We start from the raw sequence: 72,089 nt of genomic DNA, 5'->3' as shown, positions 1-72,089 counted from the left end.
TAATTCTAAACCCTCACTTTAGAACCAGTAATAAATAAGGTTTGGTTCGGTTCAAGTACAATTATCATGTCATCGATTAGGTTCACTGTCACCTTTGGCTGGGCTTGCTCAGTTGGGGATGCTGAAATTTCGATCTAAATTTTTAACTAAATATCCAAATAAAATGAATTTCTAAACTAAATTAACTATATCAACGATATCTCTGATCTGCACAAATTATCGCTATTGAAATGAGCTGATAACATCACCATTTTCACCAAAACAAAAGTACAGCCGAATCAAATTTTGTTGCAATGTTGTCCTGTTTAACACTGTGAAGCTGCTTTGAAACAATCGTCATTATGAAAACGCTTTATGAATAAAGTTGACTTGACTTGTATACCACAATGCATTGACTATGCTCTGCATCCTCATGTAGGGGAACGTAGAGCACAAACTAACGCGGGTTAGTCATATCATAACCCATGGTTTAAAACTTTCATACATGGCAGTCAAAAGTACCGACCGTGATACCAAATCGGTACTGAAATGTTAAAAATGTGACGCTTTGAGCGCTGTTGAGCGGAATCGTAAACACCTCTGACTGGTCATTGTGCTCACACACTCATCGAATGTGCCTGTGATTGGCTACAATGATCAACACACAGCAGTGGTTTGAAAGAACACAGAAGTGTTTGAAAGCGGGAGCGTTTGAAACCACAAGCAGGCGTCGACCAGCGGACCTGTAGGCTGATAGAGGCCTGCATTCAAATGCTCTGTGTGTCTGTGCAAGCGCTCTGAGAAAAGCGTCATTGATGTATTTTTACAACATGTCTGTGAAGCGCTGATCGTAGTAGCCAATCATAGACCTATTTGATGAGTGTGTGAGCACAATGGCCAGTCAGAGGTGTTTACGATTCCACTCAACAGCTCAAAGCGTCACTTTTTTAACATTTCAGTACCGATTTGGTATCGCGGTCGGTACTTTTGACAACACTACATGGCAGGATGACCAAACTTAGAGTATTTACTAGTTGCTATATCAACTTTTTTAGATTAAAAATGCGGCAAAATGAACACATCTTTGGAAGATATCACTGAACATTTGTTTAACCAAGTAAAATTCTTAAGTTTATTTTTCATCTCAGTTTTTTTGTGTTTATTTAAAAATAAGACAAATCTGATATAATATTAATCTTATATCTGCTATTTAACGGCTGAGATGGTTCTTTAATGTTGATCTAACGGCAGAAGACGCGAGCCGCGGTTTAAACCCCAGCCGTAAAACTGCATTACAATATTAGAACTGATATTATATTCTATACTTATGCATTCTGTTGAGAAACCTTGAGAAAGGTGAATAAAGACTGAGATTTCTGAGATCGTTCAGAAATGATTCATTATGATGTTTTGATCTGCTGTAAAGCTGTATTAGCGATGTGTTTGTTCTCAGACTCAAAAAGTAGTATATTTTTAATTATTAAAAAATGCCATTATTTAAAAAAGTTAATAAATTGTATTTCATTGACAAAATATTTTAGTTTGTTTTGGATATTTTTTGATTATATCAGATAACATGTTAATCTGTCATATGCTTCTGTTATAATAAACGCCACCTATGGGGCATGTTGTCACAGTTCACTTCCATTCTTTCAGGGTAAATCAAGAATAAAGTAAACACTGAAACAAAACCACATAACTACTAGACATGTGTGCAGTTAATGTGGGGGGAAATAAATGCTTTAAATCACAAGTGGATTTACACAAACTGAGACATTCAGAAAGCATCAGGTTCTGCCCTGCTCTGTGTGATGAAACAGAAATGAATCCCTCAAATCTCCACACAATCTTCTCGTGTTCAGTATCAGAGTCTCATTATTGCTCTCCAGCAGTTTCTGCACTTTCTCAAAGGAGGACAAATGAAAGATATAAAGCTCATTCTGACTGAATTATGACACATTTATTCTGTTAGAGGAAACACTAAAGATGAGAAGAGCAAGATCTTTACAGCCGTCAGGGCTTCAACAGGAAAAAACTAACGGTAGCGGTAACAAACTCCACTCAGCAGCCAATCATCATCAGTGTGGTGAAGAGATGAGAGGTGGTTTCAGAGAGACTCTGAGCGGATGTTATGATTGTGAGTGATAGGTCTGATGAAAAGAGTGAAAGTGAAACAAACTGCAAACATCAAAGCTGCAACATTGCCAGTAACACTCTGGACACCATAAAACCACAAAACCATATTCCACATTCACAGCAAAGACTAATGTTTGCGCGGTTTGAACTGAAAGCATGATCAGACCAGCTCTGAGATGTTGTTTGTGACAAATAATGGAAATGTGTAATTAATGAACAAATACTGGCAAAATATACATTTTTCCAAACATTACTGTGGCCAAATCAAACACAGAACAATGTTTAGTGTGCCTGTATTACACTGACCACTTCAACGCCAACACACACCAAGACTAAAGTGCATGTTTGAGCGTGTGTGTGCATTTGATATAACCGTCCTAAAGTCCTGGAGTGATGATCTGACCTCAGACTGCAGATCTACAGAGATCGCCACTGACTGAAGAGCACCGTTAGATTAATCTTTATATCTTGAGCAGTAAATCCTCATCTGAGAATGATTAGTGAAGGATCATGTGACACTGAAGACTGGAGTAATGATGATAAATTCAGCTTTGATCACAGGAATAAATCACACTTTACTATAGATTCACATAGAGAACAGTTATTTTTTATTTTAATAATATTTCACAATATTACAGCTTTTTTTTGTATTTCTAATTACATAAATGCAGCCTTGGTGAGCAGAAGAGACTTCTTTAAAAACATTTTAAAAATGTAAAAATATACAGTGTATACTCGTGAAGACGGTGATTTTGTACATTCAGTACTGTGCAAAAGTCTTAGGCACGTTAGTATTTTTACCCCCAAAAATGTTTTTTATCCAGTTATTTATATATTTTGCAATAGTGCGTCAGTAGGTAATATCAGTTTACATTTTCAAACATTTATTTAGCCATTAGTTGTAATAATCCATTCCAGTGAGATGTGTGTGTGCAGAAGGAGTCTGACAACAGATGCTTGATCCACACGGAGATCTGATCTAATCATCGAGTTTGTCTATGCATTTATTTCCACTTTCCCACAATCCCACTACTGTCTTAAATTTAAAAAAAAATCCTATTTTTGAAAGTTTCCCAAAAATTACAAAACACACTCTAAAATTCCTAATCACCAAACACAGATCCATTAAAATGCCAATAAGCATTCTTTAATTTAACATTAGCTATAAACACTTCACATAAAACCAAACAGTGACCTGATCAGCAACACAAATAGGCTGCTATATTAAATGCTAAGTTGGCTTACCACAGTCACATGATTTGCAGAAAAGATATGATATGCTTGGTTGTAAGAGAAAAACTGATCAGAGACTGTAGACGGTTGGGGTGGAGTCATCTATACAGCTATACTATAGCATCTATACTATAGACAATGAAAAAAGTTTAACTTAAAAAGTTACAGAATTTAATGTTTATTGTTATAAATAAAAAATGTTATATGAAACATACTGTCAAAAATGTTACGTTTATTTTACTCCAAAATTGCAAGAGAATGAAATCCATATATATATATATATCAACATGGGTATATGGACAAATATGCATGTTTTATGCAAATGTATGTTTATTATTAGTGAAACCATACTTATTCAACAATAATCAATAATACAGCATGAAGACACAGATGTTTATCAAAGAACTTGTTCATGTCTCTTAAGCCTAAGCCAAAAAATTCAGAATAAGCAGTGATTTCTCTCATTTTAAGAATATAAATAAAGGTAGGCTATTACTGGCAGTTTAGTTCAGAGCAGGGCACAGTTCGTATGAAACATTGGTAATGTGAAAGCTGTCATGCGGACCTGAGAGCGCATCGTGTGAAGGAGAGCAGCTGCGCTCGGCTGCAGAATCCGACCATAGACAGTAAAAGAAATGGACAGAGCGACCCCATTGACGTCAACGGCTAAATAATGAAGTCAACCTAGGAGCGCTCACTTCCTGATGGCTGAGCGAACTGCGCCGGCTCAGACTGAGCTTGAGGACGTAGATGTGACGTGAGCCTCCTGTCTGACAGCTGTAGGTCTTCTAGTAGTTGTGGAAAGTGAAATCTGAATCCCGTTGTTTAAATATTTTCTCCCGTTGCTTTTGGCTCACTATGGGCTTCTCCCCATTCTTCTCCCTTGACTTTATCAGACTTTATGTCTCCACGTCCCCCCGACTGCCTCATAGACAGTAAAGATTGCCTGCGAGCGTCTCCTCAGGTCTATACGGTAATTTCTCAACTGTGCGACAGAGTCGCGTTGGTTATGACGCAATCGTTAGCCTATTTTTACAAAAACAGCTTCTGCGGGGCGATAGTGTAAGATACAAGGTAATGGAGCCTTTTATTCATTGTCGTGTTTCTTTAGAAATAAACAATGGACAAATGGAGTCTTTAAACGCCTCAGATGTAAAGTTATTCACTGTCAAAGTGACTCAAAAATGAATGGGAGTCAATGGGATGCTAACAGCAGGTGATGGCTTGGTTAGCAATGGCCGCCCCTAGGGGTGGAACGCTTTCCGAGCGATAGATTAAACTCTTGAATCCGACACATCCGCCTGTCACTCGCGAGAGATTTTTGACATACGTCACCATGACGTCAGAGCAAGGAGGACCGAATGCATATCACGGTGATCGGTTCTGCGCAGATTTTGCTCATCTCAAACAAGCCTTTTCTCTCTGTGCAGTAGTGATGGGCAGACCGAGGCTTCGTGAAGCACTGAAACAAAGCAAATGTGCCGAAGCTTCGAAACAACACCCGACACCCGTCTCCATGACGCCATCTAGTGGACACTGGCGTATGTTGATCTGAAATAACCTTGACAGTGATCTACTACTGTGTGTAAAAAACACAACAAAACAAAAAACACGTTATCATCATCTGGCTCACAACTACTTGGTTTTCTAACCTGTAGCCTCCTCATTGTAAATAACTTTAGTTTTTAGTTTTTGTTTTTTTGTCATGAAAAATTTAATGTATTAAAAGAAAAAAAGCCACGATGTGTCATTTGTTACATAACATTTTTATTCAAAAAATAGAAATTGCTCTGCTGTTGAAGGACTAAGTCGACTTTTTTTTTAAATTATAATTTCTATTAAAAAAAATCTCTCACAAGGTGGGACATTTGTTGCTGACATGCAAAAATACTTTTTAGCAAGTACATACAAATGAGGGAAAATTACTGAAAATTAAGTTAATGGATCATTCATTCTGGGCCAACACAATACACACATCTCACTTTATGTGGTGTTTCCAAATGGAAACGCTCCCACACCAGATGTACGGCATCTCTTATGTGGAGTCTCCATATTTATATTCTAGGCCTATATATATCACTTATGAATATCTTCTATATCTATATAATTCTATATTCTATGTTATATATCTATAATTCTAACTTAGCCTATATGAATGTGTCACTAGCCTATATCTATCCTAACTCTCTGTCGCTGCTGTCTATACCTATCAGTTAATATATCTCATTTAAATCTAGCCTAAATATAACTAACAAAAGCGCACTATACATCTCACTTATATCACAGAATCTCTCTCCTCTCACAAAACCCACGAGGTGAAGATGGATTAACTTCACTTTTAAACTGTGGGGAATGAGGTTCATTGACTGTGTGGTTTGTTCCCGCCCCTTTTAATCAAAGCAGTCTCGACAGGCGCACCTGATGAAACACTTCGGTACTTCGTTTAGCGGTAGTCACGTGACATGGGTGTGTCGGATGACAGCTCGGAGCAGCGTTTCGACCATAGACAGTAAAAGAAATGGACAGAGCTATCCCATAGACTTCAACGGCGGAAAATGAGGCCAATCAAAGGCACTCACTTCCTGATGGCGGAGTGAACTGCGCCGGCTCAGACTGAGCTTGAGGACGTAGATGTGACGTGAGCCTCCTGTCTGACAGCTGTAGGTCTTCTAGTAGATGTGGAAAGTGAAAGCTGAATCACGTTGTTTAAATATTTTCTCCCGTTGTTTTTGGCTCACTATGGGCTTCTCCCCATTCTTCCCCCTTGACTTTATCAGACTTTATGTCTCCACGTCCCCCCGACTGTCTCATAGACAGTAAAGATTGCTTCTGAGCGTCTCCTCAGGTCTATACGGTAATTTCTCAACTGTGCGACAGGGTCGCGTTGGTTATGACGCAATCGTTAGCCTATTTTTACAAAAACAGCTTCTGCGGGGCGATAGTGTAAGATACAAGGTAACGGAGCCTTTTATACATTGTCGTGTTTCTTTAGAAATAAACAATGGACAAATGGAGTCTTTAAACGCCTCAGATGTAAAGTTATTCAAAAAAAACCTTTTTTGTAAGTCGCTTTGGATAAAAGCGTCTGCTAAATGATTAAATGTAAATGTAAATGTAAATTCACTGTCAAAGTGACTCAAAAATAAATGGGAGTCAATGGGATGCTAACAGCAGGTGATGGCTTGGTTAGCAATGGCCGCCCGTAGGGGTGGAACGCTTTCCGAGCGCTAGATTAAACCCTGGGTTTCGACACATCTGCGCTTCGGGATTTCGACACAGCATCGAAACGTCAGTTTCGCTTCAGCCATCCCTACTGTGCAGACCTCGCTAAACCACGCCCTCTCTGCCACAGTGGTGTACGCATGTTTGAGTTGACACAGAAAAACAATTCCTAACACCACAAAACACACTAACAAAGATATGCTATATTATGACCCACTGTAAAAAAAGCAAAAACAACATAGTAATTTTAAACTTCAGTGTTTATTTTTGTGCAACATGAACGTCAATGTTTACTTTGTGTGACTATACCAAAGCGTTTGATTTGTAGGCCTGTATTCCTCCAGTCGCGAGCCTGTGCGCTTTACCTGACGGTTCAGGGTTAGGCCCGACTGCTGAGCACGGACTGGGACTGAATAATTCAGACTGACAAAATAATAAAAACTACATTCTTCTTCTTTTAATTAATAAAATAAATAAAATAAATAATAACGACATTCTTCTTGTAAATAACAATAAGCGTCATTAATAATAAAAATCATAATAATAATAATAATAATAATAATATTTATTATTATTATTTTTCTTTCGGCTGTCCCCTTCAGGGGTCGCCACAGCAAATCATCTGCCTCCATCTATTCCTATCATCTGCATCCTCTTCTCTCAGACCGACTACCTTCATGTCCTCCTTCACTCCATCCATAAACCTCCTCTTTGGTCTTCCTCTTGACCTCCTGCCTGGCAGCTCTAACCTCAGCATCCTTTACCAATATATTCACTCTCCGTCCTCTAAACATGTCCAAACCATCTCAACCTGGCCTCTCTAACTTTGTCTCCAAAACATCTCACATGTGCTGTCCGTCTGATGTACTCATTCCTGATCCTGTCTATCCTCGTCACTCCCAAAGAGAACCTCAACATCTTCAGCTCTGCTGCCTCTAGCTCTTCCTCCTGTCTTTTCCTCAGTGCAACTGTCACCAAACCATACAACATTGCTGGTCTCACTGCTGTCCTGTACACCTTAATAATAATAATAATAATAATAAGAAGAAGAAGAAGAAGAAGAAGAAGAAGAATCTTACAAATTGTCATGCAATTATTAATGTGAATGAATGGTGTGAAATAATGTGACTGACACAGAGCTTCAGTAACGAGATATACTCAGAACTGCAATGCATATACAGTCATAGGATCGACTACGGAGGCCGGAGCGCCCCTTAAAGAAACATCGTCAAAATGACAATACATTATATCTCCCCTCCTAAGCATGAAACAAAAACCATACCAACAAATCACTTTGTATGCATATAAAGTTATTACAAGTATTAAATATTGATGCATTTGCTTTTTGATTCAGGAATTGACATTAAACTTGCATATCAAAATATTAAGAGATGTTGGCACTTAAAAAAAAAAAAATTATATGCAGCCTAGCCAATGATACCATTTATCACAACAATGAACTGTTGAACATAAATATGTGTAAAGGAGAGCTAGCACATCACTTCCACAAGGCGTCTTTACCACGCCTTTCCCTGACTACAAACAGAGCCTGTCGGGAGGCTTCACTACTCTGCCTCGGCTGGTCGTGTACTGCCCAGTTAAAAGCATCTGCTTAGCAGTCCCGAGTTCTGTAGGTGATGCTTGGGATAAACTAGGATGGTCCACAGACTTTGGCTCCTCGACATTCACTGACTCTGTCGTCTCTAACCACTGTCCATCATAAAGCCCGTGACGGGACTCGTTGGCAGCTGCTGTGCTCTTGCGAAGATGCTGAATGTTGCGACGGTGCTCTCTACTTCCACAGTCAACAACATAAGATCTTGGGGCACAGTGTGATCTCACGACACCTCCAGGAGACCATTTGTGACTGCCAGGATGTGGTTGCATCCTTAATTCATCTCCAGGCTTCAGCGCAGGATGAGGGCCGCTTGCCCTCTTGCGGTCATAGTAAAACTTCTGAATGCTTTTGCTTTTATCTAGTTGCCGTTTAACTTTGTGGGGGTCGTACGCTGCTGGTGTGAGCAACAGACGGGCAGCAGGCAGGTTGTTGCGGGGACGCCTGCCCATTAGCAGCTGAGCTTGCGAAAGGCCTACTGACTCTGCAGCGGCGTTGTTCTGTAGTCAAGCAATGCAAGGTGTTTATCTGGTGCCTTACACCAAAGTTTCTTAACAGTCTGGCCTGCGCACTCTGCCTCACCGTTGGAGTGTGGTGTATGTGGGGATGATGTTTTGTGATTGATTCCATAAATTTGACAGAAATCTTTAAACTCATCCGCTGAATATTGTGGACCCTTGTCTGTTTGAAGGATTGTGGGGATACCATGTCTACTAAATTGAGCCTTGAGCTTTTCTATAACAGCACGACAATGTAAGTGCTTCAGCTTATCCACTTCAATGTATTCTGAGTAATAAGCCATTAGCAGAAAATAGTGTTTTCACTCAAACTCAAACAGGTCGGATGTTCTGGATGTCTGCACACTTGCCGCAGTTCTTCACCATATGCTCAATTTCAGCACTCATGCCTGGCCAGTATAGGACCTCGCGAGCCTCTGCTTGCTCTTCACTATTCCTAAGTGAGACTGATGTATAAGCTTCAGCATATGTTCTCGCATGGAAGGGGGTACAACTATACGCAGACCTTTAACACCATCAGCGATGACAAGTTGGCTTTGTGAGTCCCAAAATGGCTGTACTGCATTAGGCACATCACGCCTCTGTTCTGCTAAAGACAGCTCAGCGCTTTCTTTGTGCAGTTCTGGAGCTCTGAATATTTCTGCTCACTTACTGAAACAAAGTTGAGCATGGAAACACACTCGAAGCCTTCCATCTCTGGCTTGTTTTCTGGTAACTGAGCTCTAGATAGTGTGTCAGGCAGTTCCATTTCCTTTCATCGTCTGTATTTAACAGTCAGATCATACCACAGTACGCATTTTCTGTATGCCCATGGGAGTCAAAAAAGCAGCGGCTTTCTGAAAATATCTTCCAGAGGTTTATGGTCATTGTACACTGTGACATGGTTTCCAAATATGTAATTGTGGAACTTGACACATGCATGAAGTATTGAGAGCATCTCTTTCTCAATTTGTTTCTGTATCCGTCAGTGACCTGGATTAAAAAGTAACTGGATGACTGTCCTGTAATAAGACAGCACCAAGGCCGTTACTGCTTGCATCACAGAAGATCTCAACAGGCTTGGACGGATCGAAAAATTGTAGCACAGGAGACTTTGTGCATAAGTGCTTGAGTTTGTCAAAGGCTTGTTGTTGTGCTGGTTGCCATGCGAATTCAACATCTGCTTTTAGGAGCTGTCTTAAAGGTGCGTCAACTTCACTAAGGTTTGGCAGGAATTTTGACAAATAAGTAGGGATGCACCGAATCCAGATTTTTGAGGTTCAACCGAATACCGAATCCACTGGTTAAGATTCTGCCGAATCCGAAACCGAATCCAACTCCCATCCTCAGTCCATTATCACAGTAAACACATTAATGACATAAACAACGTCCACAGCAGTGTATTTTTAATTTAATTAAAAAAAAATTAAAAGGCAACATTATGCCAGGATGACTGTGCCGTATTGCTTTCTGTAGATTCCTTCATGCACAAAAAAAACGGATCACCGCTCCTTTTACGTCCTTACGTAATGACATCATTTCTATCATCCCGGCGGATGAAAATACATTCAAACACATTAATGTGAAGTATTTGTTTTGTATTTGTAAAGTATTAGAACTTAGTATAGTAATAATTATTATTGTCATCATCATCTTGAATACGTTTTTTTATTCATGTCTTGCAAAAGCACTCAATACAGCCACTGTCGTGCAAACACTGATGTTTTACACAGATTAAATAAACTTACATTGACATAACATAAACTTACACAAATCCTCAGTTCACCCGTGCTCATATATTATCAGCATCCGTTTTCTGAGAGAAACAGCAGCCGTCCCACGTCGAGAGAAACAGTTCTGTTCAAGACGACGCTATCACGCATGCAGTATCTCAGCTCACCGGCTCTCACAGCAAAACATGTCTCAGTTCAGTCAACTGTTGGAGTTACAACATATACTTCAAGATATTAGTTTATTTCTAGTCTGAGGGACTGTCACTCATGTCAGAAAGTGAGTAACTATAGTAACTTGTGGGATCAGCGCTGATTTGAGACGCGAGCCGTTTAGAACGATTCAGTCCGATTTGGTGAACTGGTTCGACCGGATCACTAAAAAGATCCGGTTAAAAAGAACGATTCGTTCGTGAACCAGACATCCAGCGGCTATTGTTTAGGGTTCTTGCCACCACGAGACAAATCGGCATTGCAAATTGAACATATAGTATGACTTGAATTGCCTTCTTGTGACTGAAAGTACTGCCAAACAACACATTTTATGTCCACAAGTTCCATTTTCACTCTCTCACAGCCGACTGCATTCGAACGGTCCACCTGGTAAACACGTTGCCATAATCAACCGCGGCATCATTGACCAGTATCGCGTAGTGCAAACGGGTTCGGTGAAAAAAAATTCTAAGGTTCGGCAGAAACCGAACCCAGTCAAAAAGCCCAATATTCGGCCGAATCCAAACCCGAATCCTGGATTCGGTGCATCCCAACAAATAAGTGATGAAACCTAGGAAACGACGGACACCATCCTTGTCTGTTGGGGTCGGCATGCACTTGACAGCCTCTATTTTTGCTGGGTCTGCCTTCAGACCATCGGACGTTATCAGGTGTCCTACGTAGGGCACAGACGATTGCTTGATGTGGCATTTGTCGAAATTGAGGCTCAGATTGTAGCTTGTTGCTCTCTGAATTAATTTGCGGAGGGTCTCATCATGTTCTTTTAATGAGGGTGCTGTGATGAGAGTGTCATCCATGACACTCATTGCTCCGCTGATGCCCTCAAGCATCTCATCCATTATACGCTGAAAGAGTTCAGGTGCGCATTTCTGGCCAAAAGGAAGCCTAAGCCACCTAAATCTACCAATGGACGTGTTGAAGGTTGTCAAGAATGATGATGCTTCGTCTAGTTCTATTTGCAGGAAGCCAGATTTTGCATCCAAGACCGAGAAGACTTTAGCACCAGGCATTGTGGAGACAACCTCTTCGATGGTGCGCATTGGGTAGTGTTCCTTTTTTATTATCTTATTCAGGTCGCTCGGGTCAATGCAGATCCTTATCTTGCCATTACGGACAGCTGCTACCATTGAACTCACCCACTCTGTTGGCTGGCTGACTTTGGTAATATGTCCATCTTTAACCATCTCCTCTAGTTTCTTTATTATTCTCTTTTTGCTCCACTGAGCACATTTTCTTGAGCAATGTCCACAATCTCAAATTCTGTTAATATCTCAGCATCCTTGTATTTAGTCAGAAGGTCAACTGCAGCTACAGGCTTTAGCTTGTGGTTAGAATAGTACGAGAGAGAGTAATTAGAGCATTTAAGCTCACCATCATGTTGCAGTGCTTGATACCTATTTAAAGTCAGTGTGGCATTTTGTAGTCTCAATTCATAATGGCACCTTCTGAAACAGAACTTCAATGTCTGCTATCCATTTATCATCACTTTGATCACTTGTTTGTGTGGTATTTATGCTCAGCATCTCCTCATCCTCTGATTCTGCACACTGACTGTGTTAACTGTTTTTTTGCGGCATACTGCCACCCAGTGGTTTGGTTTGTGACAGTATGAGCATACAGAGCCTTTTGCTGGACACTTTCCTTGATTCCACTTATGCTGTGGGTCTTTGCCACAACTTGGACAATTTTTTGATAGATTTCTTTCTGCAAAAACTTCCTCTGATTTATCTGATAGATTTTTTTGTTTGCAGTTTGGTATTTTGCTTACACTTTTACCGCTTGCACTTGAGATTCTTCTTCTCTGACTATTTTAATTTGCTTCTGTGTCAGCTCAAACTGCTGGGCAATTTCAATTGCTTTTGGTAGTGTTAAATCTTCCCCTTTGTCTAACAGTCTCTCTTGGACGCGCTTCTCTCTTGGGCTTCTCTCTGACACCCGCTGTTATTGCATCGATCAACATATCATCTGGATCGCCATACTCGCAATCCATCAGTAGGCATCTCAAATCCTTCACCAAGTGATCAAAACCTTCCGTGACTCCTTGTTTTCTTAGTTTAAAGCGGTGCCTGGCTATTCTTTTATTTTTCCTAGGCCTTATATAGTTGGCAAACTTGTCCAGGATTTTAGACTGGTCATCTTTCTCACCTTCGCCCCAGTTCAGCGTCTTGTAAATCTCTCTGCCCTGCTCACTGATCCACGTGCCCAACCAGCCTGGATGCTGTTTCGCTGTTTGCTCCGACAGTGGGCCGTCATAGACGAATGTGACGTGGCTCCGAAATCTTTCGAACCCTTGATACAGATCTGGAGCATCCCAGTAGATCTTAGGGTGATCAAACTGTGATGATGCCATACTTTGCTTAATATTTGTTCCTGACAGACTTCTGACACCATGTGAAATAATGTGACTGACACAGAGCTTCAGTAACGAGATATACTCAGTTTACTCAGAACTGCAATGCATATACAGTCATAGGATCGACTACGGAGGCGGGAGCGCCCCTTAAAGAAAAATTGTCAAAATGACAATACATTACAAATGGTCCTCCACATCACATCATCATCACTATCGTACACCCCAATACATGTGCCGTGATACGAAATTAAATACTAATTGTTTCAAAACGTGCTTTAAAATAATGCATTGTGATGGTAATTTCTCATCCAAACAGCTTTAAACTGCTGGAGTGCGCTTCTCAACCTCCACACTATTAACAGTACTCGTGATTTGTGTCCATATTTTGTTTTTGTGGGCGCCTTTAATCCCACTCTTTAAACTCCCTAATAAAACTATTTCGTTTTTTTCCACTTCCCTGGTGATGGTCTCAATGGGCGTCTCAATCATCTCACTAGTCCACTAGTCAGTGATCAGGGAGTCAGCCCGTTGACTTATGTCCTAATCAGTGCCCTGACTAGTGGACTAGAGAGATGATTGAGACGCGCCCGATCTCCACGTCGGAGAAGTTTCGCTTCTTTGCCATCTTCCGTGTGTCCATGGCGTAAAATGAGGGCGTGGGGGAGGCGGAGACTTGAATATATAGGGGCGTGTTATTCTAATGACGATCGTTTTCAGCCGCCGCATTTATCAAGGGCAGGTATTGCGTACACCTGGATTGCAGAGGTGCGCACAGCTTCATAAATCAGGCGGAGAGAGGAGTGTAAGCATAATCTTACGCCAACATATACACCCGTTTCTACGCAGGATTGATAAATGAGGGCCACTGTGATTTCCAAGGGAGTAATCTGGCATTCGGAAAGCGTTCCAACCACATAAAGACGTTGTTAGGGGTTACAGTTTGGACCCATAGACCAGATATGCGAAATGAAGACCAGGAGTCAGGATGTTCAATCATCGGAGAGAATTTTACTGAAGAATAGTTTGCAGTTTCATCAATAGAGTCAGCTTCAGAGTCTCTCAGGGCGGTGTCAGGCCAGACTCTACTCTACACAAAATTACCACACCAGTTATACCAATTTCAAGGGCATGATTTACATCATTACATACACGTGGAATATTACTGATTGGCATAAAGTCTAAAGAATGTGTCACACGAGAATAGATAGGAGATGTTGTTGTTGTTAATCAGGATGTATACATCAGACAATCCCAAGATTGGGGTAGTGTTGACTTCAGGGGAGTCCTAGAAAGACGCCAAGAGGTCTAGGGTGTGAGAAAAGTGGTCCAATCCATTCCATAGACCTGCACAGAACATGTAACACACACACACACACACACAAGACTCTAGGGCACATCTCTCCTCCAAGGTTAGTGCAGCAGTGAGCTTATCAACAGAAAAAGATATTAACACCACATGACAAACAATCTCCAGAAAGAAAAGTAAAAGACTAATGTCATCTACCTCTTTCTATAAAGAAATATAAAGACAAAAATTTACAATGTGTCTGTACCGAAGATAAGGTGTAGAAGCTCAGTCTAGGTGCTAATTCTGGGTTTATCACCAGGTTCACTCAGGTGTGTCGGCCAGAACACCACTTAAGGCCAAATTTTTCAGAGAATGAAATGAAGAGAGGGGAGATAATTCTTTTATGCTGTTTATTCCTTCATCTTTCTTGAGTGTAAATGTGAGTGTAATTTCAAGTGTGGTTTCTATAAAAAGAAAATAAAATACAAATGAATAAAGGAAACATACATATATATACACTCCTTCCTCCTTCAGCACTAATACACATTACAACATAAATAAACAGTAGTCAGAAGATGACTATATCTCTTAAACCGCAAAATGTAGGCAGAGAGAAAGTATTCAAACACTTCTCAGATTTTCTACCATGCATTAAGTGACTAATGACGTAGATAGAACTTACTGTTGTCTATAATATACTTTAAAGCATCAATAGCGGTCCAGATAATTATATTTATGATCACCTCATTTGCTACTCAGCCACAGAGTACTTAACATTCATAACAACACATATTGAATAAAGTTTAAACATGTCTAAGCACGATGTGACCCAAAGCTAGAAAGGAATGCACAAACGGGAATATAATTAACACAACGGTCGTGCGATGACCATTAAGCTCTTAACTATTATCCATGTCGAATATTAGAAATAACAGCTGACAAAGAAATACAATATCACGAGTAATGCAACAGATTTACTTACTTTTCTCATTCACGCACACTCTGAGGAAAGTTTCACTCACAGTTAAAATCTAACTGAACGATCTCTATCGTATTGAACACTAACTGCGTGACAACTGACTGACGGTCACTATCATACTGCATACTACTGCGTGACGTCAGATATAGTATACAAAACCAGCGCGCGCTCTGCTATCCTATTACACGCACTGAATAAACGGGAGTGAAAGTGAAAGTGAAACAAAGCACATTATAATCAACTGCACTAAATAATAGCAACACTAACATAACTTTGGGGCCTTTTCTACAGCCGCCCCCAAATGTATGTAATACATTTGCTCATCACTAAAGGCAACAAAGTTCTATGGCTGGGGTGTAGTGGCAGGAGCGGAACCATCTCCATCTTCTCCAGAAGGAAGTGCTGGGAGGACAACCAGCCTGGCAACTGGCCGGGTGTAGATTCTCTCTTTCACCTTTACATCAGCGGACCTGATGTGCCCGTCAGGGCTGGGATGAGTCTTGACTACTTTACCAATGGGCCAGAACGACCTCGGAAGATGCGGATCAGCAATCATTACTATACAGTCCCCTGCAATATCAGCTGGTGTAGCCTGCCACTTCTGGCGAGCTTGTAGACTCGGCACATAGAGCCGGATAAAACGGGCCCAGAAATGATCAGCCAAGATTTGGGAGTGTCTCCAACGGCGGCGACAGATGAGCTCACTTTTGGGGTAGACGACCTGAGGTAGCGAACCATCAGGCCGCCCCATTAGAAGAACACTGGGAGTCACTGGATCTGGATCACTCGCATCTGAAGATACATAACCCAAGGGTTTACTGTTGAGGATACCTTCCACCTCAGTAAGTACTGTCCGAAGCACTTCTTCTGGAACAGGCTGAGCACCAACTGTGGCATAGAGTGCACTCTTAACTGAGCGTATCTCCCTCTCCCACACCCCTCCGAAATGGGGAGCTGCTGGGGGGTTGAAGCGGAAGGAGATCTTCTGTGGCGCAAGGAGATGTTGTAGTTCTTTAGACATTCCAACGAAAGTTTCACGGAGTTCTCGCTCACCTCCCTTGAAATTTGTCCCTTGATCTGAGAACAGCTCTGTCGGGGTTCCTCTACGGGCAATGAACCGACGAAGGGACATCAGAAAAGCATCCGTATCAATAGAGGTAAGGAGGTCCAAGTGCACCGCCCTTGTTGTGAGGCACTTGAAAATGATCCCCCATCTCTTCTCCCGGCGGCGGCCCACTTTGATTTCAAATGGCCCAAAGCAGTCCATCCCTGTAGAGTAGAAGGCAGGCTTGAAAAGGCGCAGGCGGGCTGATGGCAGGTCTGCCATCTTTGGCACGACAGGGTTTGCCCTCCATCGTCGACAGTCAGCGCAGCTGAACTGGTAGCGCCGGATAGCCTCACGCCCTCGCAGGATCCAGAAGGAGCGTCGAAGCTCAGCGAACACCCGCTCTGGTCCTGGGTGACGAAGGCGGTTATCAAAGTCTTGAATCAAGAGTGTCGTTACTCGATGACCTGGGTCCAAGATGACTGGATGAAGAGTGGTCAGTTCTAGGCCTTCTGCTCGCCGGAGTCGTCCACCAACACGAATAAGCTCTCCCTTTTCATCAAGCTCTGGAGACAGCGTGCAAAGTCGACTGCAGCGGGGAACAGGTTTGCCTGCTTTCAGGAGGCTGTATTCTTGCTGGAAACTATCCCGCTGAGCCCTCTGAAGTATTAGCTGTTCAGCCTGCCGGTAGTCTTCAGCTGTGGGCTTATCATTAGAGTTGGCCGCCCCATGCAGCTCCTGCACTGTTCCTTCCAACAACTCCTTCCACGAACCGTATTGACCCAGGTTTGAAGTTGACTGGCTTGATGCAACAGCAGTGATCCCACAGAAAATAGACTTGCGCAGCTCTGAGGTATCTTCTGCTTGATCAACAGTGGGGTCTTCTGGCCATGAGTCTGGGCTGGTCAGGAGGAAGGCTGGTCCCAAGCTCCATCTATTTGGCTGAATAAGCTCTCGCAGCTTCTTACCCCGTGTCACGTCATCCGCTGGGTTTCTTGTGGTATCAACATATCTCCAGGCATGCCCGTCAGTCAGCTCCTGTATCTCGGCCACGCGGGTGCCTACAAAGACCTTAAACCGGCAGGATTCAGACCTAAGCCATGTCAGCACCGTTGTGGAATCTGACCAAAGGGTTGTCCGATCAATGTGGATGGTAAGCTCCCTCTTCAGCACCTGTGAGAGCTGTGCACCAGTAAGGGCTGCACAGAGTTCTAACCGAGGCATAGAGTGAAATCTCTTAGGAGCGATTCTGGAACGGGCCATCAGGAATGACAGATACACTTCACCGTGTTGGTCAGTGGTCCGGAGGTACGCCACTGAACCATACGCTTCTTCTGAGGCGTCGCAAAACACATGCACCTCTCTCTGGAGACAGGAGATGTCCACAGACTTGGACAAGTACGGTCGGGGCAGGGTGACTTGAGGTAAGACTTGTAGTTCTTCTTCCCAGTCTTTCCATTGCTGTAGAAGCTCCTGCGGTAATAGTGGATCATCCCATCCCCTGTGTTTGTCCCAAAGGTGTCGGACGATTATCTTAGCCCTGGTGGTGTAGGGTAGGATGAAGCCCAATGGATCGTACTGACTCGCCAGCACCTTGTAGATATTACGCATCGTGGGGACACCGTACTCCACATGACGATGCTTGTAACCAAGAACATCAGTGTGGAAGAGCCAGCTTAGCCCTAGAGTAGATTCTGGGGTATCGACCTTGTTCCGAGCCAGCCACAGCTCAACACTGGCAGAGCAGCTCTCTTCTGGTAGGTGATTTATTACACCTGGTTCATTGCTGGCCCACTGACGTAGGTCGAAGCCTGCAGATGCAAGAAGGGCTCGTAGTTTGTCGACTAGATGCCTCGCCTCAGCAATTGTGGGAACACTCTGGAGGCAGTTGTCCACATAAAAACATTTCTGAACTGATATCCTCACATCTTCATCTGGCTGGCTGTTATCAGAAACATGGCGCTGTAAGGCGAATGTGGCACAGCAGGGCCTACATGTTGTTCCAAACGGTAGCACCTGCCACTCGTACACTGCCGGAGGTCCTTCTTCATTGATGTCACGCCAAAGAAATCTGAGCAGAGCACGATCCTCTGGGAGGAGGCGAACTTGGTGGAACATGCCTCTAATGTCTCCGCTAACTGCAACGGCATGCTCTCGGAATCTTAGCAGGACTCCCAGTAGTGATGCTCCTAAGGTCGGCCCAGGCAGAAGATGGTCGTTGAGGTTCTGCCCTCGATACTGATAGGAGCAGTTGAATACCAGCCTATTCTTGCCATTATGGCTCACCATATGGTGCGGGATATACCATTCCTCACAACCTTCCTTGTCTGAAACTTTTGGTCCACACTTGATGACAGAGCCCGCCTTTATTAATTTCTCCATCTCCACTCTGTAGGCTTCTGCTCGGGCAGGATCTCTGGCGAGTCGCCTCTCTACACTTCGTAAACAGGGCATGACAGCTTCTTTGGTAGCCTGAAAGAGCGGCATGTCTTTCCGGCGGAGCAGTGGGGTTGCGTAACGAAGAATGCCATCAACCTCTACCCTGATGGTTTTGGTCTCCAGGAGGCTGATGGCCTCTTGGTCCTGCCTTGAACGAGTAACCAGTTTCTCACTTCTGAATGGAACAGTGTCGACCTGCCATAATTTCTCAACATGTTTCATAAGCTCGCTCGCCTGGGGTGTTACTGTTGTAAATAGACACTGCTGTGATTGGGCATGGTGACGGACTACACTCGCTGGGCCCTGCAGAGTCCAGCCCAGCCTTGTGTGGATAGCAGCAGGCCCACCTGGAGGTCCCAATCTGACTGGTTCAATGGGAGTGACGAGATGAGGATGGTCACTCCCAATGAGAAGCAGGGGTTTGACTTTCATGAGCGTCTTTATGGGAAGGCCAGTGAGGTGCTTGTAGGTGTTCCGGAGTTGCGCCATGGGGTAAGTATGGGCAGCCAGTCCGATGCGATCACTAGTAAATGCACCTGTAATCTTAAACTTGGTCTTTGGCTTTAATGGCGAAGAAATAAAGAACGACACCGAAGCACCACGGAGGGTCTGCACTTCCTCTCTAATTGTGCGTAGTGGTAGGTCCTCTTGAATCCCCTGCACACCTAGCTTCTCTGCAGCATCTGACAACAGCATAGTTCTCTCTGAACCCTCGTCAAGTATAGCATAGGTGTTGATTGATTGGTCACCATGGTGAATGCGGACTTTGACAACTTTCAGAAGGACCCGACTGCCTTCAGTGGGTCTGTCTAGATACAGAACCTCTGTTGTGCCCCTTGTGCCTTGGCTTTCCACTGCCGGTGTTGACGCTGCTTCCTTGGATGACCTCATATTCACCTCATGCAGAACCTGGAGATGTTTCCTTTGGCAGAGGCTGCATGTCTTTTTCAAGTTGCACTGGGCCGCCTGGTGTGGCCGTGCACATCGCCAACACCTGTTGTTACTTCTTATCCATTCGGTCAGCTGATCCTTTGTTAGCCTGGATACTTCTGAACACTGGCTAAGGTAGTGTTCCTCATTATTGCAGAATGGACAATATGGCTTGCTCTTGTTCCCTTTGAAGGAGCTGCTTGGAACTGGAGCCTCAGATTTCTTAGCAGGGTCCTTCACCCCATGGAGGACAGTAGTAGGTTGCTTACCCTTCCTACCCTCATATCTGGACACCGGCTTCTCCCAAGCTCTTCTCACAGCTAATTGTCCGTCAAAGTCCTGACACCAAGACTCGTATTTCAACCAATCTGAAAGATTGGTTAAGGTGTGGGTTTGTGTGCCCTGATGGTACATGCAGCGGCGAAACTCTGCTCTCTGCTCAGGCGGCAGTTTGCTCAACAGACGAGCAACATGTGAGCCGCATTGTAGTTCCACTTCACCCTCGTGGCCTAGTGTCTTCAGCATCCCCACCAGTGATTGTATCTGGAGTGCAAACTTCTCAAATGCCACAAAGTCTCCCCGCTTTATGTCTGGTGAGTCCATCACCGCAGCAATACGCCTCAGCGCTATCTGATGTGGCCGGCCAAACTTGTCATTGAGGGCAACCATTGTATCTGAGAAAGGTGTTGGGGAGTGGAGGTAAGCATCTGCTATTAACCTGGCTTCTTCTAGTTGCAGGTGATCGACCAACACTTGGTACTTAAATAGCTCAGATGCATCCTGTGGTAGGAGATTCTCCAATGAAATCTTGAGCCGCGCAAACTCACTTGGGTCCCGACTTGAGAAGTTGCGGATTGTTGGGCGTGGCCCACGGTAACTTGGCTCTGCGATGCTGTAGTTATGACCCTGAAGTGAGCTGGAAGGTAGGGCCGGTGTCCATGCCGTGCTGGGATGTCGCTGTTGAGGTGTTAGGTTGCAGTCAAGCTCACTTCGTTCACCACCATGAGCAGTAGGGTATTTGGGCTCAGCTGTAGGTAATCTGTGTGGCTGCGGCAGAAACTGAACGGGCTTAAACCAGGGAGGTGGGTGATGGGCAGTGTCATTCCATGGCCTGACAGTGGGAAGGGACCCACGTGCTGATTGGTTAACTTGTGGCTGGCCCACAAACATGTCAGGAGCTGGGGCTGGCAGTGCTTCTTCCTTAATCCTTGGAACTGCATCTATTCTACTAATAAGCGAATGTGCTATAGGTGGGTCACTAGGGAGAGGCTCATCCATTTCTGGGTCTGGCCATGGGGGTGGTGCAGGCCATTCATCCTCTTCCTCAGCTTTAAGTTCGCGTTCCATTGGTGGCCGTGGCGACATCACTGTTAACTCTGGCTTTCTGGTATGAATAGAGGTTGGATTCTGCATGTTACAAACAGCATCTACTAACTGTTTCATGTCGGCTCGCAATGCTCTAAGCTCGACTAAGTCTGATGCCATGTTCCGCTGGGTCTGCTGCAGAAGGTGTCTTTCATGACGAATGTCATCTAACTCAACTTGGCACTCCTCCTTTGGATGTATGGGGTGCAACGCTGAAGGCAGGGGAGTAGAGTAGTCTCGTAGCTGTTCCCTAAACTCTCTCTCTGAAAACCGCTGGGGGGCTAGCTGATTCCTCTGGCTGTGCTGTTGGTTCTCCGCCCTATAGCCCAGGTCCATCTCCTGAAGAATAGCATCCCGCCTCTGCAGGCGAAGGGAAGAGTCATGATGGGAGGTGAGGGGTGTCATCCTGGCATTTCCCTCCTGGTGAGTATTCTCTAATTCCTCTCTGTAGCCCCTATAATCAACCTCATAATCTGCATAGCGCACAGGTGGGCGAATGTGCCGTTTGGGACGTGCACCACAAACGTCATACTCTGGATGTAATTCCATCTCTGACGTAAACCCAGTGAAATCCGGCTCGAAGGACCATCAATGTACCGAAGATAAGGTGTAGAAGCTCAGTCTAGGTGCTAATTCTGGGTTTATCACCAGGTTCACTCAGGTGTGTCGGCCAGAACACCACTTAAGGCCAAATTTTCCAGAGAATGAAATGAAGAGAGGGGAGATAATTCTTTTATGCTGTTTATTCCTTCATCTTTCTTGAGTGTAAATGTGAGTGTAATTTCAAGTGTGGTTTCTATAAAAAGAAAATAAAATACAAATGAATAAAGGAAACATACATATATATACACTCCTTCCTCCTTCAGCACTAATACACATTACAACATAAATAAACAGTAGTCAGAAGATGACTATATCTCTTAAACCGCAAAATGTAGGCAGAGAGAAAGTATTCAAACACTTCTCAGATTTTCTACCATGCATTAAGTGACTAATGACGTAGATAGAACTTACTGTTGTCTATAATATACTTTAAAGCATCAATAGCGGTCCAGATAATTATATTTATGATCACCTCATTTGCTACTCAGCCACAGAGTACTTAACATTCATAACAACACATATTGAATAAAGTTTAAACATGTCTAAGCACGATGTGACCCAAAGCTAGAAAGGAATGCACAAACGGGAATATAATTAACACAACGGTCGTGCGATGACCATTAAGCTCTTAACTATTATCCATGTCGAATATTAGAAATAACAGCTGACAAAGAAATACAATATCACGAGTAATGCAACAGATTTACTTACTTTTCTCATTCACGCACACTCTGAGGAAAGTTTCACTCACAGTTAAAATCTAACTGAACGATCTCTATCGTATTGAACACTAACTGCGTGACAACTGACTGACGGTCTCTATCATACTGCATACTACTGCGTGACGTCAGATATAGTATACAAAACCAGCGCGCGCTCTGCTATCCTATTACACGCACTGAATAAACGGGAGTGAAAGTGAAAGTGAAACAAAGCACATTATAATCAACTGCACTAAATAATAGCAACACTAACATAACTTTGGGGCCTTTTCTACAGTGTCAATGGGAAAAATCAAACTATATAAATGGGAAGAAATCACAATTGGGAGACTCAAATCCTCCCACCCCTTCCTGTCCTGGGGTTACTAACAACAGGCAGGATTCACCTCTTGGAAGTTCTAACTTTCTCTCCAAGGCCCTGTTGGTCAGGACCCAGAGATAGGGGTCAGGCTATCTATGTCAGGGCACATAGATAGGGTTCAGACTGTCTTTGTCAGACCGTCTCTGGAAAGCAAATTAGACACCATACAGCAGACATAGAGTCAAAATCATATTAAATAATAGTTAAATGTATTAATGATCACATAAAATTGATTGTCAATAATTCATTATTTTGAAAGGATAATAACTGATTATTAAATTCACGAGGTTATTAAAAATCATTCAAAAGGATAAGATGCATATGATGAAGAGGCAAGGGTGTCGGCCCACTACCCCCTTCAACCTGGAGACATAAAGTCTGATAAAGTCAAGGGGGAGGAATGGGGAGAAGCCCATAGTGAGCCAAAAGCAACGAGAGAAAACATTTAAACAACGGGATTCAGATTTCACTTTCCACATCTACTAGAAGACCTACAGCTGTCAGACAGGAGGCTCACGTCACATCTACGTCCTCAAGCTCAGCCATCAGGAAGTGAGTGCTCCCTACTGACCTCACTTTCCGCCGTTGAAGTCAATGGGATAGCTCTGTCCATTTCTTTTACTGTCTATGATGATTTCCCTCTACCAAACGAACTGACTTCCTCTATGGTAGCTGAGCTTATATATCCTGTTACTCCAGGCAATAGTGCCCCCTAGCCTGCTCCTATTGGAACTACATGTGTCCCAAATATAATTCACTCTGAGGCATCAACTAAGCCAATTATTAGAATAAAAAAACAAGTAACCGTTTGTCTGTTACAACATATATGCAGCCTTGGTGAGCAGAAGAGACTTCTTTAAAAACATTAAAACCACACGCACACACACACACACACACACACACACACACACACACACACACACACACACACACACACACACACACACACACACAGATCAGGCATAACATAATGACCCCTAACTGGTGAAGTGAGTATCACTGAGGATCTCTTCATCACGGCTCCTGTTAGTGGGTGGGATATATTAGGCAGCAAGTGAACATTTTTTCCTCAGAGTCGATGTGTGTGAAGCAGGAGAAATGGGCAAGCGTAAGGATTTGAGCGAGTTTGGCCAGATTGTGACGGCTAGGTGACTGGGTCAGAGCATCTCCAAAACTGCAGCTCTTGTGGGCTGTTCCCGGTCTGCAGTGGTCAGTATCTATCAAAAGTGCTCCAAGAGGACCAGTGGAGAACCGGCCACAGGGTCATGGGCGGCCAAGGCTCATTGATGCACGTGGGGAGCGAAGGCTGGCCCGTGTGGTCCGATCAAACAGGCAAATCAAGTTTTCCGGGCACCTCTGTGGACACAACGAGGTCGGCGCAGAAGTCCAAGCCACTCCACGCCCGCGATGCAAGACGGAACAGCGGCACAGCCGAGACTCGGCAGTCAAGAAGCAGAACATCTCAACATCACGCCGGACGCTGATGATATTAGCGTTAGCCCGGTGCAAACTTCAGCCACCGCAGCTCAAGCCTGAGAGACCACCAGTGAGCAGCCAACACCCAGAAGAGAGAGCAGCTGCAGCGAGCAACATTAAATGTCCTTCAAACCAGAACCAACCACAACAATTCAAACAAAAACAGCAGAGGTGAAGAACGGCGAACAACGTCCTCTCAGTGGCTGCCAGCAATCAGCAACAGTCCCAACTGTAGCTCTGACTGTTAGACTAGTCACAAACATAATAAAATAAAATAAAATCTAATAGTACAGTTAACATGATTTGTGTGTGGAGAAGCAGCGAACAGACAACGCCAGCTTCCTTTCCCCTAAGTTACCTAGCAACTATCCCAAAGTATAATGTGTAGGACTTGATTTGATGTTTTAATATTTTACAGATTCAAATGGAGTGTGTAGAGAAAACCACACACACAGAAAACTGCCTCCGAAATCATAGAGCAGCAAAAAACAAGAAGACAGAGAGAAGAATGGACACACACACCAGAGGATCAGAAGAGAGAAGAGGACAGACATTTCAGAGATGTGACAGTATGGAGAAACTACGGTCAAACTGTAAGTGTTTGATCATTACTGAACTTTAATCCTTCATTTTTATTTTTACTCTTTTGTCTCCATTATAAAGTAGAACTTTCATCAGACTGACTTTTATTCAGCGGGGATGTGTTAAATTGATCAAGTGACAGTATAGACATTTATAATGTTACAAAAGCTTTATATTTCAGATAATTGATGTTCTTTTTAACTTTCTATTCATCAAAAAATCCTAAAAATAAATTACACAACTGTTTCAACATTGATAATAATCATAAATATTTCTTGAGCAGTAAATCATCATATTAGAATGATTTCTGAAGGATCATGTAATAAAGCGGAATAATCATCAGACTGACTTTCTGCAGTTAGGAAACATGTACAGATCGTTTCATTGATCAAGAACATACATTTAAAAAATTGTATATGATGATTAACTGATATTTATTTGTGATTTCTAGTCTCCTAGTGTGATCCAGACGAGCCTGTTAAGTTTGATTCTAATAACAAAACTGAGGTGAGATTCTCTCATCAAACCCTGCATCATGTTTATATTTTTTATATATATAAAATCAAAAAATCTCTAACTCTTCTTTCTCTAATTTTCTCTTTTTACCGCTCCAGCGGTACAGTGGATGTGGCAGAGGGACGTTACGTTAAGCTACGAATGGGGGTCCCAATATAATCACGCCACTCGGCCGTCTTCCAGTGCCCTGTTGTAAGACTAGTACGGACGAAGGACTCCCACCAATCAGAGGAATTACCAAGGTACACTGGGAAGCAGTGGAATTCCAGGTGGAGATATGCTAAGACGCCTATCCATAAAGGGGGAATTAGAGAGTCCACTTATGACCCACTTAGGCAGCGGTTCCCAAACTGGGGTGCACAGACTGACCACACTCAAAAAAAGGCACATTGGTTGAACATGTGGACAGTTATTTTACGTGATCACACCACATTATCTTAACAACGGTGGATGATGTTCAGCCAGCTTGAAATATTTGTGTTCATTTAACATGAACAGATAAGTTAAGTTAAACTTAATTTTGTCCAAAACTATGAAATGCTTATTTTTCCAAGATTGTATTGGCTAGATGGTTTTGTTACATCCTTGGCAAGCCCAAAATAGTTGTTTATTATTATTAAAACAACTTTAATCGTTATTAGCAGATCCTCACCCTGAGCACACGCTTTACACCACACTGGTAACGTCCAAAAACACGAACATAACACACACTTTTAAATACCAACATAAAACATTAAACATTAAAAATCCATTTTCTCATCTTGTTAGAAATGCATAAAATAGCACTTTATTTAAACATTTACTCAGCTAAACACATTACAATCGGCTAAAACTAATACGCAGGTTACTTTTCTGAACAACAGCGCTCTCGAGTCCGTGTTTCTCTCACTGTTTATGTGAAACGCGGCACAGTTCGGCACAATACCGGCAGTTCAATGGGGAACGCGCATAACTTAAAGGGGCCGCACTTCATTCCTACTTGTGGATTCGGACCTCCTCTAGGTATGGTGTGGTTACTGTGGTAGCTAAACTAAGCATTTAATATCTGGCAGCTGTTTTTGGATTAAAATGTTAAACTACTGATAAAAATAATCAGGCAAACTAATAAACCTTAATTTATAATGTGATTTAATGTGATAATTAACTATACTTTCAATGTGAGAGAGTACAAGAAACATTAATGAATATGTTTTCTTCAGATAAAAAAAATATTCTAACTATAAATTTATCCTATGTTTTGTTGAATGCATTAGGACGAGAAAAGGCAAAATAAGGAGTGATGGAGAAAGGAGAGAGCAGGAATTGACAAATAATTTACTGCCCACTGACTTAGTTTTAAAGCTATTTCTCATCATTGTTTTGGCTTTCAAATGTCTTAAAATGCTCATATGTAGATCAGAAAATGTAAAAAAAAATATCAGGGGAGCATATCCCCCAACCCCCCTAACTCTATGCTGTATATATATCACAACTGAAATGTTGATTTTTTTTTCCTTATATACAGAGAATATTTGTATTTAGTTATTGCTATTAAAATGTGATGTTTAACCGAAATAAGGTGGTGGGGGTGCTTGACAGGTATCAAACATTAGAAAGGGATGCGTGCTACAAAATGTTTGGGAACCACTGCCCTAAGGGAAGAACTCTAGGGAACCAGCCGAATGTGGATTTTTAACCCCAGGGGTGGCAAGCTTGCCAAGGGAAGACACCTGCTCAAGGAGGATTACAGTGGAAATACACATGTGGGGGTTGCCCGGAACGGGAACCATGCACATGAAGGCACCTGGCCAGACACGAGGGTCTGGGCTAGATAGGGCAGACAGACTAGGTGAAGTGTGCCCTAACCCCAAGGGGGCATGGACGCCCCAGCGTCTGGTAAACCAAAACAATGGAGTCCACTATCCAGTGCAACAAGACATCATGACTTTGCGTTGTAAGACTGAAAAAACTAGTATATGCCGAAATGTCTGAATGAAGAACAAAGACTCTCTGAGAAAATAAGGAAATTAACATCTGAACTGTCCCTCACACACCACTGGAGACGCAAGTCTCACCTCACTATCAGCTAATCTACATCTTTCCCTATTGACTCCCTCTCCCCCAATTCATTCCCTCTCTCATGCTGAGATCACTGAAAATGCATCCAGAATCTCTATATTACAATGTCAATCCACACGATACAGTATCATCTGTGTTTGATATCGTTTGAAATGTCTCAGTGCGACTGGTACAAATATCTCAACTCCACAGAAGTAAACTAGAACATCATGAATGTTTTAAGGGTTTAAAGATATCTTTCCTTGGTGTATGGTGGGTGTGGCTTTCAGCCATTTGGCCTCTCTTCTAATCAGGTCTATAGGACCTGATCAATGCAAATTCCTATTGTTAACTAGTGTTTCCATTTGAAAGAGTTTCTGTATCTGTATTCATGTATCTGGTTCTGGGTATTTAAGGAAATGTTGCAAAGAGCTCAGGGCTCGATACTGTACTCAGGTCAGCCCGTAATGCTGGACGTTTTAACCCATGCAGCATTATGTAACCTTGATAAGTCAGGTATACATCTCATTCTTTACTTTAAAGTATTTGATGTGAAGTATACCTTTGAATTGATTATGTAATTGGCGTTATACATTTACCTGACTGTTAATAAATTGTTATACTTTGATTGATTCTGACTTGCTCTGGAATTATTCAGGTTATGAACGGACATAATTACAACAAAGGGTTAAACGGAATAATTAAATGTGTAGTTAAACTATTAAAGAATGACCAAATAACCAATTGGCATTCTAACCCAAATTCTAAATTATCATTAAATGGAGTCAGATAACGAGGAATTGGAATAAAATCCCCTTTTCCCCGCTGAAAAGACCGAACGCGCAGCCACCTTCACCCGCCGATCGTTGGCCTCCATTGGGACGATTTGGGCGGCCTTACAGCGTAAACATACACAGCACTTTCTAAAGCCAAGAGGCCTTTTTCACAGAACGTTGACACACACTTCCGGTTCAGCGCTGTTGTGTAAAGCGACTTCCGGCGAAATGGATTCAGCAGTTCATTTACAACAACGCTGAAGAATCTATCGGCATTTACATCAGCGGATGTTTTTCGACTCGTGGAGCTTCATTCAATCTCTCAACACTCAAGACTGAACAAAGGATACAAGTTCTTTCACGAAAATTATATATTTAATTACGAAGGTAAGTCACGAACTATAAATTAGCATGCTTTCGCTAACGTGATTTTTACCTGTATCACATTGTAGAATGAAGAGTAGTTCAAACAGACAAGAATAACCGGAAAATGTGTCACTAAGATGATCTTTGAAATAATTGTTAATATTTTTTCATGCAATATTTAGTGTCGTGTTTCAGAAACAGAGAAGTTATCATGAGCAGGGAGGTAGTGGAGGCTAAACGCACGTAAACGCCGTTTACGCACCTCCCAAAATTCAGAAATAGCGTTCACCCACCTCCAAAGTGCGTTTATCCACCTCTAAATAGAGTTTATCCACTTCTAAATAGAGTTTATCCACTTCTAAATAGAGTTTATCCACTTCTAAATAGCCTACAGTTCCTTTGGATCATTTTACTGACTCGGATCTTTGAGTCTCATTCAACAAAATGAACCAATCTTTTCTCTTCCCATCTCTATGGGACTGACTCCAAAATAAACGAATCACTCTCTGAGACAACTCGGTATTAAAGATTTGTTCAAAATGAACGAATCATTCATGAACGACACGCAACCAAGATTCTAAAATGGATATCCAGAAATTTTCAAAATGACAATTATCCATTTGTAGTATATTTAATCAGCTTGTGACACTTTTCAATCACTTTTCAAGTGGACAAAGAGGCACTCTGGACATTGTTAATTAATCACAGGCAGCTGGTTTAATGTAGAGAGCATGTCGAAACCCTGTAATAAAGCTGTAATGATGCAGTGTATTTTGTGTTCAAATAGAACATTTTTGGTTTTATTGTTTTTATAGTTTAGCAAAATCGTCTGTTAATGTCGGCAGCTATTAGGCTACACTTGTGGAAACTACAGTCCAACTTATATTGTCTTTCTTCTGTTGATTACAGAAACTGAGTTTTCTTTAAATTAAAATATGTGGCACCAAATTCATCCTTCTGTCGTTAATCTGCACCTGCCTCATTAGCAATTGGCAAAAACTGAAATCGACAGCTATTTCGATAATCGATTAGTCGGCTTAAGTCATTTTTTAAGACAAAAGTCAAATTCTTTGATTCCAGCTTGTTTAATGTGACTATGTTCTGGTGTGTTCTCTCATACGTGCTCATATTAGCCACCTCGTATTAGTACGAATTGCCGTGAGATCGGGCTGCATACACCGGTAGGCAGTGACCCACCTTACCGTGACCACGATGCAGTCACCCAGAATTTATAGTTTACCCACCTCTTTTTTTACCACTACACCTCTGGTCGTGAGGTGTAGGTGTTATAGGTCGATGAGGAAGCGTTAGGTGCCACATTCTCTGCAGGTTACTTAGATAAGAAATGAAAAATCTGTTATAAAACTAACCCCTTACACTAGAGGTGCAGAATTCCTACACTTAGCGTGACATGACCTCTACTTACACTTTTCAAAACGCTGATGCAGTACCATATTGACATTAAAGCTTATAGTGTAAGCGGAGTTTTTATGTTTATTTTTTTCACTGCGCTTGCAGGTTTCTATATTGAGAGGTTCATCTCATAAAATCTGTTTGTTTGTTTTTATGATGTTCTCGTGAATGTTCCATCTCTAATATTAAACGTTGCTATGTAAAAATATACTAAAATTGGCTTTTGTCTTTTACTTAAGATCACTTGGAAAGCTGACACAGTGCCTGTTGAGTTCGCTAGCTCATCATGCACATGTACTGCAGGCAAAGCTTTGTGCAATCATCTTGCTGCCATGCTTTTTCAAACTGCCCATTTCAGCCTGATGCAGATGCAGACCGTACCACAATCTATGGCATGCGCAAGCACACTCCAAACATGGCATAGACCAAGAACGCAGGTAACATTAAAACTAGCTATACAGCAGTACTGCAAATTAAAGACAGTTGGTTGAAAATATACTTGGATACATTTTTTTGTTTTGTATTTTCAGAGGATTTCTGCAGAGACCACAGTTCAGTTGGTGGTTAAAAAGCCAAGGATGTCTTCCAGAAGTGTGTGCAAATCTACACTCTACAGAGCATACACAGGTGACATTAAATAACTCTTCATTCACTAAGATCTTAAAGGGTTAGTTCACCCAAAAATGAAATGTCTGTCATTAACTCCTCTCCCTAATGTCGTTCCACACCCGTAAGACCTCCGTTCATCTTCACACACAGTTTAAGATATTTTATATTTAGTCTGAGAGCGTATGCAAGTGTATACACACTATACTGTCCATGTCCAGAAAGGGAATAAAAACATCATCACAGTAGTCCATATGAGACATCAGTGGGTTAATTAGAGTCTCTTGAAGCATCCAAAATACATTTGGGTCCAAAAATAACAAAAACTACAACTTTATTCAGCATTGGCTTCTCTTCCATGTGCCTCCAAAAAGAATCAAACGGTTAATGAATCAGTGAATCGATCAATGATCTGGGCCGCCAATGTCACATGATTTCAGCAGTTTGGCAGTTTGACGCAAGCCAAACTGCTGAATTATAAGCTAAGTATACAGTCCCTGACAAAAGTCTTGTCGCTTGTGTACAAATTGACCTAAAGTGCCGCTGAAATATATTTCTAATCAAGATTTGTTTACAAGAAATGGCTCATTTTAGTCCCACCAGCTTTTGTGATAATGTTTCAGTGAAAAACTAAACTTTAAAAAAGTATTCTAATATTCACAGCTTGGTAAAGCCCATTGAGTCAATTTTTGCAAAGACATAAGTGTTGTCACCTTGTCATATGAGCTTCACCTGTGACTAATAATGGATCAATTAGGTCTCAAGTGTGTATAAAAAGAACCCCAGTACGCTAGACCTTCACATCAACTGCAACTAGACCTCTGCAAACATGCCTAAGATTCACCCAGAGACTAAAGTTTTGATTATCAAGAGGCTGAAGACCAGATCCACTGCTGATGTGGCAGACACCTTCAATGTGTCTCAGCGTCAAGTACAGAGGATTAAAAAAAGATTTGAAGAGACTGGAGACGTTTTTGACAAGCCCAGGTCAGGCAGACCCCGCAAGACAACTGCTCGAGAGGACCGTTTGTTGGCTCGAAAATCCAAGGCCAGCCCATTTTCCACTGCAGCAGAGCTCCACGAGACCTGGTCACCTGAAGTCCCTGTGTCAACCAGAACAGTTTGTCGGATTCTGTCTCGAAATGGCCCCAGAAGCCAGCACTAAACAAAAGACAATTGAAAAACCGTGTGGCATTTGCCAAGGCCCACAGCCTGCTAAAAGGATGGACGCTGGAAAAGTGGCAGCAAGTGGATTTTTCAGATGAATCTTCTGTTGAATTACACCACAGTCGCCGCAAATATTGCAGGAGACCTACTGGTGCCCAAATGGATCCGAGATTCACCCAGAAAACAGTGAAGTTTGGTGGCAGAAAAATCATGTTCTGGGGTTACATCCAGAATGGGGGTGTGCGAGAGATCTGCAGGGTGGAAGGCAACATCAATAGTCTAAAATACCAAGAAATCTTAGCTACCTCTTATTCCCAACCATAAAAGAGGCCAAATTCTGCAGCAGGACGGTGCTCCATCGCATACTTCCATCTCCACATCAAAGTTCCTCAAGGCGAAGAAGATCAAGATGCTCCAGGATTGGCCAGCCCAGTCACCAGACATGAACATCATTGAGCATATGTGGGGTAGGATGAAAGAGGACGCATGGAAGACGAAACCAAAGAATATTGATGAACTCTGGGAGGCATGCAAGACTGCTTTCTTAGCTATTCCTGACGACTTCATCAATAAATTGTATGAATCCTTGCCAAACCGCATGGATGCAGTCCTTCAAGCTCATGGAAGTCATACAAGATATTACATTTGGATCTCACAGCACCACAACTTAATTTGCTGACATATTTTTGTATTTGCAGTAAATTTGTTCAATTTCTGTATAGGCGACAAAACTTTTGTCTTGCCAAAATTTGACCTTTCTGTCTTGTTTAAATGATAAATATTTTTTTCTGTGAAAATTATTTATTTCAGTGCATTAGACATCATTTGGGAGGGTTTTAGCTTTTCAGATGAGCTATTTCTAACACCAATGAATTAATTAAAAGTCAGGTTAATATCAGGTATTTCTAGAAAATAGATAAGCGACAAGACTTTTGTCAGGGACTGTAAATATAAATATACCTTAAAAATATAAAATACCTTAAACTGTGTAACGGTGATGAACAAAGGTCTTACGGGTGTGGAATGACATTCGGGTGAGTCATTAATGATATCAATTTCATTTTTGGATGAACTAACCCTTTAAGGCCTGGTTTCACAGATAGGGTTTAAGTCCAATTTAAACTTCTGTGTCAAGTGGCATATATATAAAAGATCCCACTAATGATTTGCCAAGTTAAAAGACAAAATAAAGCTGTTATTGTTATTGATGTTTGCATTTAGTCAACTAGACGAGTGCAAAAAATGCTGGGTTAAAAACAACCCAAGTTGGGTTGAAACTGCACCGACCCAACAATTGGGTTGTTTTAAGCAACATTTAACCCAACCACTGGGTTAAAAAAACTCTACCATTGGGTTAAAACAACCCAATTGTTGGGTCGGTGCAGTTTCAACCCAACTTGGGTTGTTTTTAACCCAGCATTTTTTTAGAGTGTGGTTAGTTTTGTCAGTTGCATTTTGTTTTATTTTAATTAATTAGTGAGAGACTTTATTAATTAAAGGACACCTCCGGTGAGAAATGACCCTAGGGGTAATTAACAGATGGTTACCGAGCAGATCGTTCTCTGGGATGCGTTTTCATGAAAATCGAATGTAAAGAGTTTTATCTCTAAAAACAGATTAGCTTATAACGCTAGTCTATGGGGTACAGAGTAGACACAGGGTGGTAAAATTAAATCGCTAGTTAATACCACTAACAAGGCTCAAAATAGCCTCACACTAACACGGCAGCATAATGAGGGTCCCTACATGCAAACCGAAGCATTGAGAACTTTGTAAGTGTACAAACAGTTTAATAAGAAGATAATTTATCCGCCTTATTTTCGAACGCGGAAGTAAACATGGGTCCAACTTCCGGTTTTTGTGCGGAACTTCCGTTCCCTCGCTTCCCTGCGCTAACTAACGTTATCCGAACTAAATTAGGTGACTATGTCGTGGGAACATTTCCAAAAATCGCTGCATAATCGAAATGGCAGGTCAGTGCCTCACCCTCAAACTATTCACGAGTGGGAGGATGACATGAAGAAGTGGCCTCATATAACGTACGAGGACATATTTAATTATTTTGTGTTGTCACTTGGTGCGGATGGGTCTACAATGCGCAATTACAAAAGTACTGAGGCGTATCAGTACCTCCACAGTGGAAAAGTTGGCAAGGTGTTAATCAATAACAACATCGATGACCTGATTTTCATGAAGGCTGATGTCCAACCAAGCCAAAGCAAGTCTGACGTTCACTCTGCGTGGATTCTGACTACATCAGCCGGCACTATTGAGACAGCCGGGTGCTCCTGTGTCGCGGGTCAGGGGAAATCCTGCAGTCACGCAGCGGCGATCTTATGGAAGGTAGGCTAATTAATTGTCTGTTCAGTTGTCTGTTTTATATACAGTATATGGTTCAATGCCATAACATACTAGCTGTTGCCTCGTTGTGATTAGATTGCTAGTCAGTTTATTTTATATAGATAGCCATGCTAAATGTTTGGGATTGAACTAACGTTACAATTTGATATCAAAACTGTAACTGAACTGTTGTCTACCTCATAATATTTAGGTTTGAAGTTTGACACATTGTACCAATCTGATGTGTACCCACAGAGCTCTTGATGCAAGTTTGTCACATTAAAATTTAAGCTAGATTTACATTGAAGCTTCAAGTTTATTTCTATTGTATTTGTACTGTTTGGGTATCAGCGCTGATGAAAACATTGGCTGCTAAGGCATTTGTAAAATAATATTTAGTGTATGACTATTGTTTTTATTTTTTAATCAACAGATGGCGCACCTTTTCCAGATAAGTAAAAGTATAATATCTTGTTCATTGATGCTGCTTGGGTTAAGGTAAGGTCATTCAAGTTTGACTAAATGTAAAATTCTGTCAGCACACCACATTTTGGTGAACCACCACTTCCTTTCTGTGTAGGTAAGTAAGTTTTTATTTTCACTAATTCTAATTCATACCAGTCTAATCTCGAATGGCAATTTTGGTAAGTACATCATCAAGGTGAATTTAAAAAATATGGACAGTTGTCACCATAAACTGTCCATATTTTCTATATAAGTGTTGTGACACCAAGGACTGTAATACATTCATAATATGTAACTGTTCTATTTAAAATTTGTTAAAGGTGCAGTTTGCAGTGTCCAAAGATCTGACTGGATTGTCCTGCACAGATGAACAGCGCCACTGGAACTCAGGGACACAGCGCAATTTAGTCCCAAAAAGGTTGGCAAATATATGTTTCAGGCACCACAAAGAAAGTTCTGATGTCTCTGAGAACATCCTGCCCATCTCTCCACCTCTACCGCCAACCCCTGCCTACAGTTCACATGAAGCACTGAAGATGAGCTTAGAAGTCGCCAATGTTCCAGTGGGCAGCCTTCTGCACAAATGCATCTCTGCTGAACCAGATCAAATTCCAGCAGCTTCCACACAGCTCCAGCAGCCTCATAGTGAACATGGCACGGACATACAGTGCCAGAAATGCATGTCATTTTATGATACGTACATTAAATTAGATGGGGATAAATGTGCCAGTTTGGAGGCGTTCACTAAAATGCAGAGTGCCTCCCACTTGTGGTTTGATGCACGTAAATTAAGAGTAACTGCTAGCTCTGCAAAAAAGGTCCCCATGCGTGCATCTACTAAGCCAGATAATTTTCTTAGGGATCACCTATTTCCTAGGTTCCATGGGAACACTGCCACCAGGTATGGCAAGGAGAATGAGGAGGTGGCCTATGCATGGATGGAGAGCTGTGGGTTTAGTGTTGAGAAGAGAGGCACTGTAGTTAGTGTCACAGAACCATGGCTTTCTGCCAGCCCAGATGGTGTGGTTAACTCCACAGAGCTGCTGGAGATTAAATGTCCTGTTCTTACCAAGAACTGTGCATCTCTGGCTGAAGTGTTTTCCAGCAAGCTCACAGATGTGAAGATGGTGGATGGGGCTCCACAGCTGCAACCAAATGGATCCCGTGGTTACTACCTTCAAGTCCAACTAGGTATGTTTTGTACAAGACTAGAGAGATGCAAGCTGCTAGTCTGGGCTCCATCTGAAAAAGTTGTCATTGATGTGCCATTTGATTTGGAGTATTGTTCACAAGTTCTACCTAAACTCAAGTCCTTCTATTTTAGTCACATGCTACCAAGGATTGTAGATGAGTTTCTGTCAGGCAGACTCGTACTGTCCCATAAATATGTCCATATGTGTAAATAGACTCATGTTGTAGTCTTTAACCTGCTGTATGGGCATGCCAGACACCAGCTTCCCTGTGTCTGTGATGTGTGCAGATACCTAATTTTTAATAGTTGTTCCGCTGACCCTTTGTTAGGCTAGTTCCTTGGTGTTTTTCTTTTTATAGTTTGTGCTCAGTTTTACACATTAAGGTGATGTTTTGCCATTTTAATAGTAATTGTGATTATAATTAATATGTATAATAAATTAAATGGCCTAGAAATAATGCCATACATGTGTGAAATGTTTAAATTGAGTGATGTTTTTCTATTTTAAAAGTGAATTATTGTAATTACATTCAATGTAAACAAATGACATGAGATAATAAATTCCATTAGTGAAATACTGTATTTTCTTGCCATTTTATATACATGAGTCATGACACTTTGTTATTTACATGTGGTTAGGACAACATCCACTCAATCAAAATACGACTAAATAACAAATTACATTAGCAATTAAATAGCAATTAAAATTAAAACCGATTGAAAAATGTAATAATACACATTTTAGTTGGACACAAGTTAAATAGCATGTTTTTGTATCTATAAACATTTAAATAGTCTTAAAAATAAGTTGCTATTATACAACACTTGAAAAATTATTTTAAAAAATTAAAAAACATCAAGGTGCCAAACACAGACTATTTAGTATAAAACCTGAGATCAAAAACACCTGCTTGTGCATTATAATTACATTGGTTTACAGTAAATAATCAGCAGTGCAGAATAGAGATAGAGAATAGAGATACCTGAAAAATAATTATTTACAAATATTAAGCTACAGTGGAAATCCGGATCTTTTTGACATGTAAATGTCCAGGCTCATTCAGCATCCTCATGGATGATTTCCCCCTGCATGTTTACCAGGGCTGCACAGATTCTGAGGATTTTGTCCATTTTGTGTGCCAAGTTGATAGGTACAGTCTGGGAGATTATTTTAAACACTTTGAGCCTCCTGATAACTCTTTCCACATGTATGCGCACATTCGCAATCCTTCTTGTGGCAGTTACATCCTCATCAGACAACTGCTCTCCTTTATGAGTGAACGCTGGTAGAACAAGGTTAACCCTTCTCTCAAACAGCAGATCTCTGATGGTAAAGCCTCTGTCTGCCATCACTTCATCACCAGGACGAAGATACTCCAGGAAGCCAGACTCCTGAGTGATGAACTTGTCACTACACCTGCCTCCATAAGCAGGAGAAATGAACATAACAAGCCCACATGGGGCAATAGCAACTAAATACTTTATAGTATTGCTAGAATAATAATGGCTGTATGACTCGCCTCTGGAGTCAAGGTTGTGTGGTTTCTGCAGGATGGTCTCAGTGCAGTCAATGATGCAGGTGGTGCTGGGGAACTTCTCCCTGAAGCACTGAGGCATTGTGCTCCGGATTGTCTCCCGTGGCAGCCATGGAATGTAGATTCTCATGTGCTCCTCCATTGTGTCTATCCAGTAGGAGAGGATCCTGCTCACTAACCCCTAGGACACAGCAAAGCGTTCTGCAAGATCACCCTGGAGCAGATTCAACTTTAGTTTCATCATGGTCATCAATATTTGATCCATTACGTACATCTTAAAGTTTGCTTTATAGAACTGTTCCAGAAATTTAACATGATCAAAGAAGGCAATGAGAGACAGGCCTGTGTACAACACACAGCTAGTTTCATTTTTCAGGATGGCATGGGCAAGGGGTTCTTCTCCACCACATTGTGTTTCTCTGTCGCATACGTCTTTCAACTTTTCTCCTAATGTGTAGGTGTGATCCATCAGTGCCTGAACCTCCCACTGGGTGTCAGCATCTTTATGCATAGGTGACTCGGACTCTGGAACGGTCGGGTCAGCCTCCTCATCACAGTGGCAGTCATCTGCCAAACACAAGACCACATAAGCCCACAACCAGTTTAGCAAACAACATAAAACATACCTAGACTACTTTAAACTACGTTAGCACCAAGCTAATATAGCAACACCTGTATTAGTGCTAATTCAAATAATTATATTGCATTTATTGCTTCCAATTTTTACTAGCAGGGATGAAAAAAATAAAAATATATTAAATTACAATATACTGTTGTCAGTGATATACATAGTTCCTTTAACATTGCCCTGTGTAGCAATTAAAAATCCGTTATCTTACCTGTCTCTGCTAACCTCTTAACACGTCTCCTTGGATTTTTTATCGGGACTTCGTAGCCCAGCCACTTTTCTGGTATCGGATGGTCTTCTGTAGGTCTCGAGTGCACGAAATGAAAAGAACAAACATACGGTCGCTTCGGTGGTTTCTTCAAATTTAAAGCTTTTAACCACAGGCGAAGGGATTCCTCATTCTTCGGCGGGGGGTAAAGGTCGTAGGGCGCTTCGCATCCACATTCAGCTCTCGTACGCGTTTGATGAACAAAACACTCCTGCTCCAAGTAAATCTTTCTTTTGTACCAGTTATTATGACACCCTCTAACTGCACAAACAATCCCGGTCTTCCTCGAAGCCATAACGACGAGTTAGTTGTTACGAACGAACACTTGAAAAGTTGTTTCGCTAGGAAATGCCAGACCGGAAGTGCCAGACCGGAAGTCTCGCACAAAAAAACTGTCAAATGGCCTTGTACGTATTTCCGTTAAAAATAAGGTGGATAAGCATAGTGCCTTACGCGTCCACGGACAGGAAAACCATCTTGGAAAACCGTCTCGACTCATCAAGCCACGAGCGCTGTTCTAAGTGAGCTGGTCGATAGGAATTAAGTTTGTGAAATGTAATAACATGGACATTTTTAGTTTTATTTATTTATTTTCTCTGTTGTGTTTCAGTGTTTTCTTCCGGAAACAACGGACCATATGAGATTCCAAGTCACAGTTCATCACTTAGCAGAGCCCTCGTCGCTCGATGAGTCGAGACTGTTTGCTGACCAAAAGCAACATGAAACACCCTGTTGCTCCTGAGTTCCCAAAACTCCCTATTGATGGTGCTACATTTCCAAGGAGCTTGCACTTTGTCCCAAACTGCCACCAGTTCTTCCATTTGGAGAGCCTAAGTGTCACACAGGACTTGGCAGCTATAATAGAGGAGCGTACTCAGGACCAATCGGAGTGTCCACTGTGGAAGGAAATGCGCAAGCCTAGAGTAACTGCTAGTAGATTTTATGAGGTTTCTCATGTGCGAGGGGAGACATCTGGCCAGGCACTGGCAAGGCGGATACTTAAAGGAGTAAAGCAAACCAGGGCAATGAAAGCAGGCCTTGACAGAGAACCGGAGGTACTGGAACGTTACTCTGAACTTTTCAATGTGAATGTTTTAGCTTGTGGTTTTGTTGTACACCCAGATGCATCCTACCTTGGTGCCAGTCCTGATGCCGAAGTTTATGACCCTAATGCAGATCCCTGTTTTGGGCTTGCTGAGGTGAAATGCCCAGATGTTTCAACTGTTTCTGAGGCTGTTCATATTAAAATTGTAGATGGACAGGCAACCCTGAAAAAATCTCACAAATATTATTGGCAAGTTCAAGGCCAATTGGCCGTAACTGGACTCAGTTGGTGTGACTTCATCACTAACACTGAAGAGGACATGACAGTCGAAAGAGTGTGGAGGGACAGTGTCATGATAACGCAGATGAGAGAAAATCTTGATCTTTATTATTTTTGTACTTTCATGGATGAATATCTTAGGGGTGGTATCTGTTAGGTATCTATTAGGATACAGATGTATAAATGTATAAATTGTTAATACTGTTAAAAAAGTCTAGAATTGTGTATATATGTATTTTTTGTAATGTAATTGTACTAATGTTTATACATCTTATACAAAAATAAAATCTTAGTTTAAGTAACAATCGTCACTTTATTTCAACAATGCAAAAATATAATACAAGGTGTAACAGATATAATACATTATATTTCTAATTCACACATAAATGTATGACACATTTCTAAATCACATATAAAAGGTATGATACATTATATTTAAAATATTATTTAGCCACTTTAACTAGTATCACTAGTTAATACCACTAACAAGGCTCAAAATAGCCTCACACTAACACGGCAGCATAATGAGGGTCCCTCATCTATGATGAGTTTATCCAGTATATATTGATTATTGAGTGAGTATTGATCAGGGGCCTACACCATGAAGCCGGTTTAGCTGGCTAGCCAGATATTTAAGCTTATTTTTTGCCAATCCTGGGTTAGGTACATTCACGTGGTTTGGCTTTTAGCTGAGTTCATCTCCACAGTGGGCTTATGTGGCTAACCTGCTCCAGGTCAGGTTATGTTCTGAATAAACAAACTGAAATTGGACCAATCAGTGGTGAGTAAAGTGACACACTTCTGATACCGTAAAAGCCACGCCCCCTGTTTCTCCAAATTAAAGGCTACTATTTATAATAATAGAATGATTTAGATATAAAGTATGTAATTATTATACTCTCAATCAATTACACATTTATCATTTTAGTTAAATTTAAGGAACAAAAATTTAATAAAACTTTTCCCATCAGCGTGTCCCTTTAGGGGCACCAAAGTAGAGCACTAGTAATCCATATTTGGCCTATAAAAGTGTGTATTTGGATCGGAGTGATCCAATCCAATTGTACTTTGAAAAACCTACACCTAATATAAAGTGGATCCTATTGATCTATGCTGTATTAGCGATGTGTTTGTTGTCAGACTCAAAAAGTAGTATATTTGTAATTATTAAAAAATGCCATTATTTAAAAAAGTTAATAATCATATTTCATTGACAAAATATTTTAGTTTGTTTTGGACATTTTTTGATTATATCAGATAACATGTTAATCTGTCATATGCTTGTGTTATAATAAACGCCACCTATGGGGCATGTTGTCACAGTTCACTTCCAATCTTTCAGGGTAAATCAAGAATAAAGTAAACACTGTATTAAAGAAACAAATCCTCATAATTGTAATAGACGTGTTTTAAATTAATGTGGGAAAATAAACTTGAGTGAATTACTCAAACTTAGAAAATTCAGGTTCTGCCCCGCTGTCCTATATGTAGAAACAGAAATGAATCATGTTTAGAGTCCCTAAAATCTCCACACAGATCTCGTGTTCAGTATCAGATTCTCATTATTGCTCTCCAGCAGTTTCTGCACTTTCTCAAAGGAGGACAAATGAAAGATATAAAGCTCATTCTGACGGAATTATGACATTTATTCTGTTAGAGAGGAAACACTAAAGATGAAAAGAGCAAGATACACACACACACACACACACACCATTCAGTGCACCTGTGCCATCTGTGTAGTCTGAACTGGCCTATATTTCATAGAGTTAATTTCATATCATTATTTTGGGTCGCTGTGTGTAAACGATGACAGCTGTGTTTTACTTGTGTTTAACTATTGCCTCTTGTGTTTACTGTTTTGTGACATCACAGAGCAAAATGTATTTTAGCGAGTGAGAATGTGTTTGGAGTTTTGCAAAACCTGTTTAAGGTTTTGCAGAAAGAGTGATTTAATAGACAAATTGGTTCAAAGAAAGGGGGTTAGTCTGAGCAATTCAGAAAAACTGTAAATGTAGTTGTGATCTGGTCAGAACTAGATTCTGAGTAAACTTCAAAGGCCTTTAGATTCAGAATCAGAGACAAAGAAGATAAATCAAAGAGTCTGCTCTGAAGCTGGAAAGTCACAAAAAACAAATGTCTGTGTGTGTGTGTGGGGGGGGGGGGGCTGTCTCTTCAATGTCTTGAGGAAGATTTAGCAGCATTCAGTTTATAATTAGAATCTGGACATCAGTGATTATGATGATGAAGATGATGATGGTGATGATGTAGAAGATGGTGATGATGAGGGTGGTGATGATGTAGAAGATGGTGATGATGAGGGTGGTGATGATGATGATGATGATGAGGGTGGTGATGATGATGATGATGATGATGATGTTGGATCACAGGAGACTAGAAATCAGAAATATAGTGAATTAATGGGATTATGTTCTTGATCACACATCTGTGAAGAGCTTCAATAGTCTATAGAGCAGAAAGTCTGAAGTAGGGATGCACCGAATCCAGATTTTTGAGGTTCGGCCGAATACCGAATCCACTGGTTAAGATTCTGCCGAATCCGAAACCGAATCCAACTCCCATCCTCAGTCCATTATCACAGTAAACACATTAATGACATACACTGCAGTGGACGTTGTTTATTTTTTAATTTAATTAAAAACAATTTTTAAAGGCAACATTATGCCAGGATGACTGTGCCAAATGTCTGTAGATTCCTTAATGCACAAAAAAACTAAACAACGGATCATCGCTTCTTTTACGTCCTTACGTAATGACGTAATTTCTATCATACCGGTAGATGAAAATACATTCAAACACATTCATGTGAAGTATTTATAATTAAAACTTACTATAGTAATAATTATTATTGTAGAAGTGACTGAAAGTACTGCCAAACAACACATTTTCTGTCCACAAGTTCCATTTTCACTCTCTCACAGCCGACTGCATTCGAACGGTCCACCTGGTAAACACGTTGCCATAATCAACCGCGGCATCATGAGTGACCAGTATCACGTAGTGCAAACGGGTTCGGTGGAAAAAAATTGTAAGGTTCGGCAGAAACCGAACCCTGTCAAAAAGCCCAATATTCAGCCGAATCCAAACCCGAATCCTGGATTCGGTGCATCCCTAGTCTGAAGTCAATCTGATGAATCAAATGATGAAGGATTGAACTAATGATCAAACACTCACAGTCTGGCCTTAGTTTCTCCATACTGTCACATCTCTGAAGTGTCGGCCGTCTTTCCTCTTCTGATCCTCTGGTGTGTGTGTCCATTCTTCTCTCTCCTCTTTCCTTTTCTGATCCTCTGGTGTGTGTGTCCATTCTTCTCTCTCCTCTTTCCTTTTCTGATCCTCTGGTGTGTGTGTCCATTCTTCTCTCTCCTCTTCTCTCTTCTGATCCTCTGGTGTGTGTGTCCATTCTTCTCTCTCCTCTTTCCTTTTCTGATCCTCTGGTGTGTGTGTCCATTCTTCTCTCTCCTCTTTCCTCTTCTGATCCTCTGGTGTGTGTGTCCATTCTTCTCTCTCCTCTTTCCTCTTCTGATCCTCTGGTGTGTGTGTCCATTCTTCTCTCTCCTCTTTCCTCTTCTGATCCTCTGGTGTGTGTGTCCATTCTTCTCTCTCCTCTTTCCTCTTCTGATCCTCTGGTGTGTGTGTCCATTCTTCTCTCTCCTCTTTCCTCTTCTGATCCTCTGGTGTGTGTGTCCATTCTTCTCTCTGTCTTCTTGTTTTCTGCTGCTCTGTGATTTCTGAGGCAGTTTTCTGTGTGTGTGGTTTTCTCTACACACTCCATTTGAATCTGTACACACACACACACACACACACACACACACACACACACACACACACACACACACACACACACACACACACACACACACACACACACACACACACCGTACAGTAACTCACTGAATCTAACTCTGACAGTAATCACTGATTTAATCAGATCAGATGCGTTCAGAAAGACAGACTGTGTTCATCAAATCCAAATGTGTACTGAGAATGAAGAACACACGTCAGATTATAATTCATATTCATTATCATTTCACTTTAAATTAAATCTGCCAAATTCATATTGAGAATCTGCTGAGTAAAGGAATCAGAATATCGTGTTGCTTTTATTCAGTCCACAATTTCACATGACATGTTTACACACACATCCTCAAGGCTACATCATTATATAAATGTGATCATATGACAACTATTAATATAAATGATGCTTTGCCTATACATAGAGTAGGCTAAGGAGTAATGTTTGATTTTAAAATTTCATTTCACTTTTACTAAAATAGGAAGATACATTTCTTCAATAGCCTAGTCCTCAAATGTCTCAATAAATAAATAGAAATCTCTTTACAGAATAATTAAAGAGAGTGTTTTATTACCTTGTGTTGAGAGGAAATATCCAGGGCTGCTCTGAGAGATCAGTCCCGCTTTTATGCGAGAACTCCTCCTCCTCTCATGTGTGAACTCCTCCTCTTTTATCTCCTCCTCTTCTCATGTGTAAACTCCTCTTCTTTTATCTCCTCCTCTTCTCATGTGTAAACTCCTCTTCTTTTATCTCCTCCTCTTCTCATGTGTGAACTCCTCCTCTTTTATCTCCTCCTCCTCTCATGTGTGAACTCCTCCTCTTTTATCTCCTCCTCCTCTCATGTGTGAACTCCTCCTCTTTTATCTCCTCTTCCTCTCATGTGTGAACTCCTCCTCTTTTATCTCCTCTTCCTCTCATGTGTGAACTCCTCCTCTTTTATCTCCTCCTCCTCTCATGTGTGAACTCCTCCTCTTTTATCTCCTCCTCCTCTCATGTGTGAACTCCTCCTCTTTTATCTCCTCCTCCTCTCATGTGTGAACTCCTCCTCTTTTATCTCCTCCTCCTCTCATGTGTAAACTCCTCCTCTTTTATGTCCTCCTCCTCTCATGTGTGAACTCCTCCTCTTTTATCTCCTCCTCCTCTCATGTGTGAACTCCTCCTCTTTTATCTCCTCCTCCTCTCATGTGTGAACTCCTCCTCTTTTATCTCCTCTTCCTCTCATGTGTGAACTCCTCCTCTTTTATCTTCTCCTCCACTCATGTGTAAACTCCTCCTCTTTTATCTCCTCCTCCTCTCATGTGTGAACTCCTCCTCTTTTATCTCCTCCTCCTCTCATGTGTAAACTCCTCCTCTTTTATGTCCTCCTCCTCTCATGTGTGAACTCCTCCTCTTTTATCTCCTCCTCCTCTCATGTGTGAACTCCTCCTCTTTTATCTCCTCCTCCTCTCATGTGTGAACTCCTCCTCTTTTATCTCCTCTTCCTCTCATGTGTGAACTCCTCCTCTTTTATCTTCTCCTCCACTCATGTGTAAACTCCTCCTCTTTTATCTCCTCCTCCTCTCATGTGTGAACTCCTCCTCTTTTATCTCCTCCTCCTCTCATGTGTAAACTCCTCCTCTTTTATCTCCTCCTCCTCTCATGTGTGAACTCCTCCTCTTTTATCTCCTCCTCCTCTCATGTGTAAACTCCTCCTCTTTTATCTCCTCCTCCTCTCATGTGTGAACTCCTCCTCTTTTATCTCCTCTTCCTCTCATGTGTAAACTCCTCCTCTTTTATCTCCTCCTCCTCTCATGTGTGAACTCCTCCTCTTTTATCTCCTCCTCCTCTCATGTGTAAACTCCTCCTCTTTTATCTCCTCCTCCTCTCATGTGTGAACTCCTCTTCTTTTATCTCCTCCTCCTCTCATGTGTGAACTCCTCCTCTTTTATCTCCTCTTCCTCTCATGTGTGAACTCCTCCTCTTTTATCTCCTCTTCCTCTCATGTGTGAACTCCTCCTCTTTTATCTCCTCTTCCTCTCATGTGTGAACTCCTCCTCTTTTATCTCCTCCTCCTCTCATGTTTGAACTCTTCCTCTTTTATCTTCTCCTCCTCTCATGTGTAAACTCCTCTTCTTTTATCTTCTCCTCCTCTCATGTGTAAACTCCTCCTCTTTTATCTCCTCCTCCTCTCATGTGTAAACTCCTCTTCTGATCTCCAGGCGTGCGCTCTCAGATGCTGCTCTTGTAAGAATTTTCTTTGGGCTCACTCAGAGAATATACCTGCACTTAAAATGTGTCCAGTGCAATCGCGAATCTCTCCTCTTCGCTTAAACTAAGCGTGTGTGCACAGATTATTTACAATTTCTTTCTCTTTGCTCTTGGCATAAACTGTCAAAACAGCAACAACCAATCAGAAAATATCTTCAACCACTGACCAATGAAAATGTGACATCCTACATGGAATCTTATTTTTTTGATATTGAAGTGCTTTTTAGCAATAAATAGTACTACCTAAGTAACACTGATTATATGTTTAATTGATTTAGGCCCCGTCCACACGGAGACGTGTTTAGCTGTATACGTATACATTTTGTACCGTATCAGCGTTTCGTCCACACGGATCCGGTGTTTTGGAAGCATGCATCCGATATTTTCAGAAACCGGGTCCCAAAGCGGATAAATCTGAAAACGACCATCTTCTGTTTTCGTAAGTACAGCGAATCCGTATATTTTCTGAAATGGTGATGTCCTCACACTACGTCCAGCACGGTGAAAAGTTAAGGGATACGGCTACGGCAGGGCTGGACTGGGGCTAAAATTCGGCTCTGGCATACCCAGAACATCCGGCCCATGAGTTCCCCATGAATGTTTTTGCTGGGGTTGGGGCCTTACATTGGCGTATATCAATAAAACTAGGACGAGGACAAATGATGATAGATATTATCGAATTTGCTGCAAATGCAGATAAACTTAATATTGCTTTTTTGTCTCACAGAAATGCCCTTGACAGTAAAGCACTGATGATTTTGAGCTAGGATGCAGTAAATTTACTTCTTTTAAATGCTCATCATTTACTCACTCTCGTGTCAAACCTGTCTGACTTCTGTGAAAACACAAAAGAAGATGTTTTGAAGAATGTTGGCAACCCAGCCATTTTGGTTAGGCTACCATTTGAATATTGTATGAACAAAAAAACAGACTCAAATTATTTTATTTTATGCTACACAGAAATAAATTCATTTAGGTTTGGAATGACATTAGGGTGAGTAAATGATCACATTTTTGGGTTGAACAATCATATTTTTCAAGAGTTAACTCATCATTTAAGTAAGACACTGATATCTATCTTTCATGAGGCTATTACATTTCATTAAATCTATTAAAAAAAGTTAATACAACTTTTAAAGAGGAAAAAAAAAGCTTTGTCCTTAATTCATGGGATCTAGACTTTAAATCTGTTTTATAGACTGTAGTTTAACTGTAGACCAGTTTCATTAAATGTAAGATCATGGTAGTAACCGGGTAAAAAACAGACTCTACAAACCTTGCTCCTCAGTATATGGCTATATGGTTTCCAAAACTATATAAAAAATATATTATAAACTATTATATTTGTAAGTAAAAAAAATTTAAACACCTGTAGAAAATACGAAAACAACTTCTATAAAAATTATTTATATTCTGCAATATTAATTTAAGTTATAAAGCAACATTTTTAATAAATGTTTCTTCCAAAACACCATATTTCTTCGCTCTTAGCTGCAATGTAAATTGTGGTTGTGCTAAAGTGAAGCGTGTGTGTGTATTGCCGTTTTCCACTTCACCTCGTCATGAACACATGCTCGCGGCTGTGTAAAACAATTCCGTGATCACGGAAATATAGCCCTAATATTAGCAACAGAGCTGGACAGTGTTCAGTTTTATTGCTGTCTTAATTAAATTTAATTTGGCAGACGCATTTTTACATTAATGCATCCTGATTTCAATAAATTACATTTATCTGTAAGTTTTGGCCACTGCCTGAAATCATCTACCCAATGTTCCCTTTCACCAGACATTTAATTTAAAGCAGCACTGGGTAACTTTTGCTCTCGGGGTCCCCCTACAGTTTTGAAAAAATAATGTCCTCAACTACTGTCGTAAGCTGTCATCCTACAACAGGGGATGCCATCGCGCGTGCATTTGCTGACATGACAGCCCTGATAGCCCTGAACTAGTGATGCGCGGGTCGTCTCATAACCCGCGGACCCCGTATGTCTATTTAATGGTCGCGGGTGCGCGGCGGATTGTAATTATATCCAGTGGTGCGGTGCGGGCCAAATAACTTCATAAAAGCGTCCCGCGGGTCGGTGCAGCACTAACAGTTCCCCTGAACACTGCAGGAGGAGTTCACATGCAGGTGTTCTTCTGGCGGCGCGTGGGAAATGTCTTCATCCCAGGTAACGTTACAGTCAGTGGCAGATGCTTCAGCATGTCATATGAATATCATTTCATGGGTTTTATTTTTTCAAAAGCCAAATAATCGCGATGCTCACGTTTACAAGCCAGCGTCATTATAGTAGTCTATTGGTTAGCGTTTTCCAGAATCTATATGATACTTCAGTTCAATGTTTGAGTGGTCGGTAATCACCGTAACAAGCAGGACAGCATCGGTCGGGCACGCCTCCTTCAGCTCACGCCGACGAGCAAACGCTGGTCACATGTTGATCCTCGTCCTGCCTTTAATCCGATCACTTTCTCGTGTCCTCTTATTGCTTTCCTCCAACAAAACCTTTTCTTTCTTATTTGTCTGTGCTGCTTCGGACATGACTATATTCTCCGACAAACCAAGTTGGGCTCGCTCGTCCGAATGTAAGGAAGTGTGTGTGTTGGTGGAAGTGACGTATATGCCGTAAAGCAGTCGAATTTTGTAGTTCTTTTTGTTCTCGGGTTACTACCCGAAACCCGAAGTTTAAAAGTACGATTAAAAACGATACAGACCCCATCAGGCTATGGCAGACGTGTCATTCAACCTATTGTAAGTCGATTTATCATCACAAGAGTCTTAAAAAATATATTATGAAGGTTGAAAAGTTACCTAGTGCTGCTTTAATGTGCAGGATCCGCTTTCATTGAAATGTCATTAGAGGACACCAGCAAGTGTCACACAGTCACACATTTCGCAGGCACGCAGTAATGGCGGCAGGCAAGATGGCAGCACCCATAAAGTTCGCGGCGGATTTGTGTATACCCCTGCTAGCCACATCTCTTCTCCGTTTTTAGTGTATTTCTGTGGCAGAATTACAGCGCCACACACTGGCCTGGCATGCAAACTGCATCGTTTTTAGTCCGTTTTCGTAATCTCGTGTGGTCGATCACTTTTAATTTCTTTCAGACCATTTACATTTGTGTATGTATAACTTGCCAAGTAACATTATAAGAGTTAACATAAAAGCACGACTCTTTTCTATATCTTTTTTGTCATAATAAAAAAAGAAAAAACATCTCTTTGCATTATGTTAATTTTGGTTCAATCTAACATATTAAATAAATATTCTACATCAACCCAAAAGAATTGAACATGCAAAAGATGCAAATAGTTTCAGGGTGTATTTTACAAAGTACACAAGTTTCAGATATTGTTTTTACATCTTTTTAAAAACTGGTTTGTTGGATAAACTATGATTTTAAAATATATTTTATTAACTTTATTATCAAATATTTGTTATTATAAGTCCAGATCTATCTCCAATTAATATTCTCAAAATGGTCATTCCAAAAGTATTTATTTTGAAATGTTACAGGGCAATGAATCAGACTTCTAAAAAATTATACACCATTCGACAAATATCTGCTTTTTAAACTCTGAATTTTTTTGAGGTTCACTAATGCCTTGCAAAAAAAAAAAAAAAAAACTGATGCTATTGCATCAAATAAAATACTATATTCTCGTGGAGATATTGAAATACCAAATGTCTTTAAAAAATAAGTGTAAATAAATAGCCCTCTTCGTTTATTAATTCTGAGACCATAAGAATATCATATTTTACCTATTTTTTTCCTTATATTTAATAATTTTATTATTCCATATTCATGTTTATGGGGTGAAATGATGTCTGTAGGCTATATACGAAGCCAACATAAGAGCCTGACTGGATGGGGAGAATCACATTTTAAAAGGAACTATACCACCAACTTTTTCAAAAATAAGATTTGGAATTATATACCATAGCTTATCTTTATGTTTAATATAATGTTTAATCAGTTCAACTTGAAAATTGTATTAGAAGTAACAAAATCAAGTACATTCAAGCCTCCTTGGTTATAAGAATTACATACAATATTTCTATTTAAATAGTGTTGCTTGTTTTTCAATTAAATTGAATCAAATTTTTAAATAAAAGTTTTGATCAGTCATACCTGTGTTGTGTAAATTCTGTTACAAGTCATTTACAAGTGATTAGTAAATAATTAACTAATGATTTATGAAACATGACTACGCCTTCATCAATGATTCATTAGTGATTTGTTAATTATTTTACATTATTTAGTAGATTGAGTTATAAGTAATTTACAATTGATTAGTTAATGATGAACTAATGATTTACAAAACATGACAATGTATTTCATTAATGCTAATATATTGTTACTTTTTTGTATATTTTGTAGATTCAGTTATAAATTATTTACAAGTTATTAGATAATGATAAACTAATCATTTACAAATCATGACTATACATTCATAAATGATTAAGTATAATATGCTAACAATTTGCAAATCTGTGGTAAGTTATCTTTAAAAAAATAGCATATAAAATAATCAAACAGATCCTTAGTAAATGGTTATTAAGTTACTAGTTAATATATTATTAATCACTGAAATGTCATTGTACCATTATCTCAATAAACAATTGTTAAGCATGAACAAATGAAAACCATTAGTAGATAATAAATATATCATTTATTGATGCATCATTACATTTTTAAGCTGGTCTGTTAAAACCCACAAAATGCATTTATGCTAAAGCTAATTTTTAAAAGAATGATAAATTACTAGTTGTCAAATTAATAAACATTTTACAACGACTTACAGTCAGGGGATTGAGTTTTAGTATGTGTCTGTTTGTCTTTTGTAGTTAAGTCTTCGCTGAACTTTAACTTCTTTGTTTTGAGGAATTCTGAATTCGTTGCAGATTTCCATACCTTTTCTGCGGTTGATCTGAATGCAAACCTTGTAATCACCGGTCGATTTTTTCCATTCTCTCTCCATCCGATCCTATGGCTTACGTCAATGTGGGCTCGAAGATCCTCTTCGAGATCTTGAAGGACTGCCTTACAGATGTCAATCACGCGCTGTTTAACGTCTTCTCCTTCCTGTTCCGGCAGGCCATACAGTCACAGGTTCCATCTTCTGTGATACCGTTCCATTTCATTCAATCTCTTCCAGGCCTGTTATTGTCTTCTGGTGGTCATCACTTGCCATTTTTGTTTTCACGTCTTGAACTTCGTTGAAGAGAAATTCTGATGATTCATTTAATGCTTCAATAGTGTCTGCATTTTTCTTTTTCAGGCCTGCAAGATTGTCCGCATTCTCTTTTATTTTTTCAGTCACGAGCCTCACGTTGTTATCTTGCAATTTAGAGTTCAGTTTTCCCCTTCTTTGCCGCCGCAATGCACGGAGCTGAATTAGTGTAGGAGTGTATATCACCTGCTTTAACAACTTCCATAACATCCTCAGTGAATGAAAGTGACTTGTTTGTCTTTTTATCTTGGTCTCTTGGTCTTTTGTGTGTCATCTTTGATGTTTTTAACACTGTTAGAACACTTAGGCACTGTTTAAAACAAACTCACGTTGAAAAAGTGTCCTTTTTTAAGATAACAACATAAAGATATAATTTCAGTTGTTTGGACTATTCTAATTGTGTGTTTAAGGTGAGAAAATCATTTATTATTTCTTAGGCTTGAATATCGCCAACTGTTCCGGTCGTCATCTTGTGCACCCTCCGGGGCGATATATTATGGGCTCAGGGCTCAAGTGCCCTGGTCCTGGCAGACAGTCTGATTTAGGATACTTATTCTGTTCAATAACTTACTGTAACCAGCTTTCGCTTTTGACATAAGGCAGTAAATGAACCAAACCCAGCCAAACTAACTTGGGTTAAGCATTGACCGTATCTGAGGGAAATGTTGCAGCACGTTGATTGGCCAATCTCTTAATTATATTTATGTATTTGATATGGCCTATATTATTTCTTTTCTTATACACTTAAAATTAAATAAACTGTTGAACGAACATAATTAAATTAAGGAAAGTTTTTTTCACCAAATTGAATTATGCTTTTCCAACAAAACCAAACTGGTTTAAAATAATATTTTTGCAATCTTGTTGTATGAACAGTTCAAAGCAATATAAGTAAAAAATAACGTGTTCCCAAATGAGCAATACAAGTTAAAGGATTACAGTTGAGCATTAGGCGTGTAAAGAGTTTCTCTACGAGGTTACACCTAGCAATCAAATCAAAAGATGCACCCAGAGCAGACAAAGAACAGTGGTATTTATTCAAAAATCTCCACATTGATGTCTATGTAGTTGGGTTTTTTCCAGAGAAATAGGGCTGTTGACCGGCTGTCAGCTGACCTGCGTTGGCGGGTCGTGGCTTCTTCAGATTTTGCCATTTTTGGACATTGTTCCTTCCCTTCCTTCCTCTTGGCTTTGGGTTGTCTCTCTTATGTGTGTGTGTGTTTTTGTCTGGAAGTGTATTTGTAAGTTCACAATATCTTTTAATATCTAATTTATGACCTTCCCTTACACTATAAAAGCTATTATTCAACAACTCTTGGTCACTTGCTATTTGTAACATGCAAGTAATGATGAAGTAAATCATTTCTCATCACTGGTGTTAGCACATTCACAGCTCACTGAGAACAGCACACCTTAACTACATTCTAACCACAATGAACACACCTGACCATGTTAACCTAAAAAAAAAAAACACATGACACACACCTTTTAAATGTCATATATAACATCACACGTTAACGGGTCTTTCCCTTCACTAAAAAACACATTTAACAGCACCTCATTTCAGCATTTGCTCTCCTGATCATCCCTATGCAAAGCATGCTGGGAAATACACTGCCCAGTTCAGTCCGCGCAACAAATAATCCATGTCTCAACACAAACGCTTAAGGTTACCTTAACATTTCACAAATTTGAGTTCATTTAACATAATAAAATTGAGTAAAATGGCAATTAAGTAAAAAACAAAAGATTTGTTGTTTCAGCTTATTTTATTTAAATAAACTGAGCAAACAGCTAGAATTATTTTTTGAGTGTGTCTCGTTCTCGTTTGAACACATTTACGTTCATTTACACTGAATCAAAACCGTTTCCGTCGCCTTTGACACTCAGGACTGAGGTGTGTCAGACCGCCGTATTTTAAACCGTATTTTAAATCTGATTTATGCGGCATAACGTCTTAACACTGAAGTTAGACACAGAGCCGCTTTAGAGTCGCTGTAAAGACGCCAAAATGCGTTGGATTATTTCAAGGGTACCATCAGTGTGTTTTTCAATGGTTATAGCTGTGTGTGGGTGAGTGTGTGTGCACGTTTGTTCTTTTCTCTCCTGTGTTCAGTTCCCGAATCCATGCAGATTTGAGGTTTGCCATGTCGTCTCAGAATGTCTTTCTGGTCTTTCTCTACCAGAGGGAAATAACTTGAATGTCTACATTTAGTTTAAAACTCTTGCAATGACTGGGTAACACACACACACACACACTTTTTTTTTTTTTTTTTTTGCTAACACTTTATAATAACGGTCAGTTGTAAATCATTTATAATGATGAACTAATCATTTACAAAACATTCATAAATGATCATCAAGTGATATTCTGACATTTTATGTGTGTTTTATAAATTCTGTTATAAGTCATTTACAAGTGATTTGTAATTTATTAATAATTTATGAAACATGACTGAGTTCATAAATAATCAATGAGTGATGTTAATGATCTATGTAGACCTGTGTTTAGTAGATTGAGTTATACGTCATTTACAATTGATTAGTTAATGATGAACTAATGATTTACAAAACATTAGCATATTACTTAATCATGTATGAACAGTCATGTTTTGTAAATTATTAGTTTACACTCTAAAAAATGCTGGGTTGTTTTAATCCTGCGGTTGGGTTAAATATTTGCTCAATACAACCCAATCGCTGGGTTAAAACAACCCAACTGTTGGATTAGTCCATATTTAACCCAACATTGGGTTGTTTTTTACTCAGAATTTTTTAGAGTGTATCATTATCTAATAACTTGTAAATAATTTATAACAATCTACAAAACATATTCAAAAGTAACAATATATTAGCATTTATGAAATGCATTGTCATGTTTTGTAAATCATTAGTTCATCATTAACTAATCAATTGTAAATTACTTATAACTGATTCTACTAAATATAAGTAAAATAATTAACAAATCACTCATGAATCATTAATGAACGAGTAGTCATGTTTCATAAATTATTAGTTCATTATTTACTAATCACTTGTAAATGACTTATAACAGCATTTACACAACACATAAAATGTTAGCATATCACTTGATGATCATTTATGAATGTTTTGTGAATGATTAGTTCATCATTATAAATGACTTACAACTGACCGTTATTATAAAGTGTTACCCAAACTTTAATAGCTTTTATAAACCTGACTTAGGCAAAAAACATTACTGGTGTGAATCTGGAGACTAAACAAGGGCACTGACATATTTTAATATTTCAGTTCAAACCGATCAAACCTGCTCTTTAGTCACGGACTGGCTGTGGAAATGGGTAGGTGTGTGTTTGAGATCGAGTGGTGTGTGTGGTTAGAGAGTCTGACTGTTCTGTTTGATGTTGTGATCTCAGGATGACTCCTGTTTCCTGGGGGTGTTTTTTTTAGCTTGAGTCGTTTTTTGAAAGGAAATTCTGAAGCAGATGCAGTTGTAATCTCAGGAGATTAGTTTGTCATTCACTCATCCGTATGGGTGCTCGAGTCATTTATATCCTGTCTGAAACCCACAGCTCTAACTTCTCTAACATCTTTACCACAGTGATGATGATGGCTCCTGAGTCAACTCTATTTCTGCTCTTTAACTACATTTGAGGGACTCTAAACTTGATTCATTTCTGTCTCTACACACATTTCACTATTATTTCTCAGTTTCTAATCTTTGACAAGACTAACTGAAAGTCATTCGTTTGTTACTTATATACAAAATTAACTTATAAAGGTTGTTACGTCTTCCCTTAATCTAGGGGACAATAGGGAACGACGAACAAAAAGATGGAGAGACTGAGGCTCTCCAGCTCTCCAGACCCAGAGCAACAAATAATCAACCAACTTTTCAATTCTGAAATGGCGTTTCTGCCTTTTATTGTTACCAAGCAGTGATCACAAAATTCAAATATAAATTTCCTTTGAAATAAAGCCCATTCATAAATAAATGGAAAAATAAACAAAAAGAACAAACTTTACCTCGGGAGGAGGGCCTAAACAAAAGAAAACAAAAATTCCTCTACCTAAAAGAAATTAATTATTAAATTACCTACGTTAAAGAAAAATGAACGAAACAACAAATAACTTCCCTCACTCCCTAACTAACCATTAAACAGGAGAAAAGATATTAGGTATCCTCCACCCTACGTTACCCATAACATCTTAATTAATTATAACAGACACCAACTTGTTAACACTATAACACTCATTCCATATTCAACATTAACAACAATGAGCGCACCAAGCTCTCTCTCTGGTCTGGGTTTGGGGAACCGGATCAGCCTCAACCGCCGCATGTCTCTCTCTGTTTCCCCGGTACTCTCTGCAGCTTTATAGTGGACTCCTCAGGACACGCACCAATCAGGGCGTAGGCAACTCCCAGATTAGATGAATGAACAGGTGGTAACCATTTACCTATCGGGCAAGAAAACACAGGAAGGGAGAAAGACAGAGAGAGAGAGAGAGAGAGAGAGAAGAACAAATACTCCAAAAACACTCATTGTGGAAGAAACAAATATCAATACGTCCTTGGACGTAACAAGGTTAAAACTATCTTACACGGCCTTCACTGCATACACACCCATCTGACATTATTCTCAGTGTCTTTTTTACTAATTATGTAATTATTATTTTAAATATTGTCATGTTATGTTCATCAGCTCGTGGATCATCTCTCTAAAATCCTCCTCTTGATAAAGATGATTAGAGAGGAGTAGTGATACACCAATGCCACGCTTCGCTTCGGTTCGGGTCAGAGTTTATGACGGCACCAGTAATAATAACACCAGATTCATCTTTATTAACTTTATACACCGGCTTCACGTTTTCTTTAGAGCAGTTAGAAAACCGGATTCGACTAAAATGAAATAAATGCCTTTACTAGTCAGAAATAATCTAATCATTTTACCCTTTACTGCAATGTAAAAAAACAAAAAAACAAGCACATTCATTTCATCAATATTGATTATACACAAGTAATGTCCCACTGTCGCATACTGACACATATCTTCCTCCTTTATGTTTCCCTTTTCTAGTTTTTGCTACTCTGAGTAATATCTAAATCTTGGTAATTTGGGGCATTTTTTGCGTTTCTTCGCCTCTTCATGACAGATCGCTTCCCGTTCTCCTCAGTTGTAAGTTGCTTTGGAAAAAAGGATCTGCTAAATGTATAAATACTGTATGAATATGACTATACTGATGAATAAATATGCCTATAAGCAGTGGGAATTACCCCACCATAATCGTACAGCTCCTTCACTTCTTCTATGACCATCATGGTCCACCATATCAGTCCCCACCGTGATCACCAAGTGCAACATGTTTCATTAAGATAGTATTAGGGTTCTCAGATTAAACTACAGTTATCGAACTAAAAATGTGAAAGACAATCATCATCTTTCGGATGATCCCTTCAGGGGTCTCCACAGCGAATCATCTTCCTCCATCTATCCTATCCTCTGTATCCTCAAGAACGGAAAAACAATACCGACCAATTAAAAACTAATGCAAAAAACATTTAGCCTAGGCTACTGGACTCTTTATGTTTCCACAGGTTTCACTGATGTTGTTTGTTTTCAAATTCAGTTTAGTTTTAGTTTAGTTTTTATAAGTTGTGTTAGTTTTAGTTTAGTTTTTATAAGTTGTGTTAGTTTTAGTTTAGTTTTTATTAGTTGTGTTAGTTTTAGTTTAGTTTTTATTAGTTGTGTTCGTATTAGTTTTTATTAGTTGTGTTAGTATTAGTTTTTATTAGTTGTGTTCGTATTAGTTTTTATTAGTTGTGTTAGTTTTAGTCACATCTTCAGAATCCACACCCTGTAAAATAGCCTACCCAGCTGTACAGTTTTCACACCCTAACAGTTAAACTACATTTCCCCTATAACTTACAGTCACAGCTTAGAGTGTTTTGACATCAAAAGAAAACTGAAAGACAAAGAAAAGAAAAAAACTAAGGGCATTTACTCGATAATTTTTGTAATATATGCCTCATTTTTATTTTTATTTCAGTTAACAACAATGTTTTTTTTTCCACCTGGTTTTCGTTTTTTCGTTCGTTTTCGTTAATGATTATAACCTTGGACCCCCCCAAAACTGATATTTCTGTCCCATTGTAATTCGAACTAAGATATTAAATATCAGTTTTTATTAATACAATTGTCACAATTCATCAGTGTGAGTGCCCATGATCACCACCAGAGGTCACTCCACCACGGACTGTCACTCCATCACAAACTACATTACCCATAATCCTTTCCCCGGACTCATTAGCACTCACTGTTTACACCTGTTTCTCATCACCTCATTATCTCTGCCTTTACCTTGTTCACTCAGTCATCCAGTGCGAAGTCTTGTTTAATGTCACAACTGCATTTCTGAGCGGTTCCCTGTTTTCATGCATCTTGGTCTTTGATTTCTAGCCTTCTCTGTGGATTAACCTTTTGTCTGTTCCTTCTGTTTTGTTGGCCTTTTCGGACTGCTTGCCTGTGTATGACCTTTGCGCATTTTATGGACTACGACTTTGGATTACCCTTCAATAAATACTGCATTTGGATCTTCAACCCAACCTTCTGTCTCAGAGCAGTTCGTTACAACTATAAAGTTGCCCCCACACTAATTTTAAAATAAATAAAGTGAAAATAAAGTGGCATTTTGTGGTTATGGAAACAACCGTTACCATGGCGAACACTTCATGACCTGTTAGTGAATCATATAAACTGCTCCTAATGAACTTCATCCCTGCAGGCAAATGCTTCCCAGCTCACACACGTCCAACCAGTTACACGATTTATTGTTGCTTTACTTTTATTTCATGACTTATGAATTGACATTGTAATGTTGCATGGGCATAGTTAAGGCAACGGAGTTCACTGTGCTCTTTAATTCAAAAGACAGACGTGTACATAGCAAAACGTAACAGATCAAAGATAACAGATGTCTATAATTCCCCCGGGGTGCTTTATGAAGGAACGGATCGCTTTCCTGTCAGGACACCTGTTGAACCAGCTGTGCAAAAGTTACAACTAGCCTAGTTTTGATATAAATGGGCACAAGGTTACAACTTCTGCACTACTAAACTTTGTTGAAGCCTAAATCTAAATCTACGTATAAACTGAATATTTACAGAAGCCTCTGATCAGGTGTAACATTAACAGATAGTGTCAGACTGAACTGCATTAATATGCTCGTTTTACACAACAGACATGTGACTCAAATAACAAATACATACATGTATACACCGTTTTGATGCCATTTTAATCACATTTTTGGTTATTTTATTTTATATTATATTTCATGACCTAATAGCTGACAGAATTATGACTTTGCATGCTCGTATAGTTTCCTTTCTGATTTGATAGTCCTACAGCGCTCTGCATTTGTGTGTGATATTAAAGATTCAAAATAAAAGTGGCAAAAACAGAGATTTATGTTTGTTATTGTTTCGTTACTGAATGCACACAACGCAACCAAGGGTTTAATCTAGCGCTCAGAAAGCGTTCCACCCATAGGGGCGGCCATTGCTAACCAAGCCATCACCTGCTGTTAGCATCCCATTGACTCCCATTCATTTTTGAGTCACTTTGACAGTGAATAACTTTACATCTGAGGCGTTTAAAGACTCCATTTGTCCATTGTTTATTTCTAAAGAAACATGACAATGAATAAAAGGCTCCATTACCTTGTATCTTACACTATCGCTCCGTAGAAGCTGTTTTTGTAAAAATAGGCTAACGATTGCGCCATAACCAACACGGAGACGCTCAGAAGCAATCTTTTACTGTCTATGAGACAGTCGGGGGGACGTGGAGACATAAAGTCTGATAAAGTCAAGGGGGAAGAATGGGGAGAAGCCCATAGTGAGCCAAAAGCAACGGGAGAAAACATTTACACAACGTGATTCAGCTTTCACTTTCCACATCTACTAGAAGACCTACAGCTGTCAGACAGGAGGCTCACGTCACATCTACGTCCTCAAGCTCAGTCTGAGCCGGCATAGAAAAGCTCAGCCATCAGGAAGTGAGCGCTCCTAACGGACTACACTTTTCAGCGTTTAAGTCTATGGGGTCGCTGTGTCCATGTCTTTTACTGTCTTCTATGAACGGGACTCACTCAAATCGGTCTTGCAACTAAGATGAGAAACATTTACGTTGGCCATCCAGGGTGAATTCAGGGTGATTTAAAAAATAAATAAAATTGTATGTATGCTATGCTTTGCAAAATCTGCATTTTTTTTCTCTTCTGGATAGCAAGTGGCTTGTAATAGCTGCGGCTTGGAGGCTTGCTCCATACAACATTTTGTTGCAGTGCTCTTGTACATTAAAATAACAAATAAACTTCTATCGGACACTTTTTTCAAGTCATCTCAATGGCAAAAAGTGTCCCAATCGCCCTGAATTCCCCCTACTGTTCGCTGTTGTTCTGCTGAAGCTCATTCTTTTCATTTACACACTCATTTCAGGCATTTTTTGTCATCTTAAAGAGACGGTTCTGTGTCTAAATAAACACAATTGTCAAAAACTACAACAACAACAAAAAAAACAAAAAAAAAACAAAGAAAATACAGATACGGCAGTTGTTAGCTGGGTGGCCAAAGGGATGGCTGGGTGGCCAATATGTTGGTGTGTCTTCAACACAAATTAAGATTTTTAACTCAACCGTTGCTCGTATAATGCATGTCAATGGGGTGTATTTCTATGAGAGTAAAAAACACAGACATACAAATCCATATCAAACCCTGTGACTCGTGGAGACACATTGATGTCTTAAGACACAAAACGAGTATTTATATATTTTTTATAATCTAATACAACACTATGTATATCAGCTGTCCTGGCGCCATCACTGCCCGCAAGTGATCAAATTACACGATATGGCGCAAGGTACACGCAAGAGATCCCTTCAGGACCTCTTAAAATCTTAATTTGTGTTCTACTGAAGAAACAAACAAACCTACATCTTGGATGTATTGGGGGTTAGCAGATCAGAAACATCACATTTTCATTTTTGGGTGAACTATTCCTTTATTGCCGTTTTGCTAGCCTGATCTGTCAGTGATTTGATTTCGCCCTGTAACTCAATCTGGAAACCTGTACATTCATGTCTACTGGTTCTGTTACACTTTTGCGGGAACCAATCACAGACTAGCTTATTCACCTGGCACATTATTGGGTTTGACGTGATGACAGATAGAGAAGCAATTGTTCTAGAAGCAACGAGTTGTTGCCAGTTGATCACGCCTCTTGTGGTCTGATTGGTTCTGATTAGAACACAGCAGAGCACAGCAGGACACAGCAGAACATAGCCGTGCACAGCAGAACAGCGGAGCACAGGCATAGTGGAGCACAGCAGGACACAGCGGAACACAGCAGAGCACAGCGGAACACAGCGGAGCACGGGCACAGTGGAGCACAGCAGAACAGCGGAGCACAGGCATAGTGGAGCACAGCAGGACACAGCGGAACACAGCAGAGCACAGCAGAACAGCGGAGCACAGGCATAGTGGAGCACAGCAGGACACAGCGGAACACAGCAGAGCACAGCGGAACACAGCGGAGCACGGGCACAGTGGAGCACAGCAGAACAGCGGAGCACAGGCATAGTGGAGCACAGCAGGACACAGCGGAACACAGCAGTGCACAGCGGAACACAGCGGAGCACGGGCACAGTGGAGCACAGCAGAACACAGCGGAGCACAGGCACAGCGGAACACAGCGGAACACAGGCACAGCAGAGCACTGGCACAGCGGAACACAGCGGAACACAGCAGAACACAGCAGAGCACAGCTGAACACAGGCACAGCGGAACACAGCAGGACACAGCGGAACACAGCAGGACACAGCGGAGCACAGTGGAGCACAGCGGAACACAGCAGAACACAGCAGAGCACAGCTGAACACAGGCACAGCGGAACACAGCAGGACACAGCGGAACACAGCAGGACACAGCGGAGCACAGTGGAGCACAGCGGGGCACGGGCACAGTGGAGCACAGCGGAGCACAGCGGAGCACAGCGGGGCACGGGCACAGTGGAGCACAGCGGAGCACAGTCACAGCACAGCCACAGCAGAGCACAGCCAAACACAGCAGAGCACAGCCACAGCAGTGCAGAGCCACAGCAGTGCACAGCCAAGCACAGCAGAACACAGCAGAACACAGCAGAGCATATCAGAGCAAATCGGAACACAGAGCACATCGGAACACATCAGAACACAGCAGAGCAGAGCAGAGCACATCAGAACACAGCAGAGCACATCAGAACACAGAGCACATCGGAACACATCAGAGCACAGCAGAGCACAGCAGAACACATCAGAGCACAGCAGAGCACATCAGAACACAGCAGAGCACATCAGAACACAGCAGAGCACAGCAGAGCACATCAGAACACAGCAGAGCACATCAGAACACATCAGAACACAGCAGAGCACATCAGAACACAGCAGAGCACATCAGAACACATCAGAACACAGCAGAGCACATCGGAACACAGCAGAACACAGCAGAACACAGCAGAGCACATCGGAACACAGCAGAGCACATCGGAACACATCAGAACACAGCAGAGCACATCAGAGCACAGCAGAGCAAATCAGAACACAGCAGAGCACATCAGAACACAGCAGAGCACATCAGAACACAGAAGAGCACAGCAGAACACAGCAGAGCACATCAGAACACAGAAGAGCACAGCAGAGCACAGCTGAACACAGCGGAACACAGCGGAGCACAGGCACAGCGGAACACAGGCACAGTGGAGCACAGCAGAGCACAGGCACAGCGGAACACAGCAGGACACAGCGGAGCACAGCGGAGCACAGCGGAGCACAGCGGAGCACAGCGGAGCACAGCGGAGCACAGGCACAGTGGAGCACGGGCACAGTGGAGCACAGCGGAGCACAGGCACAGCGGGGCACAGCGGAGCACAGGCACAGCGGAACACAGCGGAGCACAGGCACAGCACAGCCACAGCAGAGCACAGCCAAACACAGTGGAGCACAGCAGAGCACAGCCACAGCAGAGCACAGCCGAGCACATCGGAACACAGCAGAACACAGCAGAGCACATCGGAACACAGCAGAACACAGCAGAGCACATCAGAACACATCAGAGCACATCAGAACACAGCAGAACACAGCAGAGCACATCAGAACACAGCAGAGCACATCACAGCACAGCAGAGCACATCAGAGCACAGCAGAGCACATCAGAGCACAGCAGAACACAGCAGAGCACATCAGAACACAGCAGAGCACAGCAGAGCACATCAGAACACAGCAGAGCACAGCAGAACACAGCAGAACACATCAGAACACAGCAGAGCACATCAGAGCATGTCAGAACACAGCAGAGCACATCAGAGCACAGCAGAGCAGAGCACATCACAGCACAGCAGAGCACATCAGAACACAGCACATCGGAATACAGCAGATCACATCAGAGCACATCAAAACACAGCAGAGCACAGCAGAACACAGCAGAGCACAGCAGAACACATCAGAACACAGCAGAGCACAGCAGAGCAGAGCACATCACAGCACAGCAGAGCACATCAGAACACAGCAGAGCACAGCACAGCACATCGGAACACAGCAGAGCACATCGGAATACAGCAGATCACATCAGAGCACATCAAAACACAGCAGAGCACAGCAGAACACAGAAGAGCACAGCAGAGCACATCAGAGCACAGAAGAGCACATCAGAACACAGAAGAGCACAGCAGAGCACATCGGAACACAGCAGAGCACAGCAGAGCACATCAGAACACAGAAGAACACATCAGAACACAGAAGAGCACAGCCGAACACAGAGCACATCGGAACACATTAGAGCACATCAGAGCACATCGGAACACAGCAGAGCACATCAGAACACATCAGAACACATCAGAACACAGAAGAGCACATCAGAACACAGCAGGGCACATCAGAACACAGAAGAGCACAGCAGAGCACATCGGAACACAGCAGAACACAGCAGAGCACATCGGAACACAGCAGAGCACATCAGAACACATCAGAACACAGAAGAGCACATCAGAACACAGCAGAGCACATCGGAACACAGCAGAACACAGCAGAGCACATCGGAACACAGCAGAACACATCAGAACACAGCAGGGCACATCAGAACACAGCAGGGCACATCAGAACACAGCAGAGCACAGCAGAACACAGCAGAACACAGCAGAGCACATCGGAACACAGCAGAGCACATCAGAACACAGAAGAGCACATCAGAACACAGCAGGGCACATCAGAACACAGAAGAGCACAGCAGAGCACATCGGAACACAGCAGAGCACATCAGAACACATCAGAACACATCAGAACACAGAAGAGCACATCAGAACACAGCAGGGCACATCAGAACACAGCAGAGCACATCAGAACACAGCAGAACACAGCAGAGCACATCGGAACACAGCAGAGCACATCGGAACACAGCAGAGCACATCAGAATACAGCAGAGCACAGCAGAGCACATCAAAACACAGCAGAGCACATCAGAACACAGCAGAACAGCAAAGCACAGCAGAGCACAGCAGAGCACATCAGAACACAGCAGAACAGCAAAGCACAGCAGAGCACAGCAGAGCACAGCAGAACACAGCAAAGCACAGCAGAACACAGCAGAACACAGCAAAGCACAGCAGAACACAGCAGAGCACATCAGAACACATCAGAACACAGCAGAGCACATCAGAGCACATCAGAACACAGCAGAACACAGCAAAGCACAGCAGAGCACAGCAGAACACAGCAGAGCACAGCAGAGCACAGCAGAACACAGCAAAGCACAGCAGAACACAGCAGAACACAGCAAAGCACAGCAGAGCACAGCAGAACACAGCAAAGCACAGCAAAGCACAGCAGAACACAGCAAAGCACAGCAGAACACAGCGGAGTGTTAGGGGTTAACAGCTCATGACCCAGGACCAGTAGTGAAGAAATGAAGACAGAGTCAGGATTCCAATTAAATAAAATAAAAATTTACTTAAGAATAGTTTGCAGTTTCAAAAGCAGAAGCCAGCTTCAAGTCTCACAAGGAGTTCGTAGGCCGCGCTCCCTCTCTCACCGTCTCGTTGCCTCGCCCTATCGTACATACAATTGTCCCAAAAGTTATACCGTTTTCAAGGTCTTATCCACGTCATTACTGCGATGTGGATGGTTCTGATTGGCTCAGAGACAGTGCACAGTCATGGTAAATTTCCACTCGAGTCAGTTAATCTGATGCACGTTTCCACTGACGTGTCACTTGTTGATGCTTTCACCTAGAATTAGGCCCGTAGTGACCTTCCAGATCTGGAGCAGGTGCCAGCTTGCCCAGAACAACAAGTCCACCCATCTCTTAGGGTGCCCATTGAACACCATTCTGATCTGTAACGCAGAATATTGCGCACATACACAGATACACAGTCTCTCCAAGGTTGGAGCTGATTAAGCTCCAGTTCTAACTAGTTCTTACCAAAACATACTGATAACATGTGCTTTCCTTTAGTGAGAGGGACACACAATAGTACAGGCAATATTCATCTCGAGTCTTTAGTGTTTCAGTAAAAGGAAATATAAAAGGAATAAAACATAATAAATTAAATGAAAGACAAATCCATATTTCATCTCTGAAAGCCGGGCTAAGTGAGCAAACGCTGTTACTCCACTCCTGACATGTTAGGGGTGTGTGATACCTCCAAAATCCAAACACACGACCTTGTTGCCAGTGTTTAGTGACACATCACACATCTCTAGGCCAGACCCTCAGTCACTCCTCAGAGACCAAATACACACTTTAGAAAACAAGAAACTAAGCAAAATCATAACTGGATAGAATCATTATAATAATATAGGTAATATAGGAAGATAAATATTAATTAAGGTTTTGATTATGAAGTTAATTAGGATATAAATATATACAGGTATATTGAAGCGGCAGTGGATTTCAAAATGCCCCCTTCACTCCCTCCTAAAGGCCAATTTTGGGGTCCCAATGACCCCCTAAAGTTGGTCTACCAATTTTAGGCCGCTTCATAATGTTCAATGCTCTCCCCTTTTTAGTTTATAATCTTTGAAAAAGAGAAAATCTCTTTTCCCCTCAGGGATTTAACTTCAACCATTATTAATCTTATCCAATTTGGTTTTATCAATGGCTTGATTGATTACAATAAGCACACATTCATCCTCAGGAGGACATACTACATTAGCACCCCATGTTAAATACCACCCCATTATAAATACCAAGATATCTCATCTAAAAAGAGGGATTTTAAATACATTTCTTTCATCTTCAAAAACAATAGTGGTCTGAAATAAAAATAAACAAAATAAATAGGCATCATAATCCATCCAATTACATTCAGTCTCTGCATAAAACATCCTTCAGTTTACAGCCTACATGCATGTACCATCTTAATTTCACATTCTATTCATTTCTTTCCCAAACATGTACATAACATTCATTTCAATCGCTTTTCCCTGATTTTACTCAAGAACCTTCTTGTTAAACCCATTTTCATAACTCATCTTTTTCTTTTCCACAGATTTCCACATACTCAAACATTTTGTTAAATTTGCTTTTTCCATCAAATCCAGTTTTCACTCATGATAGCCCACATCATTTTTTTTTTACTTAAATGAACATAACCATAAAATTGTTAATGTTGAAAACTTCATTAAAATGACATAATTATCCATTTGTATTACATTAAATCAGCTTGTTCACATCCTTATCTTGTGACATTGTGCTTAATCATACTCAATACCCAATTATTTCTCAAAATAACTTTTCAAACCCATGTTATTAGTAAACCATTCAAAATCACCCCTATTAATTAGGGTTTCCTTTAAAGTAACATTTTTTTCTTTCAATGTCTTGTCCATTAAAACTCTTTAGGCGTAAGCTCCAAATGACCAAAATCTTAACCCTGTTGATTCATGTCATCTGGCAGTGATACTTCTCATCAAATCCTCACTAGCCTTCCTTTGCCTCTTACACCAAAGTTGTTATAATTTTACCAAGAACTTACACATTTCCATAATCTCCCATATTACTTTATAAAGTATTCAAATTTGTACTGTCATCATCAATTTATTTAAAACTGTTTTAAAACAATCTGTATTTTGAAAATCATTCATTGTTCAATATTAACTTAAAGGGGGGGTGAAATGCTGTTTCATGCATACTGATCTTTTTACACTGTTAAAGACATGGAATCCCATACTAAACATAGACAAAGTTTCAAAAGTTAAGGTGGACGTTTGATGGGAGTATTTCTTTGTCAAAAATACTACTTCCGGTTAGTCATAAGTTTCGGCAAGTTTTTTGCGATCATGCGTCCCCATTGACGTTAGTGGGGGCGGAATTTCCTTGTATGGGCCTTACGGACAATTCTACCGGAAGCGCGTGAGAGAGAGAGAGAGAGAGAGAGAGAGAGAGAGAGAGAGAGAGAGAGAGAGAGAGAGAGAGAGAGAGAGAGAGAGAGAGAGAGAGAGAGAGAGAGAGAGAGAGAGAGAGAGAGAGAGAGAGAGAGAGAGAGAGGGAGAGAGAGAAAGCAACAGGCTATGCCCATCAAAGCGCTCGTAGGCTGCGCTGCACAGGTAATGTGCACAATTAACGATGACATCAAAAAGTGCGTTTTTGGTTGCCAGACCAAGACAGTCCTGCACAGATTCCCCCAAAACCCCGCGGTAAGGCAACAGTGGATGTAATTTGCTTTTCCGGATCAGCAACTGAGTTGCGCGAATGTTTATATCTGTTCGCTGCATTTCGGTGCCGACTGTTTCATAAACATGGCCCAGCATGACGCCGGATTTTCCAATAGCCTAATGCTGAAGGATGGAGCAGTCCCAACGTTAGAACCGCGGGCGGTGAGTTAGACTGCTTCAAATGTCTGTGTCTATGCTCATCAAGTAGCCCAAACATGATCACGTATAGTTACTATATATATTACTATATATAGAAATTGATCAATGGAGCATGCGATGTGTAGTGCGTGTACATTTGTTTAGCTGGCCACTATATGTGTAACTTTATGTTTGTGTATTGTAAAAGCACTCAACAATACACAAAGAGGGGGGAAATATGTTGAACTAAATAAGCACGCTTCTTCATTCAAATGCGCTACTATTCCGTGTCTATCTATGTAAACACTAACTTAACCTGTCTACGCAAACCACGCGTAAACACACAAACACACGTGCACAACTGCACTTCCCACATGTACACCTTCAAAGACAAAAATACGACGATATAATTCAAGTATAAATATGTAAATAACACAAGCCGCTAAGCATATTATATAGTTAGTGTATAACTTGTACCACATAGAGACGTCCTGCTCTAGTCGTTTTTGCTGCTGCTCCTGTTCAACTGCAGCCTCTGGGTCTGATTCCGGATCATAGATGTATGGCTGTATCTGATTAAAAGCCATATTTTTATTTTGAATAAAGTTTTTCCCGCTGTTAGGGATGACACAGCTTTACGACGCACTCGACTCAACACAATAGCAGCGGCGCGCACTCGTCATTATTTAGCTCCGCTCACACGACACGCCCCCACCCGCTCGGCTTTTTTCGGAAAGACTCGGAACAGCGCATCTTTCTTATATAATTATAAAAAAAATAAAGACTTTTCGGAGATATGCAGGATGCAATGCTACTCTATAGGTACTCAAGATTGACATGACACTGACTGAAACTGAGTGTTTCACCCCCCCTTTAATTTGATGTAAAGTGTTCATAAATTATGTCAGAAGTTTTACTTTCACAACATTAATCTTTAGGGTTATTTCGTTCTCATTTTAACTTGTCAGATTACTCTGCATCAAAATAGTAAGTCTGCTGATGCACCATGTGATCATTATTGTTTCAGTCTCATCTCTACTGCTCTACAGAAACCAAAATATTATTTTATTCATCTTTCAATCCCAGTCACACCGAAAAACTTAAAGTCACTTGCTCCTTTAACATTAATTAGACATTATTACTAGACATCTAATGTCCTGCATCCATTTAAGGGATAAACAATAAAAATAAAAATCAAACTTTTTCTTTTAGAAGTTATCTTTGTTTTTTTCTGCCTTCAGAAATATGAGGGAATCTCTGGATAATTTAGATAGTGACTTCAGCCAATTTGTCACTTTGTCTCTGCCGTCAAGTTTCTAACATTTATGTTTACCATTTCTAATCAATTGACATTATTTCAATTTAAACCCTCAGTTAAATTTGGAGATGGGTGTTTAACCCATTAAGAAACAGCAATCTTTAACTTTATAATTCCACTTCAACTAATCCAGAGATTAATTCAAATCAGCATCATAAATGACAAAATTAGTCATAATTACCAGTAACGGACAGAGCTGGATACCAGTCCACTTAAAGCTCGTCCCATGTTCTGGATCATCTTTTCCAGATTCCTTCAGAATTAGCAGTCTCTTTAAAGGTTGTCTTTTGCCTTAACCCTTCTGTAATGATAAACACTCATTCCAGAGGTTAATGACCTCACACACACTATCAGGACAGAACAGTTACACAAACCAACACATACAAAACATAAAGTGCAGTCATCAACAAACATACGCACATTAAACATATAACTATGAATCGCTCATTCTCAAAATTTGCTTTTAGTGTTTAACTAAAAAAAAAAATATTTAAACTCGTTCTTGGTTTCTTAACCAATTTTCAAATCATGTCTGTTCATTATTCCTTCATTTTTAGAGAAGTCAGCTGGGTTGTTTTGGTTCTGATATCATTGCTTTTGTTTAGTTTCAGCTTTAGCACGACGATAACAGACAGAGCACCATTCCTCCTTCTCAAGCAGTCTCTCTCTCTCTCTCTTACACTGATAGTCTCTTATATTCAATTCATTAACCTTTAACCTTCACAAAGTTTTTAAAAATTGGTTTATCCTTAAAGAATACATTTGTATCAGAAATTTAAATGTTTAACTTTCCAATTAGAGCTATATAATCATTTCAAAATAAGTTATGCTATGATTTTTTTTCTTCAAGTTACTTTAGTTAAATACCTTTTGTTATCCAGACCTCCTCTTTAAAACTTCAACAGCTGTCCTTATCTTTAGACACCACCATGCCTCCACATTCTCCTCTGCCATATCTAATGACCTGCAGGATTAGACTCATGATATGGAAATATTAGTTCAGTATCACAGTTTTACTGATTCAATGAATACATTTTTGTTCTGGTCTCCACAAAAGTTAATGACAATCACCTCATGGTCTCAGCTGGCTCTTGAATGACCTTTACCATCATAATTTTCACTCAGGGTCATCCCTGGCATTCACAAACAGTGCGGTACTTGAGTGAGCGGTATGGAGGAGCCATTATTAGGGCAGGCCATGCTGTGTCCTGTCTGGACTCTCGGCCCCTACAACCACAGCGTCCCCCCTTACTGATGCTGCTGGCCTCACAGACATCGGTTCAACTCTCATACACACCTCACATCAAACACCTCCCTTCTTGGAAGTGCCCAATGCCGGTGACCCCCATGTCTTAGGTCGTCCCCCGCTGGCCAAAAGAGGATCTTACCCGTCTTCGGCGAATCACCCTCATTCACATTGGTCATCGCTTGAGATCTTTGACCCTTAAAATGGATCAGATGTTTTTCTGGAGCCTTGGGGAAAGTGCATTCAAGAGTCACCAGAGCCATTTAGTCTGCTTACTATAGGTAAAACATGGAGACAGGTTAATCATAACACTTAATCACTGATACCAATTACATCTTCCAAACCGCAACATATTAGTGCGTAGATTATACTCAGTGAATTTAGCCATAACCACTCAATTTAATGTCCTGCATGTCGACTCTGACCTGATCCATTGGTCCTGTGCATGGTGGCGGCTAAGATTAGACAAAGATGTCACTGGTCATGGGATAATTTATTTAAAAATTTCAGTTCATTAAAATTCTGTATTTAAAAACTTTTGATACCTTTATTATTGCCCTCCTAATGACACTATCACTCTTTTTAACAAATCACTGTCTCTATGATTTTCAACTGATGCACTGTGCTTTTACTATAAATCACTTATCACCTATGACACAGGCTCAGATAACAGCATTGAGCTGGTTTTGAATGAGAGAGAGACTCTTGAGTTATTCAGGATGGTTCACTGTGTTTTCATAAACTTTATACTACTCACACTAGCTCAGCATAAGGTCTGGCTAGAAATTAAAATTGTTTTCAAATAAGACATCAAACATTTCCTTTAAACTCTATCCCTAGACAAAGATCACATTTTCCATTAATCATAATTTAATTTGTCTTTTGCCCATACAATTAATTTAGAAACTATACGTTTCTCAGATTAAGTCTCTGTTACTCCTGCAAGTTTGGCCATAGCACCAGAAATGGTGGGGCCAGATTCAGATAAGCGAATTGTTTCATTACAGCTCAGCACCAGCTTATCTTTTGAAACTAAAACACCAACATCTAGTGTTTTTAACATATTAACACCAATTTATCTTACCAACAGTGTTTTTACCAACATTCAGACAAATTAACTTTATCAGAAAAGAGGAACAGGAAGCACCTTTTTTATAAAGCTGTCATTTAAACCTCTAATGTCACTGTTTATATATTTTCTCACCTCACATGTTTTTCGGTCATTGTCTTTAATTTTACCTCATAATTTTAATTAATTATCATAGATCTTTCCTTCAAAAATAATAACTAAAGTCGATAAATTCATATTTCATTATTTTGTTAGACAGAGTGTAAGCCACTTCTTTGTTACTCTCTTACTTTGTTTCATATACAAAATTTAGTCTGATGGGCTGATTTGCCACCATTTCTACACCTTATGGGTGGGTGGTTACAGTTACGTTCAAAATGGCCCTGCTGACCACAATTAAAACTCTCTGTCCTTCAGCAACTGGCATGTTTCAGTCTAGTTCCCAGTCTGTAAGGCGGTGCCTAAAGCGGCACTCACTCAGACAGTCAGAGAAGAGAAGAGCGCGCGAGAGAGGAGGGGGCAGATAAGACTGGCTGCTCACACATCTTGGTGTTTTCGCTTTTTCAAAAACAATCTCAAGCCCTTTTTTTCAGACTACAACTCAATTACAGTAATTTCAGACAATTTATTACGTTTGGCAATTAGACTATACTATCCCTCAGTAATCTTTTGAGATTTTTCTTCCAGGGGTTAAACCCCACCCATTCTACAAATTCAATAATAAGCACTCTTTGTTTGTAGCCAGTCAAAAACTTTTCAGTCTGAATTAAAACCTTGCTGCCATGTTTTTTTTTATTTTTTATAAATATGTTCTGCAAATTTCTTTTAAGTGAGGGCTTCAGAGCAAAGCTAGTTACAGCGTTTGCTCTCTTTCATTTCAATATATATTATCAAGACTGATCAAGTTACTGATCATCTCGATCACAATTTCTCAGCCATATGTTGGTCAAAGTTCATACTCACCGAAACAGCAAGAGATGGAGGCGGCGATCTTTACCCAACACAGCTGTGGCTTCTGCGTGATGAAACTGCAAAGGACACTTGTACGAAAACGTCACACATACTGGTCCGTGCCAATTTGGGTCACAATTTTTATTTTACTCGGGATCGTTCCAGATGCATCCCTGGCAAACAACTCCTGAATCTATTTTTATTTTGTTTAACTAATTACTAATATTTTATTCCCTGACTGCCTGATTCACTAAGTTCTAAACTCTAAGTTCGGGGTACCCCTATCTGAGATGGAAGAGAGAGAGCAGGTTTGCGATGCCCCCTGGTCCATGTGACCGTCTCTTAAGACTCTAACTCAGACAAACAGATCACACACCAGAGAGACGTGCCCCTGTAGAGGTGGTGCTACACCAGTGGCCCCCAATGGGCTCTCCCCTGTATTAGACACGTGTCTTGCGCTGTCTGCTACGCGTTAGCCGTTGCCCGTAGTAACGTGGCGTGCTCTCAGCGACCTTCTTATACCCTTATGCTGTTCCCAAAAAACAAACACTTAGTATAATTAATCCCCATTTCTATCGAAATGAAGCTCTCTCGCTCCCCGTACCCAATCTCTTCCAGTCAGACAGCCCTAACCAAATAATTAAAGCTTTCTACTACCTTATTTGTTGTTTTGCCAGGGGTGTCACCAAGGAATGATTGCCCGCGCATCCTCCACCAAAACTGTTAGGGGTTAACAGCTTATGACCCAGGACCAGTAGTGAAGAAATGAAGACAGAGTCAGGATTGCAATTAAATAAAAGAAAAATTTACTTAAGAATAGTTTGCAGTTTCAAAAGCAGAAGCCAGCTTCAAGTCTCACAAGGAGTTCGTAGGCCGCGCTCCCTCTCTCACCGTCTCGTTGCCTCGCCCTATCGTACATACAATT

The 72,089-nt window shown here is 40.8% G+C and overlaps 1 protein-coding gene and 3 long non-coding RNA genes across 4 annotated transcripts; 2 read left to right on the top strand and 2 right to left on the bottom strand.

Annotated features, from left to right (window-relative positions):
* Positions 1 to 24,626: 24,626 nt before the first annotated feature.
* LOC137047083 (uncharacterized) lies at positions 24,627 to 26,028 on the top strand. The gene is made up of 3 exons (XR_010899147.1): positions 24,627 to 24,800; positions 25,241 to 25,296; positions 25,404 to 26,028. It is a non-coding gene; the product is annotated as an uncharacterized lncRNA (long non-coding RNA).
* Positions 26,029 to 28,249: 2,221 nt separating this feature from the next.
* On the top strand, positions 28,250 to 39,626 carry LOC137046707 (uncharacterized). Its single transcript, XR_010899027.1, has 4 exons — positions 28,250 to 28,505; positions 30,137 to 30,334; positions 30,428 to 30,524; positions 38,709 to 39,626. It is a non-coding gene; the product is annotated as an uncharacterized lncRNA (long non-coding RNA).
* LOC137046463 (uncharacterized) lies at positions 37,246 to 38,393 on the bottom strand. The gene is made up of 3 exons (XM_067423690.1): positions 38,042 to 38,393; positions 37,475 to 37,769; positions 37,246 to 37,383 (listed from the first exon to the last, which is right to left on the bottom strand). The coding sequence occupies exons 1-3, from the start codon at positions 38,391 to 38,393 to the stop codon at positions 37,377 to 37,379; spliced, it is 654 nt and encodes a 217-aa protein (XP_067279791.1). The 3' UTR covers positions 37,246 to 37,376.
* A 113-nt stretch (positions 39,627 to 39,739) lies between the features above and the next one.
* LOC137046164 (uncharacterized) lies at positions 39,740 to 43,901 on the bottom strand. The gene is made up of 3 exons (XR_010898902.1): positions 43,811 to 43,901; positions 42,615 to 43,221; positions 39,740 to 41,813 (listed from the first exon to the last, which is right to left on the bottom strand). It is a non-coding gene; the product is annotated as an uncharacterized lncRNA (long non-coding RNA).
* Positions 43,902 to 72,089: the final 28,188 nt, after the last annotated feature.

Source organism: Pseudorasbora parva, chromosome 18 (assembly GCF_024679245.1).
Source record: "Pseudorasbora parva isolate DD20220531a chromosome 18, ASM2467924v1, whole genome shotgun sequence".
Taxonomy (NCBI): Eukaryota; Metazoa; Chordata; class Actinopteri; order Cypriniformes; family Gobionidae; genus Pseudorasbora; species Pseudorasbora parva.
This window is presented reverse-complemented; position numbering and strand designations above follow the sequence as displayed.

Bases quoted from the DNA above. Each gene is read 5' to 3' on its own strand.
- LOC137046463 (XM_067423690.1), bottom strand. From the start codon at position 38,393: ATGGCTTCGAGGAAGACCGGGATTGTTTGTGCAGTTAGAGGGTGTCAT. The intron at 37,770-38,041 runs GTAAGATAACGG...TGTGTTTGGCAG, and splicing joins TAAGAGGTTAGCAGAGACAG to ATGACTGCCACTGTGATGAG.